At 48.1% G+C, this 72,089-nt stretch overlaps 1 protein-coding gene across 1 annotated transcript; it reads right to left on the reverse strand.

Moving 5' to 3' along the window:
- Positions 1 to 15,552: 15,552 nt before the first annotated feature.
- UBE2C (ubiquitin conjugating enzyme E2 C) lies at positions 15,553 to 52,760 on the reverse strand. The gene is made up of 6 exons (XM_063960490.1): positions 52,464 to 52,760; positions 51,841 to 51,868; positions 51,667 to 51,753; positions 49,437 to 49,641; positions 16,966 to 17,025; positions 15,553 to 15,707 (listed from the first exon to the last, which is right to left on the reverse strand). Exons 1-6 carry the CDS (start codon positions 52,562 to 52,564, stop codon positions 15,649 to 15,651), a joined length of 540 nt encoding a protein of 179 aa, XP_063816560.1. The 5' UTR covers positions 52,565 to 52,760; the 3' UTR covers positions 15,553 to 15,648.
- Between the last annotated feature and the right edge of the window lie 19,329 nt (positions 52,761 to 72,089).

A 72,089-nucleotide genomic window follows, 5' to 3' on the forward strand; every position in this document is an offset into this window, starting at 1 on the left:
AAAATTATCATTCAGACAAGCAGCTTTACTCCCAGAGGCAATACAGTAAATAATAAGATTTTACTCACCGGTAAATCTATTTCTCGTTGTCCGTAGTGGATGCTGGGAACTCCGAAAGGACCATGGGGAATAGAGTCTGGGCACAACTAAAAGAAAGCTTTTAGACTACCTGGTGTGCACTGGCTCCTCCCACTATGACCCTCCTCCAAGCCTCAGTTAGGATACTGTGCCCGGAAGAGCTGACACAATAAGGAAGGAGTTTGAATCCCGGGTAAGACTCATACCAGCCACACCAATCACACCGTATAACTCGTGATACCATATCCAGTTAACAGTATGAAACATAACTGAGCCTCTCAACAGATGGCTCATAACAATAACCCTTTAGTGAACAATAACTATGTACAAGTATTGCAGACAATCCGCACTTGGGATGGGCGCCCAGCATCCACTACGGACTACGAGAAATAGATTTACCGGTGAGTAAAATCTTATTTTCTCTAACGTCCTAGTGGATGCTGGGAACTCCGAAAGGACCATGGGGATTATACCAAAGCTCCCAAACGGGCGGGAGGGTGCGGATGACTCTGCAGCACCGAATGAGAGAACTCAAGGTCCTCCTCAGCCAGGGTATCAAATTTGAAGAATTTTGCAAACGTTTTTGCCCCTGACCAAGTAGCAGCTCGGCAAAGTTGTACAGCCGAGACCCCTCGGGCAGCCGCCCAAGATGAACCCACCTTCCTTGTAACAGCCGTCCTGGAAACATACATTTTCAAGGCCCTGACTACGTCCAGTAACTTGGAATCCTCCAAGTCGCTAGTAGCCGCAGGCACTACAATAGGTTGGTTCAAGTGAAAAGCAGATACCACCTTAGGGAGAAACTGGGGACAAGTCCTCAATTCTGCCCTATCCATATGGAAAATCAGATAAGGGCTTTTAAATGACAAAGCCGCCAATTCTGATACACGCCTGGCCGAAGCCAAGGCCAATAACATGACCACTTTCCACGTGAGATATTTTAGATCCACGGTCTTTAGTGGCTCAAACCAATGTGATTTTAGGAAACTCAACACCACGTTGAGATCCCAGGGTGCCACTGGAGGCACAAAAGGGGGCTGAATATGCAGCACTCCTTTTACAAATGTCTGAACTTCATGTAGTGAAGCTAGTTCTTTTTGGAAGAAAATCGACAGTGCCGATATCTGTACCTTAATGGAGCCTAATTTTAGGCCCATAGTCACTCCTGCCTGTAGGAAGTGCAGAAATCGACCCAGGTGAAATTCCTCTGTTGGGGCCTTACTGGCCTCACACCAAGCAACATATTTCCGCCATATGCGGTGATAATGTTTTACAGTTACATCTTTCCTGGCTTTAATCAGCGTAGGAATGACATCCTCCGGAATGCCCTTTTCCTTTAGGATCCGGCGTTCAACCGCCATGCAGTCAAACGCAGCCGCGGTAAGTCTTGGAACAGACAGGGCCCCTGCTGCAGCAGGTCCTGTCTGAGCGGCAGAGGCCATGGGTCCTCTGAGATCATCTCTTGAAGTTCCGGGTACCACGCTCTTCTTGGCCAATCCGGAACCACGAGTATTGTCCTTACTCCTCGTTTTCTTATTATTCTCAGTACCTTTGGTATGAGAGGCAGAGGAGGGAACACATAAACTGACTGGTACACCCACGGTGTCACTAGAGCGTCCACCGCTATCGCCTGAGGGTCCCTTGACCTGGCGCAATATCTCTCTAGTTTTTTGTTTAGGCGGGACGCCATCATGTCCACCTGTGGCCGTTCCCAACGATTTACAATCAGTGTGAAGACTTCTGGATGAAGTCCCCACTCTCCCGGGTGGAGGTCGTGCCTGCTGAGGAAGTCTGCTTCCCAGTTGTCCACTCCCGGAATGAACACTGCTGACAGTGCTAGTACGTGATTTTCCGCCCATCGGAGAATCCTTGTGGCTTCTGCCATTGCCGTCCTGCTTCTTGTGCCGCCCTGTCGGTTTACATGGGCGACCGCCGTGATGTTGTCTGACTGGATCAGTACCGGCTGGTGTAGAAGCAGGGGTTTTTCCTGACTTAGGGCATTGTAAATGGCCCTTAGTTCTAGAATATTTATGTGTAGGGAAGTCTCCTGACTCGACCATAGTCCTTGGAAGTTTCTTCCCAGTGTGACTGCCCCCCAGCCTCGAAGGCTGGCATCCGTGGTCACCAGGACCCAGTCCTGTATGCCGAATCTGCGGCCCTCTAGAAGATGAGCACTCTGCAGCCACCACAGCAGAGACACCCTGGTTCTTGGAGACAGGGTTATTAGCCGATGCATCTGAAGATGCGATCCGGACCATTGGTCCAACAGGTCCCACTGAAAGATTCTGGCATGGAACCTGCCGAAAGGAATTGCTTCGTAAGAAGCCACCATCTTTCCCAGGACTCGCGTGCAGTGATGCACCGACACCTGTTTTGGTTTCAGGAGGTCTCTGACTAGAGATGACAGCTCCTTGGCTTTCTCCTCCGGGAGAAACACTTTTTTCTGGACTGTGTCCAGAATCATTCCCAGGAACAGTAGACGTGTCGTCGGAACCAGCTGTGACTTTGGAATATTCAGAATCCAACCGTGCTGGTGTAGCACCTCCTGAGATAGTGCTACTCCTACCAACAACTGCTCCCTGGATCTCGCCTTTATTAGGAGATCGTCCAAGTACGGGATAATTAAAACTCCCTTTTTTCGAAGGAGTATCATCATTTCCGCCATTACCTTGGTAAACACCCTCGGTGCCGTGGACAGTCCAAACGGCAGCGTCTGGAATTGGTAATGGCAATTCTGTACCGCAAATCTGAGGTACTCCTGGTGAGGATGATAAATGGGGACATGCAGGTAAGCATCCTTGATGTCCAGGGATACCATGTAATCCCCCTCGTCCAGGCTTGCAATAACCGCCCTGAGCAATTCCATCTTGAACTTGAATTTTTTTATGCATGTGTTCAAGGATTTCAAATTTAAAATGGGTCTCACCGAACCGTCCGGTTTCGGTACCACAAACAGTGTGGAATAGTAACCCCGTCCTTGTTGAAGTAGGGGCACCTTGACTATCACCTGCGGGGAATACAGCTTGTGAATTGCCTCTAGCACAGCCTCCCTGCCCGAGGGAGTTGTTGGCAAGGCAGATTTGAGGAAACGGCGGGGGGGAGACGCCTCGAATTCCAGCTTGTACCCCTGAGATACTACTTGAAAGATCCAGGGATCCACCTGTGAGCGAGCCCACTGATCGCTGAAATTTTTGAGGCGGCCCCCCACCGTACCTGGCTCCGCCTGTGGAGCCCCACAGTCATGCGGCGGACTTGGAAGAAGCGGGGGAGGACTTTTGCTCCTGGGAACCTGCTGTTTGTTGCAGCCTTTTTCCCCTACCTCTAGACAGAAAAGACCCGCCTTTTCCTCGCCTGTTTTTCTGGGTCCGAAAGGACTGTACCTGATAAAACGGCGCTTACTTAGGCTGTGAGGGAACATGGGGTAAAAATGCTGTCTTCCCAGCTGTTGCTGTGGAAACTAGGTCCGAGAGACCATCCCCGAATAACTCCTCACCCTTATAAGGCAAAACTTCCATGTGCCTTTTGGAATCTGCATCCCCTGTCCACTGCCGGGTCCATAAGCCTCTCCTAGCAGAAAATAAGAATTTACTCACCGGTAATTCTATTTCTCGTAGTCCGTAGTGGATGCTGGGGACTCCGTAAGGACCATGGGGAATAGACGGCTCCGCAGGAGACTGGGCACACTAAAAGAAAGATTTGGTACTACCTGGTGTGCACTGGCTCCTCCCTCTATGCCCCTCCTCCAGACCTCAGTTAGGATACTGTGCCCGGAAGAGCTGACACAATAAGGAAGGATTTTGAATCCCGGGTAAGACTCATACCAGCCACACCAATCACACCGTATAACTCGTGATATTTAACCCAGTTAACAGTATGAAATACAACTGAGCCTCTCAACAGATGGCTCAACAATAACCCTTTAGTTAGGCAATAACTATATACAAGTATTGCAGACAATCCGCACTTGGGATGGGCGCCCAGCATCCACTACGGACTACTAGAAATAGAATTACCGGTGAGTAAATTCTTATTTTCTCTGACGTCCTAGTGGATGCTGGGGACTCCGTAAGGACCATGGGGATTATACCAAAGCTCCCAAACGGGCGGGAGAGTGCGGATGACTCTGCAGCACCGAATGAGAGAACTCAAGGTCCTCCTCAGCCAGGGTATCAAATTTGTAGAATTTAGCAAACGTGTTTGCCCCTGACCAAGTAGCAGCTCGGCAAAGTTGTAAAGCCGAGACCCCTCGGGCAGCCGCCCAATATGAGCCCACCTTCCTCGTGGAATGGGCTTTCACTGATTTAGGATGCGGCAATCCAGCCGCAGAGTGCGCCAGCTGAATTGTGCTACAAATCCAGCGAGCAATAGTCTGCTTAGAAGCAGGAGCACCTATTTTGTTGGGTGCATACAGGATAAAAAGCGAGTCAGTTTTCCTGACTCCAGCCGTCCTGGAAACATAAATTTTCAAGTCCCTGACTACGTCCAGTAACTTGGAATCCTCCAAGTCCTTAGTAGCCGCAGGCACCACAATAGGTTGGTTCAAGTGAAAAGCTGATACCACCTTAGGGAGAAACTGGGGACGAGTCCTCAATTCTGCCCTATCCATATGGAAAATCAGATAAGGGCTTTTACATGACAAAGCCGCCAATTCTGACACACGCCTGGCCGAAGCCAAGGCCAATAACATGACCACTTTCCACGTGAGATATTTGAGATCCACGGTTTTAAGTGGTTCAAACCAATGTGATTTTAGGAAACTCAACACCACATTGAGATCCCAAGGTGCCACAGGAGGCACAAAAGGGGGCTGAAAATGAAGCACTCCCTTTACAAAAGTCTGAACTTCAGGCAGTGAAGCCAGTTCTTTCTGGAAGAAAATCGACAGAGCCGAAATCTGGACCTTAATGGAACCCAATTTTAGGCCCATAGTCACTCCTGACTGTAGGAAGTGCAGAAAACGACCCAGCTGAAATTCCTCTGTAGGGGCCTTCCTGGCCTCACACCACGCAACATATTTTCGCCAAATGCGGTGATAATGGTTTGCGGTTACTTCTTTCCTGGCTTTTATCAGCGTAGGAATGACTTCCTCCGAAATGCCCTTTTCCTTTAGGCTCCGGAATTCAACCGCCATGCCGTCAAACGCAGCCGCGGTAAGTCTTGGAACAGACAGGGCCCCTGCTGTAGCAGATCCTGTCTGAGCGGTAGAGGCCATGGGTCCTCTGATAACATTTCTTGAAGTTCCGGGTACCAAGCTCTTCTTGGCCAATCCGGAACCACGAGTATCGTTCTTACTCCTCGCCTTCTTATTATTCTCAGTACCTTTGGTATGAGGGGCAGAGGAGGGAACACATAGACCGACTGGTACACCCACGGTGTCACTAGAGCGTCCACAGCTATCGCCTGAGGGTCCCTTGACCTGGCGCAATATCTCTTTAGCTTCGTGTTGAGGCGGGACGCCATCATGTCCACCTGTGGCCTTTCCCAGCGGTTTACCAACAGTAGAAAGACTTCTGGATGAAGTCCCCACTCTCCCGGGTGTAGGTCGTGTCTGCTGAGGAAGTCTGCTTCCCAGTTGTCCACTCCCGGAATGAACACTGCTGACAGTGCTAGTACGTGATTTTCCGCCCATCGGAGAATCCTTGTGGCTTCTGCCATGGCCACCCTGCATCTTGTGCCGCCCTGTCGGTTTACATGGGCGACTGCCGTGATGTTGTCTGATTGGATCAGAACCGGCTGGTTTTGAAGCAGGGGCCTTGCCGGACTTAGGGCATTGTAAATGGCCCTCAGTTCCAGAATGTTTATGTGCAGGGACGACTCCTGACTTGACCAAAGTCCCTGGAAATTTCTTCCCTGCGTGACTGCGCCCCAGCCCCGAAGGCTGGCATCCGTGGTCACCAGGACCCAGTCCTGTATGCCGAATCTGCGGCCCACTAGAAGATGAGCACTCTGCAGCCACCACAGTAGAGACACCCTGGTCCTTGGAGACAGGGTTATCAGTTGATGCATCTGAAGATGCGATCCCGACCACTTGTCCAAGAGGTCCCACTGGAAGGTCCTTGCATGGAACCTGCCGAATGGAATTGCTTTTTTCCCCAGGACTCGTGTGCAGTGATGCACCGATACCCGTTTTGGTTTTAGGAGGTCTCTGACTAGAGATGACAGCTCCTTGGCTTTCTCCTGCGGGAGAAACACTTTTTTTCTGTTCTGTGTCCAGAATCATCCCCAGGAACAGTAAGCTTGTGGAAGGAACCAGTTGTGACTTTGGAATGTTTAGAATCCAGCCATGCTGTTGTAGCACTTCCCGAGATAGTGCTACTCCGACCAGTAACTGCTCCCTGGATTTCGCCTTTATTAGGAGATCGTCCAAGTACGGGATAATTAAAACTCCCTTTTTTCGAAGGAGTATCATCATTTCTGCCATTACCTTGGTAAACACCCTCGGTGCCGTGGACAGTCCAAACTGTAGTGTCTGGAATTGGTAATGGCAATCCTGTACCACAAATCTGAGGTACTCCTGGTGAGGAAGGTAAATTGGGACATGCAGGTAAGCATCCTTGATGTCCAAGGATACCATGTAATCCCCCTCGTCCAGGCTTGAAATAACCGCCCTGAGCGATTCCATCTTGAACTTGAATTTTTTTTATGTATGTGTTCAAGGATTTCAAATTTAAAATGGGTCTCACCGAACCGTCCGGTTTCGGTACCACAAACAGTGTGGAATAGTAACCCCGTCCTTGTTGAAGTAGGGGTACCTTGACTATCACCTGCTGGGAATACAGCTTGTGAATTGCCTCTAGTACAGCCTCCCTGCCCGAGGGAGTTGTCGGTAAGGCCGATTTGAGGAAACGGCGGGGGGGAGGCGCCTCGAATTCCAGCTTGTACCCCTGAGATACTACTTGAAGGATCCAGGGATCCACCCGTGAGCGAACCCACTGATCGCTGAAATTTTTGAGGCGGCCCCCCACCGTACCTGGCTCCGCCTGTGGAGCCCCACCGTCATGCGGCGGATTTGGAAGAAGCGGGGGAGGACTTTTGTTCCTGGGAACCTGCTGCGTGGTGCAGCTTTTTTCCCCTTCCTCTGCCTCTAGACAGAAAGGACCCGCCTTTTCCCCGCCTGTTTTTCTGGGGTCGAAAGGACTGTACCTGATAGTACGGCGCTTTCTTAGGCTGTGAGGGGACATGGGGTAAAAATGCTGACTTCCCAGCTGTTGCTGTGGAAACAAGGTCTGAGAGACCATCCCCGAATAACTCCTCACCCTTATAAGGCAAAACTTCCATGTGCCTTTTAGAATCTGCATCCCCTGTCCACTGCCGAGTCCATAAGCCTCTCCTAGCAGAAAATAAGAATTTACTCACCGGTAATTCTATTTCTCGTAGTCCGTAGTGGATGCTGGGAACTCCGTAAGGACCATGGGGAATAGCGGGCTCCGAAGGAGGCTGGGCACTCTAGAAAGATTTATGACTACCTGGTGTGCACTAGCTCCTCCCACTATGACCCTCCTCCAAGCCTCAGTTAGGACACTGTGCCCGGACGAGCAGACATAATAAGGAAGGATTTAGAATCCCGGGTAAGACTCTTACCAGCCACACCAATCACACCGTACAACTCATGATACTATATCCAGTTTGACAGTATGAAAACAACCGAGCCTCTCAACAGATGGCTCAACAATAACCCTTTAGTTAACAATAACTATTTACAAGTATTGCAGACAATCCGCACTTGGGATGGGCGCCCAGCATCCACTACGGACTACGAGAAATAGAATTACCGGTGAGTAAATTCTTATTTTCTCTGACGTCCTAGTGGATGCTGGGAACTCCGTAAGGACCATGGGGATTATACCAAAGCTCCCAAACGGGCGGGAGAGTGCGGATGACTCTGTAGCACCGAATGAGAGAACTCCAGGTCCTCCTCAGCCAGGGTATCAAATTTGTAGAATTTTGCAAACGTGTTTGCCCCTGACCAAGTAGCTGCTCGGCAAAGTTGTAAAGCCGAGACCCCTCGGGCAGCCGCCAAAGAAGAGCCCACCTTCCTTGTGGAATGGGCATTTACAGATTTTGGCTGTGGTATGCCTGCCACAGAATGTGCAAGCTGAATTGTACTACAAATCCAGCGAGCAATAGACTGCTTAGAAGCAGGAGCACCCAGCTTGTTGGGTGCATACAGGATAAACAGCGAGTCAGAGTTTCTGACTCCAGCCGTCCTGGAAACATATATTTTCAGGGCCCTGACAACGTCTAGCAACTTGGAGTCCTCCAATTCACTAGTAGCCGCCGGCACCACAATAGGCTGGTTCAGGTGAAACGCTGACACCACCTTAGGAAGAAATTGGGGACGAGTCCTCAATTCTGCCCTATCCATATGGAAAATCAGATAAGGGCTTTTACATGATAAAGCCGCCAATTCTGACACTCGCCTGGCTGAAGCCAAGGCCAATAACATGACCACTTTCCACGTGAGATATTTTAGATCCACGGTTTTTAGTGGCTCAAACCAATGTGATTTTAAGAAAACTCAACACCACGTTGAGATCCCCAGGTGCCACAAGGGGCACAAACGGGGGCTGAATATGCCGAGATCTGTACTTTAATGGAGCCTAGACTCAGGTCCATATTCACTCCTGCTTGCAGGAAATGTAGAAATCGACCAAGTGGAAATTCCTCTGTTGGGGCCTTTTTGGCCTCGCACCATGCAACATATTTCCGCCACATGCGGTGATAATGCTTTGCCGTAACATCTTTCCTGGCTTTAATAAGCGCAGGAATGACTTCTTCCAGAATACCCTTTTCCTTCAGGATCCGGCGCTCAATCGCCATGCCGTCAAACGCAGCCGCGGTAAGTCTTGGAACAGACAGGGCCCCTGCTGAAGCAGGTCCTGTCTGAGCGGCAGAGGCCATGGGTCCTCTGATATCATTTCCTGAAGTTCCGGGTACCAAGCCCTTCTTGGCCAATCCGGAACCACGAGTATCGTTCTTACTCCTCGCCATCTTATTATTCTCAATACCTTTGGTATGAGAGGCAGAGTAGGGAACACATAAACCGACTGGTACACCCACGGTGTCACTAGAGCGTCCACAGCTATCGCCTGAGGGTCCCTTGACCTGGCGCAATATCTCTTTAGCTTTTTGTTGAGGCGGGACGCCATCATGTCCACCTGTGGCCTTTCCCAACGGTTTACCAACAGCAGGAAGACTTCTGGATGAAGTCCCCACTCTCCCGGGTGTAGGTCGTGTCTGCTGAGGAAGTCTGCTTCCCAGTTGTCCACTCCCGGAATGAACACTGCTGACAGTGCTAGTACGTGATTTTCCGCCCATCGGAGAATCCTTGTGGCTTCTGCCATTGCCATCCTGCTTCTTGTGCCGCCCTGTCGGGTCACATGGGCGACTGCCGTGATGTTGTCTGACTGTATCAGTACCGGCTGGTTTTGAAGCAGGGGTCTTGCCTGACTTAGGGCATTGTAAATGGCCCTCAGTTCCAGAATTTATATGTAGGGAAGTCTCCTGACTTGACCATAGGCCCTGGAAGTTTCTTCCCTGTGTGACTGCTCCCCAGCCTTGAAGGCTGGCATCCGTGGTCACCAGGACCCAGTCCTGTATGCCGCAACTGCGGCCCTCTAGAAGATGAGCACCCTGCATCCACCACAGTAGAGACACCCTGGTCCTTGGAGACAGGGTTATCATTTGATGCATTTGAAGATGCGATCCCGACCACTTATCTAAGAGGTCTCACTGGAAGGTCCTCGCATGGAACCTGCCGAATGGAATTGCTTCGTATGAAGCCACCATTTTTCCCAGGACTCGTGTGCAACGATGCACCGATACCCTTTTTGGTTTTAGGAGGTCTCTGACTAGAGATGACAGCTCCTTGGCTTTCTCCTGCGGGAGAAACACTTTTTTCTGTTCTGTGTCCAAAATCATCCCCAGGAACAGTAAGCGAGTGGAAGGAACCAGCTGTGACTTTGGAATGTTCAGAATCCAGCCATGCTGTTGTAGCACCTCCTGAGATAGTGCTACTCCGACCAGTAACTGCTCCCTGGACCTTGCCTTTATAAGGAGATCGTCCAAGTATGGGATAAATAAAAACTCCCTTTTTTTTTTTTTTTTTGAAGGAGTATCATCATTTCTGCCATTACCTTGGTAAACACCCTCGATGCCGTGGACAGTCCAAACGGTAGTGTTTGGAATTGGTAATGGCAATCCTGTACCACAATCTGAGGTACTCCTGGTGAGGAAGGTAAATAGGGACATGCAGGTAAGCATCCTTGATGTCCAGGGATACCATGTAATCCCCCTCGTCCAGGCTTGCAATAACCGCCCTGAGCGATTCCATCTTGAACTTTGTTATGTAAGTGTTCAAGGATTTCCATTTTAAAATGGGTCTCACCGAACCGGCTGGTTTCGGTACCACAAACAGTGTGGAATAGTAACCCCGTCCTTGTTGAAGTAGGGGCACCTTGACTATCACCTGCTGGGAATACAGCTTGTGAATTGCCTCTAGCACAGCCTCCCTGCCTGAGGGAGTTGTCGGCAAGGCAGATTTGAGTAAACGGCGGGGGGGAGACGCCTCGACTTCCAGCTTGTACCCCTGAGATACTACTTGAAGAATCCAGGGATCCACCTGTGAGCGAGCCCACTGATCGCTGAAATTTTTGAGGCGGCCCCCCACCGTACCTGGCTACGCCTGTGGAGCCCCCGCGTCATGCGGTGGACTCAGAGGAAGCAGGGGAAGAATTTTGATTCTGGGAACTGGCTGCTGGTGCAGCTTTTTCCCTCTTCGTTTGACCCGCCTGCTTTTTTGAAGCCGAAAGGACTGTACCTGATAATACAGTGCGTTTCTTAGGCTGTGAGGAAACCTGAGGTAAAATATTTTCATCCCAGCTGTTGCTGTGGATACGAGGTCCCAGAGACCATCCCCAACCAATTCCTCACCCTTATAAGGCTCTATGTGCCTTTTAAAGTCAGCATCACCTGTCCAGTGTCGGGTCTCCAATACCCTCCTGACAGAATGGACATTGCAATAATTCAGGATGCCAGCCGGCAAAATATTCCTCTGTGCATCCCTCATATATAAGACGACGTCTTATGTTCGCAAAATAGTATCCCTGTTTGAAAGGGGTACAGACCATGCTGCAGCAGTCTGCAGGTCTCAGTCTAGTACCTGAGTGTGTAATTACAGACTTCAGGATAGCCTCCTGCTATTTATCAGCAGGTACCTTCAAAGTGGCCGTATCCTAAGACGGCAGTGCCACCTTGACAAACGTGTGAGCGCCTTATCCACCCTAGGGGATATCTCCCAGCGTAACTTATCCTCTGGCGGGAAAGGGTACGCCATCAGTAACTTGTTAGAAATTACCAATTTCTTATCGGGGAAACCCACGCTTTTTCACACTTCATTCACTCATGTGATGGGGGAACAAAACACTGCCTGCTTTTTCTCCCCACACATAAAACCCTTTGTTTTTAGTGGTACTTGGGTTAATGTCAGAAATGTGTAACACATTTTATATTGCCGGGATCATGTAACGGATGTTCCTAGTGGATTGTGTATATGTCTCAACCTCGTCGACACTGGAGTCAGACTCCGTGTCGACATCTGTGTCTGCCATCTGAGGGAGCGTTGATGGCCTTTGAGACGTCTGGGCAGGCGCGGGCTGAGAAGCCGGCTGTCCCATAGCTGTTACGTCATCCAGCCTTTTATGTAAAGAGTTGACACTGTCGGTTAATACCTTCCAGCTATCCATCCACTCTGGTGTCGGCCCACAGGGGCGACATCTCATTTATCGGCATCTGCTCCGCCTCCACATAAGTCTCCTCATCAAACATGTCGACACAGCCGTACCGACACACCGCACACACACACGGAATGCTCCAATGAGGACAGGACCCACAAAAGCCCTTTGGGGGGACAGAGTGAGAGTATGCCAGCACACACCAGAGCGCTATATAATGCAGGGACTAACTGAGTTATGTCCCCTATAGCTGCTTTTATATAATTTATACTGCGCCTAAATTTAGTGCCCCCCCCCTCTCTGTTTTAACCCTGTTCTGTAGTGTAGACTGCAGGGGAGAGCCAGGGAGCTTCCCTCCAACGGAGCTGTGAGGGAAAATGGCGCCAGTGTGCTGAGGAGATAGGCTCCGCCCCTTTTTCGCGGACTTTTCTCCCGCATTTTTATGGAATCTGGCAGGGGTTAATATACATCCATATAGCCCTGGGGGTTATATGTGATGTATTTTTGCCAGCCAAGGTGTTTATATTGCTGCTCAGGGCGCCCCCCCCAGCGCCCTGCACCCTCAGTGACCGGAGTGTGTGGTGTGCATGAGGAGCAATGGCGCACAGCTGCAGTGCTGTGCGCTACCTTGGTGAAGACTGATGTCTTCTGCCGCCGTTTTTCCGGACCTCTTCTTGCTTCTGGCTCTGTAAGGGGGACGGCGGCGCGGCTCCGGGACCGAACACCAAGGACTGGGCCTGCGGTCGATCCCTCTGGAGCTAATGGTGTCCAGTAGCCTAAGAAGCCCAATCCGGCTGCAAGCAGGCGAGTTCGCTTCTTCTCCCCTTAGTCCCTCGCTGCAGTGAGCCTGTTGCCAGCAGGTCTCACTGAAAATAAAAAACCTAAATCTATACTTTCTTTCTAAGGGCTCAGGAGAGCCCCTAGTGTGCATCCAGCTCGGCCAGGCACAAAAATCTAACTGAGGCTTGGAGGAGGGTCATAGTGGGAGGAGCCAGTGCACACCAGGTAGTCTAAGCACTCTTTTAGTTGTGCCCAGACTCCTGCGGAGCCGCTATTCCCCATGGTCCTTTCGGAGTTCCCAGCATCCACTAGGACATTAGAGAAAAGGGTTTTATACTAAACTTTGGAAGCAGGGCAATCTTGTGTTATTGTAGCGTGGCTACTGTCTCACCTTTAAACTATTGTGTAATTTGTATTTAGCGACCGTATTCTTACACAATTTGCATAAACACGCAACCGTGCTTACGCCGCGTGTGCAGTTCCGTACCTTGTCCGAGACACGTGTACAAAACCATACGTCCGCAATAGCACAAATCATACAATTTCTATAAATGTGAGCAATATTAACTATAATTGCTCACTTAAACGCAGTCTGGCCGAGTTATAAAGGTTTATACAGAAAAGAAACGCATGTTGTGTTTTACACTTACTTCCTTTGTTTATATTACGAATCTAGTAATCTGAATGTATGGCAACAATGTGGGAGTATGCACAGAGTATGGGTGTACGCTTTTGTTGTGTACGCATTTGGCGCCAAAAATAAATTCAGATTTTAAATAGCTTTTTTTCCTGCTTACCTTACGAGTTCTTACCAGCATCCCTACAAACCATACAGAGCAGACACCATCTAATCAGCAATTAAGTAGGGTTTTCAGTGTATCCACCGACCAAGAAAAGGATACGTAGGATACCTTCTGTCCACCCTTATGCTGATAGATTATATCTGCTTGTGACCTGTTAAGCAGTAAACATGTGGAAAATCGGACGATGCCCCCAATTGATAATGTTGATTATCTTTGCAGGAATGAACGCTATACCTTAAATACACTTTAAACCTTCACAGTAATGCAATGCAATGATATTACACTCTAAACCTTATGCAGCAATGCTGTGTTATGCTATCACACTTTAAACCTTAGCAGGGCAATGATCACACGACACCAATTGTGATTAACCGCTGGGTTCCGACACCACAGTGGATTATTTCTGATAGGGGGTTTACAATACAAATTATACACTACAATACAAGCAATATATATATATAGCAGAATAATGGCTACAGTCAATGTACATACGTGAGAATATTCGCATGCGCTTCCTGGTCCAGTCCTCCGTAATCAAATAGATAATGTCGTGAGTCTTGTGGCTGGCTGGCCAACCTGCAGCAGGCATTATTTATACAAGTCTTCCAAAAGCAATACAATGGATACTGTTCCCTTTGTCCATTGGACACAGGGATGCACTTTTACAGTACAGGAGAGGTCATAGGTTGATTTGAAAAGGTAGTCGATGTCTTTCTCAACTGCTCTGGTGGGTGGTCTCCTCTGGATTCCCGCCGCATACATAATATACAGTAAATACAGTTTATATCTATATTCTGCACATAACTATCCGCAGGAACATGCGATCTTCTGCAGACCAACACCAGAATGTTTCCCTTAAAATACCCTACAGCTGGATACCAAATACCACCTTATAACCTTAGTCTGTCCCCTCTTATCCTGTAAAGGTGAATCCCTTTGTTCTGCAACCATTTAAACAGCTGTAACTTTCTGATGTGGTGCAAGGAGACTGTGTACATTGTGCACTATTTGGATTAAATATGTAATGTGTTCTGATGGCCCTCCATGCGTACACAAACTCTGCCGTAAATACCCATACCACGCGCCGATGCGCGGGAGCGACCATATGCAAAGTGCGTACATGTGCACGCACTGCAGAACAAGTGCACGCGCAGTGGGCATGTGTGTGCAGTTTATACGTGCTGTGTGTTCTGCAATATTTTTTGCCTTTGACAACACCAATCCCCACCCCCCACGGTGCAAGTATGCTGTTGCCCAAACAGCATACTGAAAATGACATATCTAAAAGAAACCTCGCTGGAGCTCAGATGTGCATCCTCTCCTGAGGGCACTTTTTCTAAACTGCCTGTGGGAGGGGCATAGAGGGGGAGGAGCCAGCACACCCAGTTGAAGACATTTTAAGTGCATCAGCTCCTTTGGACCCCGTCTATGTCCCATCATACTAGATTGCCCATACTAGATGCTAGAGAAATGGTAGCTAGTATGTAAAGGACTGATATGTAATTGACAACCACAAAAGAAAAAAAAAAAGTCAGGTAACACTCATTTTTAACACCTTAATCTATGTAATATACTAGAGCCATTCATTTTCTCTCATGGAGATGTATAGAAATACCAACACTTGGATGGGGAGAAAAAAAAAAAAAAAAAAATTAAGAAATTCTATATCTTAGTAATACACTGCACACCGATGTCACACTGAGCTGTGAAAGTGTTTTTTGCTCCCACCATGTTCCAGACAATGTGAAATGAGCAAACTGTTCTGAAAATAGTGTAGGCAGCAGGATCACTGATCAGAGTAGCTGCATGCCTCTGTCATGTGACCAAGCCACAGCACAAAGCAAAGCCTTGCCTGAGAGGTAGCACTGAAGCAGTACTCTCACAACTACATATTGCAGTCTGGTCTGTCCTTCTCATATAAATTAACAGGTCAAGAACACCCCAACTCCCACACTGCACAATACAGCATTTTTCTACTAACGATAGACATCAGTCCGTGGAATATGATGTTACAGAACCCAATAGAAGATATTTACAATAGAATGTGCATCAAGGTCACCTTTTCAATTTAGTCTAATCTTGAACTTCATTAACTGAATAATAGCGTTAGACTCTAGTTTAGAGATATTCACCATAGGCAGGAGACCGAAGAAAAGGAAAAAATTATAAAATCACTTTATTTGTACAACACAGACTAGTATTAAGTTAAGCATATATTACAGCAGTCATGTACAGCGCAGAACACAGGGAGCCAGTCAGATGTCCTTTTCTCGAACTTGCTTCTTGTACTGCTCATGTAGATGCTTCTTGTATGCTAGGAAGAAAGTGTATGTTACAGCTCACAAAGCATAGGAGAGACTGGCGTCTCAAACTTGGTCTGACACCAAAGGGCAAACAGACCCTTGTCAGAAACATTAGGCTGTACATTTATATAGTAAAATACAGCATAGACTGCTCTTGCTTAAGATGCCCATTTTGACCAATCCCTTAGGCTAGCTCTTCTAAAAGTAAGACCTCCTCTACGCATAGGCTTCAAGGTAGAGTTCCTAGGTCGATGTAACAACCCATAGCTAGCAGATTTAACAGAACCAGCAGTGTGATTTTTGGCTTTTAACACTTGCAGGAAGGCAATACGCAGGTATAGGACAGTTGGTGTATTGGTTAGCATTACTACCTCACAGCACTGAGGACGTGGGTGCCATTCCCACCACAGCCCAGTGTAGCATTGTATATTCTCTGTAGTTGTGAACAAATTAACCTAATGTGTACATGCAGTAATATAGACTAAGCTGCACTAGGCAGGAGATGAACAGCCAAACATTCTCTGTAGAGTGCGGAGAAATATATGCACCAAATACATAGCTGATGTGTTGCAGATTTTAGGGGCTGCACAAATTGTTGGAGAAGCTTAACATTTAACATTATGGTGGGGGAATTCAATTGTTATCGCAAGTCCCTGCACCCACCGACAGCTATTCAAATGTTTCTGCCAGTGGACACGGGAACTTCACTTCAGCTCACAACCCCCGGGGGTGGCAAGCTGACATGTGCTACAGTAAGTGACCTGTTTGGGCACTCAAATGGGAGTTTGTATTGCACCCATTTAGTTGGGTTTTGCCACTTTACGAAGCTAAAACACGAATGATATGGGTGCGATGAGGGGGGGGGGGGGGGAACAATTAACTATCGCCCTGCGATCTCCCATCGCTTCAGCCTGTACAACTTGAATTACTGTACTACCAGTGGCATTGCCAATAATTAAGGCTACTTAACGTGTTAATTTTGTACCCAACTATGAAGTGCTCCAAGAGGATTAGGAGTAGTCAAAAACAAGTTCTTTTACACTGTTAGGACAGTTAAGGTCTTTAGCTAATACATTTTGGATGGGAGTAGTAAAAGCAGATATACCAATCAGATAATTACCTAGGAGACTTAAATCAATGCATATTATGGCTTCAGATTGCAAAGAAAAAAAAAAAAAATTAACTGTTGCCACCCTATACATCTGCTAAAGTGACATTGTATTATATGCCATCCACCCATATTAATATGTAGTTTGTCACAGCACTTACCCATCTGATTCTGCCAGAGCTCTGCAGCATGTGGATTCAAGGGACTGTCATTGTTGGGCTCTAAGGAAAACAGAGCACATAAATATAGCAACGGAAAGAGGTAAATGTAAAAGATCAAGTATTAAAATGATTTGCGCTTCCCTTTTAACCCCGTTACCAAAGCAGTTTGTAATTTCAAAAGACCTCCTTATTTCACCAAGTACGAAGAAGTTATACTTTGATGTTACCACCAAAACCATATTATGGTTATATTTACTCTGTCAGAGAGAATCTCATTAAACCGCTGTGCTTCTGGCAACAGGCTTACATTGAAGTTTATGCACACACAAAAAAAAAAAAAAGGGGAGGTTTGTTCTATTTTACTTCTCAACATAATAATTTGAGGAATTCCACACTTCACCCCTCTTACTAGTTTAGTTTCGATTTCTAACACTTAATCCAAGTATAGTCCTTTACCTAAGGTTACGTATACAGAGCCATAGTCACGCCATAAATGGTCTGTCAACTGCTTTATTATATAGAGACTACTAGGTTCTCTGCACACCCAGCATACTTCTGATCAAACTCTCCTTAAGCAGCGTGCGCAGGTGTAATAGCACAGAAAGCATGAACTGTTAAATGCAGTCCTCCAAAAGACCAGCCTATTTTGCAAAAAACAGTATGGGGTCTACTCAATTGTTGCCTGTATTTCCAACAGTGGGAAACACGGGCACTTTGACAGGAATAGGTTGAATTTGCATTGAACGCAAGTACCGTCCGTCCGTCTTCCCCCCCCCCCCCCAGACTGCTGGAAAAACCAGTACTTGTCGTAAACCACGTGCATAGGCAGATTAGCCAAGGAATTTGTCAAATTTGCAGACAATCCAGACAGGATTTTGGCCCATTAGAATGTTGATCCATAAAATAAAAACTACACACCATTTGGATCATCATTGTTGAAAAACCTGTTGAACTGCCAGAGAATGGAATACTGCACTCAGTCGGAGAGGATCCGACATGCATTGAATCTCCCCCCACCCCCCCCAATGTGGTCATTCCAATTACGTGCCAGCTTATTTAATGAAACTCATACATCAAACAAGGTACAAGATAAAATTTGCAGTAGACCAGCGAGGTTAGTCTTTTAAAAGTGTGTCATATATAGTGGAAGATACTCAATTATCTTAGTGATCACTCAGGTGCTTGCAAGGGTATTTCTAAGCCACAAAAAAAGCATTTTGTTTTCCCCAGCACCCTGAATGACACCAGTAACCAGGTTTAAATCCTACAAAAACGAGTTTTATGGTAAGAACTTACCTTTGTTAAAACTTTCTGCGAGGTACACTGGGCTCCACAATGATAGACATAGGGGTGTAGAGTAGGATCTTGATCCGAGGCACCAACAGGCTGAAAAGCTTTGACTGTTACCAGAATGCATAGCGCCGCCTCCTCTACAACCCCGCCTCCCTGCACAGGAGCTCAGTTTTTAGTTAACCAGCCCAATGCAGCAGCAGAAAAGAGACAACGGTTAGTAGCCACATACACCACACTCACGGCAGGAGAAGTGTCAGCGGCTAATGCCAATACCAACCCAAAGAAGCTAAGTGCGTCAGGGTGGGCGCCTTGTGGAGCCCAGTGAACCTCGCAGAAAGTTTTAACAAAGGTAAGTTCTTACCATAAAACTAATTTTCTGCTGTGGGGTACACTGGGCTCCACAAAGATAGACATAGGGGATGTCCTAAAGCAGTTCTTTATGGGAGGGGGATGCACTGTAGCGGGCACAAGAACCCGGCGTCCAAAGGAAGCATCCTGGGAAGCTGCAGTATCGAAGGCATAGAACCTTATGAACGTGTTCATGGAGGACCACGTAGCCGCTTTGCACAATTGATCAAGGGTCGCACCACGGCAGTCCAACAGACCAAGTAGAATGGGCCGTAATGTGAGCAGGAGCCGATAGACCGGCCCTCACATAAGCATGTGCAATCACCATTCTAATCCATCTGGCCAAGGTTTGCTTGTGGGCAGGCCAGCCCTGTTTGTGAAATCCAGAACAGCACAAAGAGAATCAGATTTCCTAATAGAAGCAGTTCTCTTCACATAGATACGGAGAGCCCGTACCACATCAAAAGACCGCTCTTTGGGAGACAAATCAGGAGAAACAAGTGCCAGAACCACGATCTCCAGGTTAAAGGTGGAACGAAGAAACCACCTTAGGTAAATATCCGGGACGAGTCCTAAGAACTGCCCTGTCACAGTGAAATATCAGATATGGGGAACTACAAGACAAGGCACCCAAAATGACCCTCTTCGAGCTGAAGCAATAGCCAGCAGAACCACCACCTTAAGGGAAAGCCACTTAAGATCAGCTGAACCAAGAGGTTCAAACGGAGACTCTTGTAGCGCCTCCAAAACTACCGACCAGTCCCAAGGAGCCACAGGCGGGACATAAGGAGGTTAGATACGCAACACACCCTGGAGCAAAGGTATGCACATCAGGTAAGGTCACACTCTCTCTGAAACCACACCAAAGGCAGATATTTGAACCTTGAGGGAGGCCAGACGCAGGCCCAAGTCCAGGCCCTGCTGAAGAAAGGCCAACAACTTGGCTGTACTAAACGTGGAAGCATCATAATAGTTAGATGCGCACCAAACAACGCAAGAATGCCAGAACCTATATTAAAATAAGAGCAGAAGCCTGTTTCCGGGCCCGCAACATTGTTTGAATGACCGCCTCAGAAAATCCTTTAGCCCTCAAGACGGAAGTTTCAAGAGCCATGCCGTCAAAGACAGCCGGGCTAGGTCCTGGTAGACACAGGGGCCCTGAACGAGGAGGTCTGGGTGTTGTGGAAGTACAATTGGACGCTCTGACGATAGACCCTGCAGGTCTGAGAACCAGTGCCATCTGGGCTACGCTGGAACTATGAGAAGCAGAATTCCTCTTTCTTGCTTGAACTTCCGAATTACCCTGGGCAGAAGTGACACCGAAGGGAACACGTACGGCAGCCGAAACCTCCACGGCACCACCAGCGCATCCACGAATGCTGCTTGAGGATCCCTTGTCCTTGCTCCGAAGACCGTAACCTTGCGATTGTGTCGAGACGCCATCAGATCTACGTCTGGAAGGACCCACTTTTCCACTAGGAGTTGAAACACTTCTGGATGGAGGCCCCACTCGCCGGCATGTACGTCCTGACGACTGAGAAAGTCCGCTGCCCAATTCAGGACTCCCGGAATGAATATTGCAGATATGGCCGGTAGACGGCGTTCCGCCCAATGTAGAATCCGTGAGACTTCCTTCATTGCCAAACGGCTTAGAGTGCCGCCCGGATGATTTATGTAAGCCACCGTGGTGGAGCTGTCAGACTGTACTTGAACAGGAAGGTTCTGAATTAAATGCTGGGCCAGGTTCAACGCATTGAAGACCGCCCGCAATTCCAGAATGTTGATCAAGAGGAGGGTCTCCTCCTTGGTCCACCGACCCTGAAGGGAGTGTTGCTCCAGCACCGCGCCCCAACCTCTTAGACTGGCATCTGTCGTCAACAGGACCCAGTTGGATATCCAGAAGGGACGGCCCCTGCACAATTGTCGGTACTGGAGCCACCAGAACAGCGACAGACGGACCTCCGGAGTCAATGAGATCATGCGAGACCTGATCCGGTTAGGCAGGCCATCCCACTTGGCTAGAATCAGCCTCTGGAGGGGGCGAGAATGGAACAGAGTATACTCCACCATGTCAAATGCGGACATCATGAGGCCCAGCACCTGCATCGCCGAATGTATCGACACTTGCGGACGAGAAAGGAAACAACTAATCCTGTCCTGAAGCTTCAGGACTTTCTCCTGACACAAGAACAACCTCTGGTTGTGAGTGTCCAATAGCGCTCCCAGGTGCACCATGCTCTGAGCAGGGACCAGGAAGGATTTCTTCCAGTTGATGAGCCACCTGTGGGCTTGTAGAAACCGGACAGTTATATCTAGATGACGTAGGAGAAGTTCTGGGGAATTTGCCAGGATTAATAAGTCGTCCAGATACGGTAGTATCCGGACCCCTTGACGGCGGAGTACCACAGTCATAACTTTAGTGAAGACTCGTGGAGCCATAGTTAAACCAAAAGGCAACGCCCAAAACTGGTAATGGAGATTGCCAATCGCAAACCTCAGGTATTGCTGATATGACGCTGCTATAGGAATATGCAGGTAAGCATCCTGTATGTCCAGGGAGACCATGTAGTCCCCAGGTTCCAAGGCCAGAACTATAGAGCGAAGGGTTTCCATACGGAACTTGGAAATCTTCACAAACCTGTTCAATGCCTTGAGGTTGAGAATGGGCCGGGAGGACCCATTCGGTTTCGGGACTAGAAACAGCGGAGAATAGTACCCCCTGCCCCTCTGCGCAAGAGGCACCTGTACTACGACTCCTGTATCCAGGAGGGTCTGTACCACCGAATGTAGAGTGTTTGCCTTTGTCTGGTCCAACGGGACGTCTGTTCGGCAAAATCGATGAGGGGGTCGGCCTTTGAAGGATATGGCGTAACCTCGAGTGACGACTACCCATACCCAGGCATCTGAAGTGGTCTTCAACCATTCCTGGGTATACCCTAGAAGCCGGCCCCCCACCCTGGGATCACCCAGGGGGGAGGTCCGCCCTGTCATGCGGCAGGCCCGCCCTGTCATGCGGCAGGCTTATCGGCCTTTGAAGCTGGCTTTTGGGCTTTGGCTTACTAGGTTTGGAAGTGCGGGTCTGCTTGTTGTACGCCTGACCTTTTGCTTTACCTGAAAGACAAAAGGGGCGAAAGGAAGTACCATTAGCCTTCGACACCGAAGGAGTGGTACTTGGCAGACATGCAGTTTTGGCAGTAGCCAAGTCAGCCACAATCTTATTCAAGTCCTCCCCAAACAGAATATCTCCCTTGAAAGGGAGTACCTCCAGGGTTTTTCTAGAGCCCAGATCCACAGACCAGGATCTCAGCCACAGAATCCGGCGAGCCAGGACTGATGTAGCAGAGGCCTTGGATGCTAGTATACTGGCATCAGAAGCCGCCTCTTTAATATAGCGAGAAGCTGTGACAATATAAGACAAGCATTGTCTAGCATGGTCAGAAGAGATTTCAGCTTCTAACTCCAAGGCCAATGCTTCAATAGCCTCCGCAGCCCATGTCGCTGCAACAGTGGGCACAAGTGAGGGTGTAAATCGCTTTCAGACAACCCTCCACACGTTTATCCGTAGGCTCTTTTAGAGACGTGACGGTAGTGACAGGTAGAGCCGAGGAAACCACCTTCCTAGCCGCATGCGAGTCTACTGGAGGAGGTGTTTCCCAATTTTTAGACAGCTCTGGTGCGAGGGGGTAGCGAGCCAGCATCTTCTTTTGAGGCACAAACCTTTTACCCGTGTTTTCCTAGGGTTCCTGATGTATATCCACTAGGTGGTCAGAGTGATGTAAAACCTGTTTAACCACCTTCTGACGCTTGAACCTATCTGGTTTCTTAGGAGGGACAGATGGCTCGGGATCATCTGTAGTCTGTAAAATCAACTTAATAGCCTCCAAAAGATCAGGAACATCCACCTGTGAACTACCCTCCCCATCAGCAGTATCTGAGTCAGAGCCTGTGGGGTCAGTGTAAGTGCCATCTTCATCAGATGAGGTGTCAGTGACAGCAGTGGATTGTGAGGAGCTAAGAGCTCACTTAGAGGACCCCTTGGTCCTCTAAGCGAGGGTCAGACTTTTTAGTAGTCAGGGACTGGTTCAACTTCTTCAATTGAGCAGATAAATTGTCCGCCACGGCGGGTTAGCTGCAGGGACCACATACGGTTGTACCGGCATAGGGGGTCCCATAGGGGGTGTTAACTTATTAACTAGCATATGCAGAAGCGTGGAAAAAGCAGCCCACGGTGGGTGATTATGGACCTCCGTTGCCACAGTCCCACTGGGGGGCAAGGAGCCCCCAGAACCAGAGCCCACAGCTGCTATATTCTCCCCATATAGATCTGTGGCTTCAGCAACCCCAGCAGTGTGTTCCACCCCAGAACCGTTACCTTCAGAAGCAGACATATTACTTGCAGTATTAGGTAACACTACAATTGACAGCAGCACAATACCTCTTACCCAAACCCCTGCACAGTGTAGTCAGCACAAGCGGAGATATAGGAGAGATATGGCGACTAAAATCAGAGAAAAAATAAGAATTTACTTACCGATAATTCTATTTCTCATAGTCCGTAGTGGATGCTGGGGACTCCGAAAGGACCATGGGGAATAGCGGCTCCGCAGGAGACTGGGCACATCTAAAGAAAGCTTTAGGACTATATGGTGTGCACTGGCTCCTCCCCCTATGACCCTCCTCCAAGCCTCAGTTAGGATACTGTGCCCGGACGAGCGTACACAATAAGGAAGGATCTTGAATCCCGGGTAAGACTCTTACCAGCCACAACAATCACACCGTACAACTTGTGATCTGAACCCAGTTAACAGCATGATAACAGAAGGAGCCTCTGAAAAGATGGCTCACAACAACAAAAAACCCGATTTTTGTAACAATAACTATGTACAAGTAATGCAGACAATCCGCACTTGGGATGGGCGCCCAGCATCCACTACGGACTATGAGAAATAGAATTATCGGTAAGTAAATTCTTATTTTCTCTAACGTCCTAGTGGATGCTGGGGACTCCGAAAGGACCATGGGGATTATACCAAAGCTCCCAAACTGGCGGGAGAGTGCGGATGACTCTGCAGCACCGAATGAGAGAACTCCAGGTCCTCCTCAGCCAGGGTATCAAATTTGTAGAATTTAGCAAATGTGTTTGCCCCTGACCAAGTAGCAGCTCGGCAAAGTTGTAAAGCCGAGACCCCTCGGGCAGCCGCCCAAGATGAGCCCACTTTCCGTGTGGAATGGGCTTTTACAGATTTTGGCTGTGGCAGGCCTGCCACAGAATGTGCAAGCTGAATTGTACTACAAATCCAACGAGCAATCGTCTGCTTAGAAGCAGGAGCACCCAGCTTGTTGGGTGCATACAGGATAAACAGAGTCAGATTTTCTGACTCCAGCCGTCCTGGAAACATATTTTCAGGGCCCTGACTACGTCCAGCAACTTGGAATCCTCCAAGTCCCTAGTAGCCGCAGGCACCACAAATAGGTTGGTTCAGGTGAAATGCTGAAACCACCTTAGGGAGAAACTGAGGACGAGTCCTCAATTTCGCCCTGTCCGAATGGAACCTCAGATAAGGGCTTTTTCAGGATAAAGCCGCCAATTCTGACACGTGCCTGGCCCAGGCCAGGGCCAACAGCATGACCACTTTCCATGTGAGATATTGTAACTTCACAGATTTAAGTGGTTCAAACCAATGTGACTTTTGGAACCCAAAACTACATTGAGATCCCAAAGTGCCACTGGAGGCACAAAAGGAGGCTGTATATGCAGTACCCCTTTTACAAACGTCTGAACTTCAGGGACTGAAGCTAGTTCTTTTTGGAAGAAAATTGACAGGGCCGAAATTTGAACCTTAATGGACCCCAATTTCAGGCCCATAGACACTCCTGTTTGCAGGAAATGTAGGAATCGACTCAGTTGAATTTCCTCCGTCGGGCCTTACTGGCCTCGCACCACGCAACATATTTTCGCCAATTGCGGTGATAATGTTTTTGCGGTTACATCCTTCCTGGCTTTGATCAGGATAGGGATGACTTCATCCGGAATGCCCTTTTTCCTTCAGGATCCGGCGTTCAACCGCCATGCCGTCAAACGCAGCCGCGGTAAGTCTTGGAACAGACAGGGTCCTTGCTGGAGCAGGTCCCTTCTTAGAGGTAGAGGCCACGGATCCTCCGTGAGCATCTCTTGAAGTTCCGGTTACCAAGTCCTTCTTGGCCAATCCGGAGCCACGAATATAGTGCTTACTCCTCACCATCTTATCAATCTCAGTACCTTGGGTATGAGAGGCAGAGGAGGGAACACATACCCTGACTGGTACACCCACGGTGTTACCAGAGCGTCTACAGCTATTGCCTGAGGGTCCCTGGACCTGGCGCAATACCTGTCGAGTTTTTCCCAACGGTTTATAATCATGTGGAAGACTTCTGGGTGAAGTCCCCACTCTCCCGGGTGGAGGTCGTGCTGAGGAAGTCTGCTTCCCAGTTGTCCACTCCCGGAATGAATACTGCCGACAGTGCTATTCCATGATTTTCCGCCCAGCGAAGAATCCTTGCAGCTTCTGCCATTGCCCTCCTGCTTCTTGTGCCACCCTTTCTGTTTACGTGGGTGACTGCCGTGATGTTGTCCGACTGGATCAACACCGGCTGACCTTGAAGCAGAGGTCTTGCTAAGCTTAGAGCATTGTAAATGTCCCTTAGCTTCAGGATATTTATGTGAAGTGATGTCTCCAGGCTTGACCATAAGTCCTGGATATTCCTTCCCTGTGTGACTGCCCCCCCAGCCTCGCAGGCTGGCATCCGTGGTCACCAGGACCCAGTCCTGAATGCCGAATCTGCGGCCCTCTAGAAGATGAGCACTCTGCAACCACCACAGGAGGGACACCCTTGTCCTTGGTGACAGGGTTATCCGCTGATGCATCTGAAGATGCGACCCGGACCATTTGTCCAGCAGGTCCCACTGGAAAGTTCTTGCGTGGAATCTGCCGAATGGGATTAGTAGGAAGCCACCATTTTTACCCAGAACCCTTGTGCATTGATGCACTGAGACTTGGCTCGGTTTTAGGAGGTTCCTGACTAGCTCGGATAACTCCCTGGCTTTCCCCTCCGGGAGAAACACCTTTTTCTGGACTGTGTCCAGGATCATCCCTAGGAACAGAAAAGTCGTCGGAACCAGCTGCGATTTTGGAATATTGAGAATCCAATCGTGCTGCCGCAACACTACCTGAGATAGTGGTACACCGACCTCCAACTGTTCCCTGGATCTTACCCTTATCAGGGAATCGTCCAAGTAAGGGATAACTAAAATTCCCTTCCTTCGAAGGAATATCATCATTTCGGCCATTACCTTGGTAAAGACCCGGGGTGCCGTGGACCATCCATACGGCAGCGTCTGAACTGATAGTGACAGTTCTGTACCATAAACCTGAGGTACCCTTGGTGAGAAGGGTAAATTTTGACATGAAGGTAAGCATCCTTGATGTCCCGAGACATCATGTAGTCCCCTTCTTCCAGGTTCGCAATCACTGCTCTGAGTGACTCAATCTTGAATTTGAACCTCTGTATGTAAGTGTTCAAAGATTTTAGATTTAGAATCGATCTCACCGAGCCGTCCGGCTTCGGTACCACAACAGTGTGGAATAATACCCCGTTCCCTGTTGCAGGAGGGGTACCTTGATTATCACCTGCTGGGAATACAGCTTGTGAATGGCTTCCAAAACTGTCTCCCTGTCAGAAGGAGACATCGGTAAAGCAGACTTTAGGAAAACGGCGAGGGGGAGACGTCTCGAATTCTAATTTGTATCCCTGAGATATCACCTGAAGGATCCAGGGGTCTACTTGCGAGTGAGCCCACTGCGCGCTGAAATTCATTGAGACGGGCCCCCCACCGTGCCTGATTCTGCTTGTAAAGCCCCAGCGTCATACTGAGGGCTTGGCAGAGGCGGGAGAGGGTTTCTGTTCCTGGGAACTGGCTGATTTCTACAGCCTTTTTCCTCTCCCTCTGTCACGGGGCAGAAATGAGGAACATTTTGCCCGCTTGTCCACGAAAGGACTGCGCCTGATAATACGGCGTCTTCTCATGTTGAGAGGCGACCTGGGGTACAAACGTGGATTTCCCAGCTGTTGCCGTGGCCACCAGGTCTGAAAGACCGACCCCAAATAACTCCTCCCCTTATTAAGGCAATACTTCCAAATGCCGTTTGGAATACGCATCACCTGACCACTGACGTGTCCATAACCCTCTACTGGTAGAAATGGACAACGCACTTAGACTTGATGCCAGTTGGCAAATATTCCGCTGTGCATCACGCATATATAGAAAAGCATCTTTTAAATGCTCTATAGGCAAAAATATACTGTCCCTATCTAGGGTATCAATATTTTCAGTCAGGGAATCCGACCACGCCAACCCAGCACTGCACATCCAGGCTGAGGCGATTGCTGGTCGCAGTATAACACCAGTATGTGTGTAAATACATTTTAGGATACCCTCCTGCTTTCTATCAGCAGGATCCTTAAGGGCGGCCATCTCAGGAGAGGGTAGAGCCCTTACAAGCGTGTGAGCGCTTTATCCACCCTAGGGGGTGTTTCCCAACGCACCCTAACCTCTGGCGGGAAAGGATATAATGCCAATAACATTTTAGAAATTATCAGTTGTTATCGGGGGAAAACCACGCATCATCACACACCTCATTTAATTTCTCAGATTCAGGAAAACTACAGGTAGTTTTTCCTCACCGAACATAATACCTCTTTTTGGTGGTACTCGTATTATCAGAAATGTGTAAAACATTTTTCATTGCCTCAGTCATGTAACGTGTGGCCCTACTGGAAGTCACATTTGTCTCTTCACCGTCGACACTGGAGTCAGTATCCGTGTCGGCGTCTATATCTGCCATCTGAGGTAACGGGCGCTTTAGAGCCCCTGACGGCCTATGAGACGTCTGGACAGGCACAAGCCGAGTAGCCGGCTGTCTCATGTCAACCACTGTCTTTTATACAGAGCTGACACTGTCACGTAATTCCTTCCAACAGTTCATCCACTCAGGTGTCGACCCCCTAGGGGGTGACATCACTATTACAGGCAATCTGCTCCGTCTCCACATCATTTTTCTCCTCATACATGTCGACACAAACGTACCGACATACAGCACACACACAGGGAATGCTCTGATAGAGGACAGGACCCCACTAGCCCTTTGGGGAGACAGAGGGAGAGTTTGCCAGCACACACCAAAGCGCTATATATATATATATATATATACAGGGATAACCTTATATAAGTGTTTTTCCCCTTATAGCTGCTGTATTGTTAATACTGCACCTAATTAGTGCCCCCCTCTCTTTTTTAACCCTTTCTGTAGTGTAGTGACTGCAGGGGAGAGCCAGGGGAGCTTCCCTCCAACTGAGCTGTGAGGGAAAATGGCGCCAGTGTGCTGAGGAGATAGGCTCCGCCCCTTTTTCGCGGACTTTTCTCCTGCTTTTTTATGGATTCTGGCAGGGGTTAAAATTCATCCATATAGCCCTGGGGGCTATATGTGATGTATTTTCGCCAGCCAAGGTGTTTTTATTGCTGCTCAGGGCGCCCCCCCCTAGCGCCCTGCACCCTCAGTGACCGAAGTGTGAAGTGTGCTGAGGAGCAATGGCGCACAGCTGCAGTGCTGTGCGCTACCTTGGTGAAGACAGGATGTCTTCTGCCGCCGATTTTCCGGACCTCTTCTGTCTTCTGGCTCTGTAAGGGGGCCGGCGGCGCGGCTCTGGGACCCATCCATGGCTGGGCCTGTGATCGTCCCTCTGGAGCTAATGTCCAGTAGCCTAAGAAGCCCAATCCACTCTGCACGCAGGTGAGTTCGCTTCTTCTCCCCTTAGTCCCTCGATGCAGTGAGCCTAATGCCAGCAGGTCTCACTGAAAATAAAAAACCTAAACTAAAACTTTCACTAAGAAGCTCAGGAGAGCCCCTAGTGTGCACCCTTCTCGTTCGGGCACAAAGATCTAACTAAAGCTTGGAGGAGGGTCATAGGGGGAGGAGCCAGTGCACACCAGATAGTCCTAAAGCTTTCTTTAGATGTGCCCAGTCTCCTGCGGAGCCGCTATTCCCCATGGTCCTTACGGAGTCCCCAGCATCCACTTAGGACGTTAGAGAAATGGTTTTAAGGGAAAACCTGACCTGCACCCATGCCCTGGTGATCTAGTGGGATCGCCTGTACTGCCACAGTGTCCACCACCAGCGTGCGCGGCCCGCCTCCCACTGACCGCGCCGGATCGCGATAAAGTACGGGTCCCGCAAGCAGGACCCACTCACCACCTCCTGAAGCTCGGCCACGCGATCCCGGAGAGCCCCCGTCGTGTGTGCCCGACCATGGAAGAAAACCGGAGCCTCCTGCTGTAGTTACCCAGCAACCATGGCTCGGGAGTGTACAGCACCGCTGGGGAGAGATGGAGCTGCAGCAGTGAATGTCAAAAGACATATACAAACTGCTGCTGCCCTTGAAGTCTTCACTTTTCTTCTAAATAGCTCTTCTCAGGGCTGCCTTGAGCAGCCCCTCTGTTATGTGCCTGCTATCTGCGGCACCAACTACAAAACTGAGCTCCTGTGCTGGGAGGCGCGGTTAGAGAGGAGGCGGCGCTATGCATTCTGCGAACAGTCAAAGTTTTTCAGCCTGTTGGTGCCTCGGATCAAGATCCTACTCTACACCCCTATGTCTATCCTTGTGTAGCCCAGTGTACCCCACAGCAGAAATAGAATTCAGAGATCTTGGTTACATATTATTTGTGCAAATATATGAATAAGCCCCCAAGCCTCGTCAAGGCCTCTCTGTATATAGGGGGTCCTAGTGCTATATCTAGGTGCAGGACCCCAAAAAAATCAGCATAAGCCAGAAAGAACAGGGCAACACCACTGAAAAAAAAAAAAAAAACCCTATAGCGTTAATAAATTAGTAAAAAACGAGAATGAAATAAGATTTTACTCACCGGTAAATCTATTTCTCGTAGTCCGTAGTGGATGCTGGGCCTCCGTAAGGACCATGGGGATTAGCGGCTCCGCAGGAGACTGGGCACAACTAAAGAAAGCTTTAGGACTACCTGGTGTGCACTGGCTCCTCCCACTAAGACCCTCCTCCAGACCTCAGTTAGGATACTGTGCCCGGAAGAGCTGACACAATAAGGAAGGATTTTGAATCCCAGGTAAGACTCATACCAGCCACACCAATCACACCGTATAACTCGTGATACTATACCCAGTTAACAGTATGAAATATAACTAAGCCTCTCAACAGATGGCTCAACAATAACCCTTTAGTTAGGCAATAACTATAAACAAGTATTGCAGACAATCCGCACTTGGGATGGGCGCCCAGCATCCACTACGGACTACGAGAAATAGATTTACCGGTGAGTAAAATCTTATTTTCTCTGACGTCCTAAGTGGATGCTGGGACTCCGTAAGGACCATGGGGATTATACCAAAGCTCCCAAACGGGCGGTAGAGTGCGGATGACTCTGCAGCACCGAATGAGCAAACTCTAGGTCCTCCTCAGCCAGGGTATCAAACTTGTAGACTCTTGCAAAAATCTTTGAACCCGACCAAGTAACAGCTCGGCAAAGTTGTAAAGCCGAGACCCCTCGGGCAGCCGCCCAAGAAGAGCCCACTTTCCTCGTGGTATGGGCTTTTACAGATTTAGGGTGCGGCAGTCCAGCCGCAGAATGTGCAAGTTGAATCGTGCTACAGATCCAGCGAGCAATCGTCTGCTTAGAAGCAGGAGCACCCAGCTTGTTGGGTGCATACAGGAGAAATAGCGAGTCAGTTTTCCTGACTCCAGCTGTCCTGGAAACGTATACTTTTCAGGGCCCTGACTACATCCAGTAACTTGGAATTCTCCAAGTCCCAAGTAGCCGCAGGCACCACAATAGGTTGGTTCACATGATAAACTGATACCACCTTAGGAAGGAATTGGGAACGAGTCCTCAATTCCGCCTTATCCATATAAAATACAGATAAGGGCTTTTGTATGACAAAGCCGCCAATTCTGATACCCTGGGTAAGAGAGGCAGAGAAGGGAACACATACACAGACTGGTACACCCACGGTGTTACAGAGCGTCCACAGCTATCGCCTGAGGGTCCTTGACCTGGCGCAATATCTTTGTAACTTTTAGTTGAGGCGGGACGCCATCATGTCCACCTGTGGCCTTTGCCAACGGTGTACAATCATTTGGAAGACTTCTGGATGAAGTCCCCACTCTCCCGGGTGGAGGTCGTGTCTTCTGAGAAAGTCTGCTTCTCAGTTGTCCACTCCGGGAATGAACACTGCTGACAGTGCTAACACATGATTTTCCACCCATCGGAGAATCCTTGTGGCTTCTGCCATCGCCATCCTGCTTCTTGTGCCGCCCTGTCGGTTTACATTAGCGACCGCCGTGATGTTGTCTGACTGGATCAGCACCGGCCAGTGTTGAAGCAGGGTCTAGCCTGACTTAGGGCATTGTAAATGGCCCTCAGTTCCAGAATATTTATGTGTAGGGAAGTCTCCTGACTTCCATAGCCTTGGAAGTTCCTTCCCTGTGTGACTGCCCCCCAGCCTCGAAGGCTGGCATCCGTGGTCACCAGGACCCAGTCCTGTATGCTGAATCTGCGGCCCCCTAGAAGATGAGCACTCTGCAGCCACCACAACAGCGACACCCTGACCCTTGGAGACAGGGTTATCCGCCGATGCATCTGAAGATGCGACCCGGACCACTTGTCCAACAGATCTCACTGGAAAATCCTTGCATGGGACCTGGCGAATGGAATTTCTTCGTAAGAAGCAACCATCTTTCCCAGGGCTCGCGTGCATTGATGCACCGACACCTGTACACGTATTAGGAGGTCTCTGTCTAGAGACAACAACTCCTTGGACTTCTCCTCCGGGAGAAACCCTTTTTAATAAGATTTTACTTACCGATAAATCTATTTCTCGGAGTCCGTAGTGGATGCTGGGGTTCCTGAAAGGACCATGGGGAATAGCGGCTCCGCAAGGAGACAGGGCACAAAAAGTAAAGCTTTTTCAGATCAGGTGGTGTGCACTGGCTCCTCCCCCTATGACCCTCCTCCAGACTCCAGTTAGGTACTGTGCCCGGACGAGCGTACACAATAAGGGAGGATTTTGAATCCCGGGTAAGACTCATACCAGCCACACCAATCACACCGTACAACCTGTGATCTAAACCCAGTTAACAGTATGATAACAGCGGAGCCTCTGAAAGATGGCTTCCTTCAACAATAACCCGAATTAGTTAACAATAACTATGTACAATTTATGCAGATAATCCGCACTTGGGATGGGCGCCCAGCATCCACTACGGACTCCGAGAAATAGATTTATCGGTAAGTAAAATCTTATTTTCTCTATCGTCCTAGTGGATGCTGGGGTTCCTGAAAGGACCATGGGGATTATACCAAAGCTCCCAAACGGGCGGGAGAGTGCGGATGACTCTGCAGCACCGAATGAGAGAACTACAGGTCCTCCTTAGCCAGAGTATCAAATTTGTAAAATTTTACAAACGTGTTCTCCCCTGACCACGTAGCTGCTCGGCAAAGTTGTAATGCCGAGACCCCTCGGGCAGCCGCCCAAGATGAGCCCACCTTCCTTGTGGAGTGGGCCTTTACAGATTTAGGCTGTGGCAGGCCTGCCACAGAATGTGCAAGTTGGATTGTGCTACAGATCCAACGAGCAATCGTCTGCTTAGACGCAGGAGCACCCATCTTGTTGGGTGCATACAATATAAACAACGAGTCAGATTTTCTGACTCCAGCTGTCCTTGCAATATATATTTTTAATGCTCTGACAACGTCCAGTAACTTGGAGTCCTCCAAGTCACTTGTAGCCGCAGGCACTACAATAGGCTGGTTCAGATGAAATGCGGACACCACCTTAGGGAGAAAATGCGGACGAGTCCGCAGTTCTGCCCTGTCCGAATGGAAAATCAGATATGGGCTTTTGTAAGATAAAGCTGCCAATTCGGATACTCTCCTGGCAGAAGCCAGGGCTAGAAGCATGGTCACTTTCCAAGTGAGATATTTCAAATCCACCTTATTTAGTGGTTCAAACCAATGAGATTTTAGAAAGTCCAAAACCACATTGAGATCCCACGGTGCCACTGGAGGCACCACAGGAGGCTGTATATGCAGCACTCCCTTAACAAAGGTCTGGACTTCAGGGACTGAAGCCAATTCTTTTTGAAAGAAAATCGACAGGGCCGAAATTTGAACCTTAATAGATCCCAATTTGAGACCCATAGACAATCCTGATTGCAGGAAATGTAGGAATCGACCCAATGAAATTCCTCCGTCGGAGCACTCCGATCTTCGCACCACGCAACATATTTTCGCCAAATTCGGTGATAATGTTGCACGGTTACTTCCTTCCTTGCTTTAATCAAAGTAGGAATGACTTCTTCCGGCATGCCTTTTTCCTTTAGGATCCGGCGTTCAACCGCCATGCCGTCAAACGCAGCCGCGGTAAGTCTTGAAACAGACAGGGACCCTGCTGAAGCAAGTCCCTCCTTAGAGGTAGAGGCCACGGATCTTCCGTGATCATCTCTTGAAGTTCCGGGTACCAAGTCCTTCTTGGCCAATCCGGAACCACTAGTATCGTTCTTACGCCTCTTTGCCGTATAATTCTCAATACTTTTGGTATGAGAGGCAGAGGAGGAAACACATACACCGACTGGTACACCCAAGGCGTTACCAGCGCGTCCACAGCTATTGCCTGCGGATCTCTTGACCTGGCGCAATACCTGTCCAGTTTTTTGTTGAGGCGAGACGCCATCATGTCCACCATTGGTCATTCCCAACGGTTTACCAGCATGTGGAAGACTTCTGGATGAAGTCCCCACTCTCCCGGGTGAAGATCGTGTCTGCTGAGGAAGTCTGCTTCCCAGTTGTCCACTCCCGGGATGAACACTGCTGACAGTGCTATCACATGATTCTCTGCCCAGCGAAGAATCCTTGCAGCTTCTGCCATTGCACTCCTGCTTCTTGTGCCGCCCTGTCTGTTCACATGGGCGACTGCCGTGATGTTGTCCGACTGGATCAACACCGGTTTTCCCTGAAGCAGAGGTTCTGCCTGGCTTAGAGCATTGTATATTGCTCTTAGTTCCAGAATGTTTATGTGAAGAGACGTTTCCAGGCTTGTCCATACTCCCTGGAAGTTTCTTCCTTGTGTGACTGCTCCCCAGCCTCTCAGGCTGGCGTCCGTGGTCACCAGGATCCAATCCTGTATGCCGAATCTGCGGCCCTCCAATAGATGAGGACTCTGCAACCACCACAGAAGAGACACCCTTGTCCTTGGAGACAGGGTTATCCGTAGGTGCATCTGAAGATGCGACCCTGACCATTTGTCCAACAGATCCCTTTGGAAAATTCTTGCGTGGAATCTGCCGAATGGAATTGCTTCGTAAGAAGCCACCATTTTTCCCAGGACTCTTGTGCATTGATGTACAGACACCTTTCCTGGTTTTAGGAGGTTCCTGACAAGCTCAGATAACTCCTTGGCTTTTTCCTCCGGGAGAAAAACCTTTTTCTGAACTGTGTCCAGAATCATCCCTAGGAACAGCAGACGAGTTGTCGGCATTAACTGGGATTTTGGAATATTCAGAATCCACCCGTGCTGTTTTAGCACTTCTTGAGACAGTGCTAATCCCATCTCTAGCTGTTCTCTGGACCTCGCCCTTATTAGGAGATCGTCCAAGTATGGGATAATTAATATGCCTTTTCTTCGAAGAAGAATCATCATCTCGGCCATTACCTTTGTAAAGATCCGAGGTGCCGTGGACAATCCGAACGGCAGCGTCTGAAACCGATAGTGAGTTTTGTACAACGAACCTGAGGTACCCCTGGTGTGAGGGGTAAATTGGAACGTGGAGATACGCATCCTTGATGTCCAAGGATACCATAAAGTCCCCCTCTTCCAGGTTCGCTATCACTGCTCTGAGTGACTCCATCTTGAACTTGAACTTCTTTATGTACAGGTTCAAGGACTTCAGATTTAGAATAGGCCTTACCGAGCCATCCGGCTTCGGTACCACAAAAAGAGTGGAATAATACCCCTTCCCTTGTTGTAGAAGAGGTACCTTGACTATCACCTGCTGAGAGTACAGCTTGTGAATGGCTTCCAAAACCGTCTCCCTTTCGGAGAGGGACGTTGGTAAAGCAGACTTCAGGAAACGGCGAGGTGGATCTGTCTCTAATTCCAACCTGTACCCTTGAGATATTATCTGCAGGATCCAGGGATCTACCTGCGAGTGAGCCCACTGCGCGCTGTAATTTTTGAGACGACCGCCCACCGTCCCCGAGTCCGCTTGAGAAGCCCCAGCGTCATGCTGAGGCTTTTGTAGAAGCCGGGGAGGGCTTCTGTTCCTGGGAAGGAGCTGCGTGTTGCTGTCTCTTCCCTCGACCTCTGCCTCGTGGCAGATATGAATAGCCCTTTGCTCTCTTATTTTTAAAGGAACGAAAGGGCTGCGGTTGAAAAGTCGGTGCCTTTTTCTGTGGGGGAGTGACTTGAGGTAGAAAGGTGGATTTCCCGGCTGTAGCCGTGGCCACCAAATCTGATAGACCGACTCCAAATAACTCCTCCCCTTTATACGGCAAAACTTCCATATGCCGTTTTGAATCCGCATCGCCTGTCCACTGTCGCGTCCATAAAGCTCTTCTGGCCGAAATGGACATAGCACTTACCCGTGATGCCAGTGTGCAGATATCCCTCTGTGCATCACGCATATAAAGAAATGCATCCTTTATTTGTTCTAACGACAGTAAAATATTGTCCCTGTCCAGGGTATCAATATTTTCAATCAGGGACTCTGACCAAACTACCCCAGCACTGCCCATCCAGGCAGTCGCTACAGCTGGTCGTAGTATAACACCTGCATGTGTGTATATACTTTTTTGGATATTTTCCATCCTCCTATCTGATGGATCTTTAAGTGCGGCCGTCTCAGGAGAGGGTAACGCCACTTGTTTAGATAAGCGTGTTAGCGCCTTGTCCACCCTAGGAGGTGTTTCCCAGCGCTCCCTAACCTCTGGCGGGAAAGGGTATAATGCCAATAATTTCTTTGAAATTATCAGCTTTTTATCAGGGGCAACCCACGCTTCATTACACACGTCATTTAATTCTTCTGATTCAGGAAAAACTATAGGTAGTTTTTTCACACCCCACATAATACCCTGTTTAGTGGTACCTGTAGTATCAGCTAAATGTAACGCCTCCTTCATTGCCAAAATCATATAACGTGTGGCCCTACTGGAAAATACGGTTGAATCGTCACCGTCACCACTGGAGTCAGTGCCTGCGTCTGGGTCTGTGTCGACCGACTGAGGCAAAGGGCGTTTCACAGCCCCTGACGGTGTTTGAGTCGCCTGGACAGGCACTAATTGATTGTCCGGCCACCTCATGTCGTCAAACGACTGCTTTAGCGTGTTGACACTATCCCGTAGTTCCATAAATAAAGGCATCCATTCTGGTGTCGACTCCCTAGGGGGTGACATCCTCATATTTGGCAATTGCTCCGCCTCCACACCAATATCGTCCTCATACATGTCGACACACACGTACCGACACCCAGCAGACACACAGGGAATGCTCCTAACGAAGACAGGACCCACTAGCCCTTTGGGGAGACAGAGGGAGAGTTTGCCAGCACACACCAAAAGCGCTATATATATATCAGGGATAGCCTTATAATAAGTGCTCCCTTATAGCTGCTTTGTTATATCAAAATATCGCCATAAATTTGCCCCCCCCTCTCTGTTTTACCCTGTTTCTGTAGTGCAGTGCAGGGGAGAGACTTGGGAGCCGTCCTGACCAGCGGAGCTGTGAGAGGAAATGGCGCCGTGTGCTGAGGAGATAGGCCCCGCCCCTTTTCTGGCGGGCTCGTCTCCCGCTATTTAGAAAAATCAGGCAGGGGTTAAATATCTCCATATAGCCTCTAGGGGCTATATGTGAGGTATTTTTAGCCTTTATAGGTATTCATTTGCCTCCCAGGGCGCCCCCCTCCCAGCGCCCTGCACCCTCAGTGACTGCCGTGTGAAGTGTGCGGAGAGGAAAATGGCGCACAGCTGCAGTGCTGTGCGCTACCTTTAGAAGACTGCAGGAGTCTTCAGCCGCCGATTCTGGACCTCTTCTGACTTCAGCATCTGCAAGGGGGCTGGCGGCGCGGCTCCGGTGACCATCCAGGCTGTACCTGTGATCGTCCCTCTGGAGCTTGATGTCCAGTAGCCAAGAAGCCAATCCATCCTGCACGCAGGTGAGTTGACTCCTTCTCCCCTCAGTCCCTCGCTGCAGTGATCCTGTTGCCAGCAGGAATCACTGTAAAATAAAAAACCTAGCTAAACTTTTTCTAAGCAGCTCTTTAGGAGAGCCACCTAGATTGCACCCTTCTCGGCCGGGCACAAAAATCTAACTGGAGTCTGGAGGAGGGTCATAGGGGGAGGAGCCAGTGCACACCACCTGATCTGAAAAAGCTTTACTTTTTGTGCCCTGTCTCCTGCGGAGCCGCTATTCCCCATGGTCCTTTCAGGAACCCCAGCATCCACTAGGACGATAGAGAAATCCTGTTCTGTGTCCAGAACCATACCCAGGAACAGTGAACGCGTCGTAGGAACCAGCTGCGACTTTGGAATATTCAGAATCCAGCCGTGCTGTTGTAGCACTTCCCGAGATAGTGCTACTCCGACGAACAACTGCTCCCTGGACCTCGCCTTTATAAGGAGATCGTCCAAGTACGGGATAATTATTTCGCCCATTACCTTGGTAAATACCTCGGTGCCGGGGACAGACCAACGGCAACGTCTGGAATTGGTAATGACAATCCTGTACCACAATATTGAGGTACTCCTGGTGAAGAGGGTAAATAGGGACATGCAGGTAATCATCCTTGATGTCCAGTGATACCATGAAATTCTCCTGGCTTGCAATAATCGCCCTGAGCGATTCCATTTTGAACTTGAACCTTCGTATATAAGTGTTCAAGGATTTCAATTTTAGAATGGGTCTCACTGAACCGTCTGGTTTCGGTACCACAACATTTTGGAATAGTAACCCCGGCCTTGTTGAAGGAGGGGTACCTTGATTTCACCTGCTGGAAGTACAGCTTGTGAATTGCCGCCAGTACTACCTTTCTCCGAGGGCAGCAGGCAAGGCTGATGTGAGGTAACGGCGAGGGGGAGTCGCCTAGAACTCCAGCCTGTATCCCTGTGATACTATTTGCAGAACCTAGAGCTCCACCTGTGGGCAAGCCCACTGGTCCCTGAAGTTCCCGAGACGCGCCCCTACCGCACCTGTCTCCATCTGTGGAGCTCCAGCGTCATGCGGTGGACTCAGAGGAAGCGGGGGAAGATTTTTGATCCTGGGAACTGGCTGCTGGTGCAGCTTTTTTTCCTTCTTCCCTTGTCTCTGTGCAGAAAGGAAGCGCCTTTGACCCGCTTGCTTTTCTGAAGCCGAAAGGACTGTACCTGAAAATACGGTGCTTTCTTAGGCTGTGAGGAAACCTGAGGTAAAAAATTTTCTTCCCAGCTGTTGCTGTGGATACGAGGTCCCAGAGACCATCCCCAAACAATTCCTCACCCTTATAAGGCAGAATCTCCATGTGCCTTTTACAGGCAGCATCACCTGTCCACTGCCGGGTTTCTAATACCCTCCTGGCAGAATGGACATTGCATTAATTCTGGATGCCAGCCAGCAAATATCCCTCTGTGCATCCTTTATATATAAGACAACGTCTTAAATATGCTCAATGTTAGCAAAATATTATCCCTGTCTTAGAGTATTATTATCTGACAGGGTATCAGACCACGCTGCAGCAGCACTATTTATGCTGAGGCAATTGCAGGTCTCAGTATATAACCTGAGTGTGTAAATACAGACTTCAGGATCGCCTCCTGCTTTTTATCAGCAGGTTCCTTCAAGGTGGCCATATCCTAAGACGGCAGTGCCACCTTTTGACAAACGTGTGAGCGCCTTATCCACCCTAAGGGATATCTCCCAACGTGACCTATCCTCTGGCGGGAAAGGGTACGCCATCAGTAACTTTTTAGAAATTACCAGTTTCTTATCGGGGGAAACCACGCTTCTTTACACACTTCATTCATCTGATAGGGGAACAAAACACTGGCTGCTTTTTCTCCCCAAAAATAAACACCCTTTTATGTGGTACTTGGGTTCATGTCAGAAAATGCGTAACACATTTTTCATTGCCGAGATCATGTAACGGATGTTCCTAGTGGATTGTGTATATGTCTCAACCTCGTCGACACTGGAGTCAGACTCCGTGTCGACATCTGTCTGCCATCTGAGGTAACGGGCGTTTTTTGAGCCCTTGATGGCCTTTGAGACGCCTGGGCAGGCGCGGGCTGAGAAGCCGGCTGTCCCACAGCTGTTACGTCATCCAGCCTTTTATGTAAGGAGTTGACATTGTCGGTTAATACCTTCCACCTATCCATCCACTCTGGTGTCGGCCCCACAGGGGGCGACATCCCATTTATCGGCCTCTGCTCCGCCTCCACGTAACCTTCCTCATCCAACATGTCGACACAGCCGTACAGACACACCGCGCACACACAGGGAATGCTCTGACTGAGGACAGGACCCCCCACAAAGTCCTTTGGGGAGACAGAGAGAGAGTATGCCAGCACACACCAGAGCGCTATATAATGCAGGGATTAACACTATAACTGAGTGATTTTCCCCCAAATAGCTGCTTGTATACATATATTGCGCCTAAATTTAGTGCCCCCCCTCTTTTTAACCCTTTGAGCCTGAAAACTACAGGGGAGAGCCTGGGGAGCTGTCTTCCAGCTGCACTGTGAAGAGAAAATGGCGCCAGTGTGCTGAGGGAGAAGCCCCGCCCCTTTTTCGGCAGACTTTCTCCCGCTTTTTCTGGAATACTGGCAGGGGTAAATTTTACATCTATATAGCCTCTAGGACTATATATGATGGAGATTTGCCAGCCAAGGTGTCATATTGCCCTCAGGGCGCCCCCCCCCCCCCCCCCCCCCCAGCGCCCTGCGCCCATCAGTGACCGGAGTGTAAGGTGTACATGAGGAGCAATGGCGCACAGCTGCAGTGCTGTGCGCTACCTTGGTGAAGACCGAAGTCTTCTGCCGCCGATTTTCCGGACTCCTCATGCTTCTGGCTCTGTAAGGGGGACGGCGGCGCGGCTCCGGGAACGAACACCAAGGTCGGGTCCTGCGGTCGATCCCTCTGGAGCCAATGGTGTCCAGTAGCCTAAGAAGCCCAAACTACCACCTGTTAGGTAGGTTCGCTTCTTCTCCCCTTAGTCCCTCGTTGCAGTGAGTCTGTTGCCAGCAGATCTCACTGTAAAATAAAAAACCTAAATATACTTTCTTTCTAGGAGCTCAGGAGAGCCCCTAGTGTGCATCCAGCTCAGCCGGGCACAAGAATCTAACTGAGGTCTGGAGGAGGGTCTTAGTGGGAGGAGCCAGTGCACACCATGTAGTCCTAAAGCTTTCTTTAGTTGTGCCCAGTCTCCTGCCGAGCCGCTAATCCCCATGGTCCTTACGGAGGCCCAGCATCCACTTAGGACGTCAGAGAAATTGAAGTAGTGTTAGTAAGTGATAAGCGTTAATAGAACGCTTAGAAATACCCTTCCCTTGCAAGCACCCGAGTGATATCACTAAGCTAATTGAACATCTACCACTATATGGGGGGTATGCAATTCTTTCCGCCCCCTTTCACACCTTTTCTGTTGCTGGTGACGGGCGTCGTATCATTTCAGCTTTCCACCCCCAGGGTAGCGAGGCACCCTAAGCCTTTAAGCAGCTAAACCCGATTACTATGGGCGTGATATGCGCAATAACGGGGATCACTTTAGAAAGGAGATTGGGCTTGCTTGATATATCATTTGAATACTGCCCTATATATCTGTTGAGAGGCAGAAAGGATCCTGCAATGGGGGGTGGGGGGGGGAGAAGGTGCAGGTCCTTATGCCATATGGAGTACTAGGGGGTTGCTCCAAGGTAGGTAGCTCTTCGCTTAGAGATATAAAAGTAAGAAGCAATTATGTGGCTCTTTGCTGGTTAATCATAGACCCGGATTGGGGTAATGGAGGTGTGGTGCCCCTGGATTGGCTGGATGGCTCTAGTGTGGCATACCTTTACATTCTATTAACACTCATCACTTCCCAATTTCTTCAATCCCACCATTTCAAAATTATTTTAATTAAATCTCATTTTTGTGTCACTTTCTGTATATAGCTTCAGCTTTCTAACACTAATTTATTAACACTATCGTTTTTCCACTGGTATGCTGCCCTTGGCTTTCTGGCTTATGCTGATTTTGGGGTGCCACACCCTGCACCTAGATATAGTAGTAGGGACCCCCAATATACAGAACGGCCTTGACATGGCTTGGGGGCTTATTCATACATTTGCGCAAAAATATGTAACCAAGATCTCTGAATTCTAGTAGTGTAGGAATTAAATCTCGTTACTGGTCTCATTCAGGGTACCGGGGGAAATTAAGCTTTTTTTCTTGCTTTTAAAAATGTGACCTGAGAGAAATGCACAAAAGAGTTGGGAAACCATCTTTGACCTCAAAAAGGTGACAACTGAGAGCAGGACCATACAAGGCAGATAGGGGTTGACGTATTAAGCAGCAAAGAGTAGTGGACCGATGGAGAAGTTGCCCATAGTAACAAATCCTCTTTGAGTAAGCATCAAGTACACTCTATAAAATGGTAGGTAAATACCGATCGGTTGCTATGGGCAACTTCTCTATTGGTCAACTTCACTGTTTATTAAGTTCAATAATAAGAGCAAGTTTTTTTTATTTTTTCCCCCCTACCCCCATCAAAGTCTAGCATTGGGGAAGGGGGAGGGAACAGAAAATGGCCAGCACATTACTATAGACAAGTTTAAACAGTTGAATAAACGTACCTTCCACCTGCAAGATCAAGAACCCATCTCCCATCAATACAGCACTTACATGTACTTGTCTCACATCATTTCACCCTTTCTTGAACTTTAGTAGAATTCGCCTAAAGACTGGCTTGTTGTATTTCACCAAATGCCATTTTACCCCCTGCAGGTGTATAACTGTTCATTATGAGGGGTGTCTCAACATTTTTAACAATTTTCCTTACATACCACCTGCCATGGGGGCTGCATTTTATATATATTTATATTATTATTATTATTATTATTTTTTTATTATTTTTTTTTACACACAGTTGTGCTCATAAGTTTACATACCCTAGCAGAATTTGTGATCTTCTGCCCATTTGTCAGAGACTATGAATGATGACTCAAACTTTTTTCACACTCCTGGTTAGTGGTTGGGTGAAGCCATTTATTGACAAACAACTGTGTTTACTCTTTAAATCATAATGACAACAGAAACTACCCAAATGACCCTGATCAAAAAAGTTTACATACCCCAGTTCTTAATACCGTGTATTGCACCCTTTAAACATCAATGACAGCTTGAAGTCTTGTGGTAGTTGTGGATGAGGCTCTTTATTTTCTCAGATAGTAAAGCTGCCCATTCTTCTTGGCAAAAAGCATCCAGTTCCTGTAAATTCTTGGGCTGTCTTGCATGAACTGCACGTTTGAGATCTCCCCAGAGTGGCTCAATGATATTGAGGTCAGGAGACTGAGATGGCCAATCCAGAACCTTCACTTTATTCTGCTGTAGCCAATGACAGGTCGACTCGGCCTTGTGTTTTGAATCATTGTCATGTTGGAACGTCCAAGTACGTCCCATGCGCAGCTTCCGGGCTGATGAGTGCAAATTTTCAGCCAGTATTTTCGGATAACATGCTGCATTCATCTTGCCATCAATTTTGACCAAGTTTCCAGTGCCTTTGTAGCTCACACATCCCCAAAACATCAGCGATCCACCTCCGTGTTTCACAGTAGGAATGGTGTACCTTTCATCATAGGTTTTGTTGACTCCTCTCCAAATGTAACGTTTATGGTTGTGGCTAAAAAGTTAAACTTTGGTCTCATCACTCCAAATGACTTTGTTCCAGAAGTTTTGAGGCTCGTCTGTGCTGTTTGGAGTATTGTAAGCGGGATCCTTTGTGGAATTTGCATAGTAATGGATTTCTTCTGGCGACTCGACCATGCAGCCTTTTCTTCAAATGCCTCCTTATTGTGCATCTTAAAACAACCACACCACTTTCTTCCCAGAAAGTCCTGTATTTCAGCTGAAGTTATTTGTGGATTTTTCTTTGCATCCCGAACAATTTTCCTGGCAGTTGTGGCTGAAATTTGTTGGTCTACCTGACCGTGATTTGGTTTCCACAGAATCTCTCATTTTCCACTTGTTAATTAGAATTTGAACACTGCCGACTGGCATTCTCAATTGCTTGGATATCTTTTTATATCCCTTTTCTGTTTTATACAGTTCAATTACCTTTTCCCACAGATCCTTTGACAATTCTTTTGCTTTCCCCATGACTCAGAATCCAGACACGTCAGTGATAGACTAGCGGGCCCTGATGCAGAAGATCCCCGAAGAGGTAGGTCACAGATCTTCGAGCAGCATCTTAAGATCCGCATACCAGGTCCTTTGTGGCCAGTCCAGAGCAATAAGGATTGCTTGAACCTTTTCCCTTTTTAGTATTGATGGGATTAGCGGAAGTGGAGGAAACATGTACACCAGCTGGTAGACCCACAGTTGTCAGAGAGTCTACCACCACTGCTTGTGGGTCCCTCGACCTGGAATACCACTGCTTGAGCTTCTTGTTGAGTCAAGAGACCATCATGTCGATTTGTGGATATCCCCACTGATGTGTCAACCACTGGAACACCTCTGGGTGAAGGCACCACTCCCCCGGGTGCAGGTCGTGTCTGCTGAGGAAGTCTGCTTCCCAGTTGTCTACTCCCAGAATTATACCACAGTGTGTCTTTCTGCCCAGAGGAGAATTCTTGACACCTGACATTGCTTCTGATTTTCATTCCGCCCTGTCAGTTTATGTACGTTACCGCCGTCACATTTTCCAACTGGACTTTAACGGCCTGATTCCGAAGTAGATATGAGCCTGCAGAATGGTGTTGTAGATGGCCCTGAGTTCCAGGATGTTTATTGGAAGGACGACTTCCTCCCTGAAACTGCACCACCTGGGTGACTGCTCCCCAACCTGAGGCTTGCGTCTGTGGTTAGCAGAATCCAATTCTGAATTGCGAACCTCCGACCCTCGACGAGGTGAAAAGTCTGTAGCCACCACAGGAGCCAGCACACACACTATCAATTTCTTAATGTGCCCATGGCTCTTAGTGGACCAGTCTATACCCCATGGTACTAAATGGATTCCCAGTATCCCCTAGGACGTAAGAGGGGGAAGAAAAAATTAAATAACATTTTTACAGGATTTTGGTTACCTACCGGTAAAATACTTTTCTTGTAGTCCGTAGAGGATGCTGGGGTCCACATTAGTACCATGGGGTATAGACTGGTCCACCAGGAGCCATTGGCACTTCAAGAGTTCAACAGTGTGGGCTAGCTCCTCCTATGCCCCTCCTTCCAGACTCAGTCTAGAAAATGTGCCCGAGGAGATGGACATCTTTGAGAGAAGAATTTTACACAGATAGTGAAGAGATTCACACCAGCTCACACATACAAGGCACATCAAGCTAACTAGCTTGAAACGCATCAACCGCTGAAACATTACTTACCAAGTAACAAAGCAGTAACTAAAACAAAGTCGTATTAAACCAAACAACGATAGCAGGAAAACGAAGCGCTGGGTGAGCGCCCAGCATTCTCTACGGACGAGAAAAGGATTTACCCGTAGGTAACCAAAATCCTATTTTCGCTTACATCCTGGAGGACGCCAGGGTCCACATTAGTACCATGGGGACGTACCAAAGCTCCCAGAACGGGAGGGAGAGTGCAGAGGCTCCTGCAGAACTGATTGGCTGCCGAGGACCTGAAGTTTGGTCAGAGTATCAAAACTTGTAGAACTTTGCAAAACACTTGACCCAGACCAAGTAGCCGCTGGGCAAAGCTGTAAAGCAGAGACACCCCGGGCAGCAACCCAGGAAGTACACACTTTACAAGTAGAGTGGGCCTTAACAGATTTAGGACACAGCAATCCTGCCATAGAATACGCATGCTGGATAGTGAACCTGATCCAGCAAGAGATAGTCTGCTTAGAAGCAGGACATCCAAGTTTCTTGGTATCATACAGGACAAAGTCCGATTTTCTGTGACGAGCAGTCCTCTTCACATGGATATTGTAAGGGCTCTGAAAATCTAAAGGCCTTTGATGAAATTGAGGAGTCCGTAGCAACTGGCACCACAATAGGTTGGTTGATATGAAATGCAAACACAACCTTCGGAAGAAGCTGCCGATGTGTCTGAAGCTCAGCCCCATCTTCATGGAAGATAAGTTAGAGCTTCTACAGGACAAAGCCCCCAACGCCGACACACGTCTAGCAGAAGCTAAGGCCAACAAAGTGACAGCCTTCCACGTGAGAAACTTGACCTCAACCTCCTATAGAGGCACAAATCAGTCCGACTGGAGGAACTGCAACACCACGTTAAGATCCCAGGGCGCGGTAGGCAGCACAAAGGGAGGTTGGATGTGCAGAACTCCCTTCAAAAAAAAAAAAAAAAAAAAAAAAAAAAAAAAAAGTCTGAACCACACGGAGGGCAGCCAACTGTTTCTGGAAGAAAATGGATAGGGCCGAAATTTGGACCTTTATGGATCCCAACCTCAGGCACATATCCACACCTGCTTGCAGGAAGAGAAAACATCAAAGTTGAAACTCCACCGTAGGCAAATTCTTGGACTCAAACCAAGATATATATTTTTTCACAAATACGATGGTAATGTTTAGACGTAACTCCTTTCCTAGCCTGTATAAGGGTAGGAATAACCTTGTTTGGAATGCCATTCCGAGCTAGTATCTGGCGTTGAACCTCCATGCCGTCAAACGCAGCCACGGTAAGACTTGATAGGCGAACGGCCCCTGCTGCAGCAGGTCCTCCCGAAGAGGCCTTGGCTCTTCCAGCAGTAGATCCGCGTACAAAGACCTTCTTGGCCAGTCTGAAGCAATGAGGATCGCTTGAACCATTGTTCTTCTTATGAGCTTTAGCACTCTTTGAATGAGTGGGAGTGGTGGAAACACGTACACCGACTGGAAAACCCACGGAGTCACCACAGCATCCACCGCCACTGCTTGAGGGTCCCTCGACCTAGAATATCGCTGAAGCTTCTTGTTGAGACGAGGCCATCATGTCGATTTGAGTTACACCCTAAAGATCTGTTACCTCCGTGAACACCTCCGGATGGAGTCCCCACTCTCCTGGATGGAGATAGTTTCTGCTGAGGAAGTCCGCTTCCCAGTTGTTTACTCCCAGAATGAAGATTGCCGACAGCACCAATGCACGTTTTTCTGCCCAGAGGATGATTCTTGTCACCTCCGACATTGCAGCTCTGCTCTTCGTTCCACCCTGTCGGTTGATGAAAGCCACCGTCGTTACATTGTCCAACTGCACTCGAATGGCCCAATTTCTCAGATGGGCCACTTGAAGACCGTTGTAGACTGCCCTTAGTTCTAGAATGTTTATTGGGAGGCTGCCTCCAGACTTGACCACCTTCCTTGGAAGGTCTTCCCTGGAGTGACTGCACCCCAGCCTCGGAGACTTGCATCTGTGGTTAGAAGGATCCAGTCCTGAATCCCAAGCCTGCGGCCCACCGGAAGGTGAGGTAGTTGCAACCACCAGAGGAGTGAAATCCTGGCCTTTGGTGACAGATGTATTCTCTGGCACATATGTGATCGTGATATCATCTACATCCAGGAGATCCAGTTGGAAGGACAGAGCATGAAACCTCCCGTACTCTTGAGCCTCATAAGAGGCCACCATCTTTCCCAGAAGGCGAACGCACTGATGAACTGACACCCGGGCTGGCTTCAGAACATCCCGGACCATTGTTTGTATCACCAACGCTTTTTCCTCTGGAAGAAACACCCTCTGCACTACCGTGTCGAGGATCATTCCCAGAAAGGACAACCTCCTGGTTAATTTCAAATTTGATTTTGGAAGATTCAGGATCCAACAGTGTTCCGTTAGCAGGTGGGTCGTGAGAAGAATGGACCGTAAAAACTTCTCCTTGGACAGTGCCTTTACAAGCAGATCTTCCAAATATGGAATTATGTTAACCCCCTGTCTGCGGAGGAGAACCATCATTTCCACCAATTCCCTCAGTGCTGTGGAGAGGCCAAATGGTAGAACCTGGAACGGATATTGACAGTTTAACAGTGCGAATCAGAGATAAGCCTGATGCGGCGGCCAAATTGGAACATGGAGGTACGCATCCTTGATATCCAGGGATACCAGGAATTCCCCCTCTTCCAGACTTGAAAATCACCACCCTTAAGAGACTCCATTTTGAGCTTCAGAAAGGGATTTAGCGATTTTAGGTTCAGAATGGGCCTGACCGAACCATCCGGTTTCGGTACCACGAAAAGGTTCTAATAGTAACCTTTGTTTTGCATATGAGCAGGGACCGGTACAATAACCTGTGCCTCCACCAACTTCTGGACAGCTGCCTGCAGGACAGCCCTGTCTGCCAGCAAAGCTGGCAAGCCTGATTTGAAGAATTGGTGAGGAGGGAAATCTTGAAATTCCAGCCTGTACCCTTGGGACACTATCTTGCACGCAGCGATCCAGGCTGGACGACACCCAGACGTGACTGAAATGCCTGAGTCTCACTCCCACCAGCCCCACCTCTGGGGCGTGCAGTCAGTCATGCGGAGGACTTCGGCATACCTGAAGCAGGTTACTGTTCCTGGGAACCCGCTGCAGCCGGTTTCTTTGATTTGGGCTGGCCTCTCCTAAAGAAGGTGTTGGATGGTCTGGCCTTCCGTGGCATGGCAGCCCGAAAGGGCTGTGATGCAGTTGAAGAGGGTTTCTTCGTAGCAAGTGCAGCTGAGGGAAGAAAAGGTGACTTACCCGCTGTAGCCGTGGAGATCCTCGCATCCCCAAAGAACCTGACCTGTTTAGGGTAGGGTCGCCACACTCCTCCTGGATTCTGCATCGGCAGACCACCGACGCAGCCACAGTCCTCGACGAGCCGAGACAGACATGGAAGAAACTCCCGCAGCCATGGAACCCAGGTCTTTCATGGATTCTACCATAAAACCTGCTGAATCGGGAATGTTACGCAAAAAATAAAAATCACCCTTCTCCATCGCATCCAAATCCTCAAGTAAGATGCCTGACCACTTTACTATAGCTTTTGCAATCCATGCACTAGCAATAGTGGGACGTAATATGGCCCCCGAAGCGGTGTACATTGATTTAAGTGTATTATAATTTTTCCGATCAGCCGGCTCCTTTAAAGCAGTAGATCCCGGAACAGGTAAAACCACCTTTGAGAGTCAGGACACAGATGAGTCAATTGGCGGGCTTTCCCATTTTTTTTTCTATCCTTTTCTAGGGATCTGGAATTTTTTTCTCAGGGTCTTCCCCATGCTTTCTCAAATATAGCATTTAATTCCTTTGACGCAGGGAAGGTTAGCGAGGCTTTTATTTTCAGTGAAAAAAGCCTCCTCAACCTGCTCAGGTGTGGTATCAGTAATATTCTACACATCCCTGATAACCTCAATCAACAATTGCACCTTTTTGCAAGAGAGGCAGACCCCTGCAACATATCCCCAAGCGTACGTTTGTGGGGCGTATATAGCGGAGTGTCCTGAGGTACCAGATTCGGGCCATACTGCCATAGAGTTCTGCAATACCTGGGTTGCAGATTCATTACTTGCAACCCTGTTCGAAATCTGAGAAGTCCAAGATTTGATAGAGTAAAACCACTCAGGTTCCCTTGCAGGAATCTGTGCTAAACCAGTGCTTTCCTGATTACATGGAATGGGATCATCCTGGGAGGACATATCCTCCGCGACATATGACAGTGTCCCTGGACATAGCTAAAGGAGACCAACAAACACTCCACACACAGGGAAGGGGGCACCAGCCGCTGGGTCGTGAGCCAATCAGAGCTCGCGGACCGGCAGCCAATCAGGAGCCGCCGCCGCCGGTCCGCAAGCTCTGATTGGCTCACGAACCGGCGGCTGGTTTGAGGTCCTACACGCCGCCACCCGACATAGTCGCGCTCTCCTCCCTGTCCTGACCCGAGACGCGCCGCCAGATGGAGCAGCAAGCAGCACAGTGGGTGGGGGGGGACTGTAGGGGCATTTGTGGATCTGGCACTGTGCTATTGGGGGCAATTGTGGATCACGTCCCATTTTATTTGGCCACTCCTATTATTTTGGCGCGCTCACAGAGTACCTCTAAGGGGCAGACCTACTGGGGGGCAGGGTCATTTTTTTATTTTAAGTTGAGAATTTTTGTATGGCCCCCGAAGGACTTTATAAATATCCAAATGGCCCTTGGTAGAAAAAACAAAAACAAAAACGAGAAGGTTTTCCTTCTCCCCTGCTCTAGAAGATAAATGCTAGTTTGGAAGTGGACAGATGATGATTTGCAGTGACAGTTTGCTGCAAGAATGACTTGCAGGACCCAACTTGCACCTAAATCAGACTGACACCTTATGTATTAGCTCACCAATATAGACCCAGATAATGTGTTCTAGCAAATCTACATATTGTAGTATAACATTGTGGACTCTTAAAACCCAAATATAATATATGCAATTCCCATTCAAACAGATCCATGGGACACCCACCACTTTCCAAGATGGAGAATTTTGAATACATACATCTCCCTCTCTAGGACATTAGTCATATGCCATATGTAAAAAAGTTAACGTTAGAACCTAAAGCAGTCATTGATAGAACACAAATCATGTGTTAAAGCACTACACATATAAGCTGTTCTCACCTCCTAAAAGGCTCTGAAGAGACAATAATATAGTTCTAACATCATACAGAGCCGACCACTTATCCTTCAGAATGTCCAAGCAGATGTTTCCGTGGCCATCAACATTGGGGTGAAAGCAAGGAGTAATAAATTTCACAGTAGGGGCATTGTAGGGATAGCCACTTGGGAACTCCAGTGACAGCTTATACCTTAGACTCTCATACACCTAGAGTGGAACATAAGGAGGAGATTAGAACTGATGTACACTTGTCCCGTTCACTAGAACAGCATGGGTCTCATTTTCTGGGTAGCACATTTCAGGTGGGTGCGTATCAGCAGCCATCAAGTTATGGTGCCCATACACTAGGGTATTATGCAATTGCATCAGTGTGATATGTCACATGTGTCCCCCAATGAGATAGGACGCTGGTCGAATCTCGCATCTCAAGATATTATGCCATACCCTCCAACATGACCCGCCCCACTAGGTACAAAATGCTCTGTTTCTGGACTTCCCTCTTAATTTATTATTGCCATCACCTGTGAAAAAACAGCTTTCTTATCATTTAACTAGTTCAACACAGGTGATGGAAATCATACATTAAGATGGAAGTCCAGAAACAGAGCATTTTGTACCTAGTGGGGCGGGTCATGTTGGAGGGTCTGTTATGCTACACTTAATATTTATCACATGTGGATTTTAAGCACATGCGATTTATTGCACTGCAATGTGCGATCTGTGTTTTGAGCTCACTTCCTGGACCCTCCCCCCACCTATTGTGCCGAGGATCGCAAGGGGCATGCAATTTATCGCATGCATATCAAATGAAAAAAAAAAAAAAAAAAAAAACACAATACTTCAGATGTGATTTATCGCAGCCTTGCCTGCCAGAGAAATCGCAGCGAGGCCAATCGCACAAGTGTATGGGCACCATTAGTATCTTACATACAGATGTGTCCTCATACATCATTGCTGCAGCTACACCAAACAGCCCCTCACAGCACGCCAGGACCTAGAGCAGGCATTCCCAACCACGCTCCTCGAGGCACACTTAGGGGCCCTACTCACTGGCCGAGCTGCCCGGCAGCGGATACGGCCGACGAGCGACCCGGCGGCGGGGGGGGGGGGCAGTGACGGGGGGAGTGAAGTTTCTTCACTCCCCCCGTCACGCGGCTGCATTGAAGTGCAGGCAAATATGGACGAGATCGTCCATATTGGCCTGCATGCACAGCCGACGGGAGACCAGCGATGAACGAGCGCGGGGCCGCGCATCGTTCATCGCTGGAGTCTCCACACTGAAAGATATGAACGAGTTCTCGTTCATTTATGAACGAGATCGTTCATATCTTTCTGAAAATCGGCCAGTGTGTAGGGCCTATAACAGTGCAGGTTTTAGTGATATCCAGGCTTCAGCACAGGTGACTTAATTAGTAGTTCAGTTATTTTGAACTAACCATCTGGGCTGCAGCCTGGATATCACTAAAACCTGCACTGTTAGTGTGCCTTGAGGACCATGGTTGGGAATGCCTGAACTAGACTCTCCAAGTGCTGGAAGTCTCTCCCCCCCCCCCCCCCCCCCTCCTCCGCAATAAAAGACACACGACTTATTCACAATGCAATGTGGCACTTACATCTGTGTCCAACAGTCTCTGAAGCCGTATACAAAGTGATATGGATACAGCGGAATACATATATACTCCCGGCGGACGGGATGCCGGCTGTCAGTTTCCCGACAACTGCATCCCAGCCGGCAGTGGGGAGAGCGCTACGAGTCCCCTTGCGGGCTTGCTACACTTGCCACAGGATCCATTCCCACTCTGGATGTCGTGGACATCCACAAGTGGGAATAACCCCTATGAGTCGGTATTCCAGCTGGCAGGATTCCAGCGTCTGTATCTTGACCGCCAGGATCCAGACAGCCGGCAAATTGATTGCCTCCTGATACAGCAACTGTGGCTTTTATACATTCTGTTGTGCTTCATATACAGACTCTGCTGCACACAGATATACAAGTGTTGCATATCAAATTAATCAGCAGCTCCTGGTGAGTCCTAGTCACATTTGTGGCCAAAATAGCTGTCCAACACTAGAGTAGAGTTACATGACCTGGTGGCTCACTCATGCCAGGCATCTCACACTGCCTTGCTCATTCAGGCAAGATGTAGGAGACCACCTCTGTACTGCCCTGGCAAAAATTAAGACCCAAACAGCTGATCTTAAGGGCATCTGAAACAATACAGATGGACTCACCGTTCCCACCGCTCCATCAATGGTACCAATCCACTTGAACAGGTTATCAGACTCTGGGAAAGCAGAGATACCTTTGTCTCCTGACATCTAATGGAAAGCAAGGAAACATTAAAGAGATAGATCTGTAAGAACATGCGCAGCTATAACGTAGTAGCAGATACAGAGCACACTAACCATCAGTGTCATCAGCTCCTGCTGCAACCTGGAAAACAAAAATGATGCTTTTACAGATCATAGATACACACTGGCAAAGCGATGAGACACAGAACCCTATGCAGGGAAAAAACCAGAACAGTTCAGACACCGGAAAAACAGACCAGCTTCCTCCAAAATTATGGAGCTTGTAGTGCTCGTCATCGTCCAAGGGGTGTCCTGTCACCAGTGGGGGAGAGATTAAAACTTCCTTGTATGGTCCAGGTATGGGGTAATAACCACAACGGTCCGGACCATACAGGGAGGCTGTAATATCTCCCTTACGGCCTCCCTGGCGGCAGCTGTTACAGGAACCCCCCACGACAAAGACAAGCACTACAAGCTCCAGCGTTTGCTGGTAGCAGATCCTGTCTGGCGTTCCGGGATCCAGACCGTACCGGTTTTTTACCCAATCCCACCCCATGTCGCCGGTTACACGGCATCCCGCGGATGGATACACCAAGCGTGATGTACACAAGATGACCGGTCTGGCCTAACAACAGATGGCAAATAGTCTCACTGCGTGAAGTGCGTGGTTACGAAGACATACAAGGAACATGAATGAAGTCAAGACATTTAGGAGTCGTTACCCGACACCGCCTCACCGTTTCCCCACAGACCCGCGGGCAGCCTGAGCGCCAGGCTCCAGCCCCTTCCTGGCAGCGGCTGACGGGGCGGCGGCCGGATCTACATTCTGTGATGCCATCGGTTTAGGGAATGAGGGTACAACCAAGTATAGCTGCCGCACCGCTCTGACCACTGGCGTCCGTGTGCGTGTAACCAGGAACACCGATCTCCGCTCCAGCCGACCGCCCTCAATTTAAATGTTTTAAACTCCAAGCTCGCCAACCAATCAGCTGCACAGGGACGTTTGATTAAACCAATCACTGCACGTTTTTACGAGAGTCTCCACGGTGATGAGTGGCTTGGCCTCGCAATGAACGTTTAAAAAGGAAGAGAGCGATTGGCTGTTATTGTTGCCGCCTCTCGTTCGGGCACGTATGTTGAACTCAACGTCAATCACAACTAGCATGCATTCATCGTCCTCTCAGGGCAGCTTAACTCTTTCAGTGCCTCACCGTATCCCAAATACATCATGTATATAATCTGTTCGTTTTAATGACATTTCACTCACCCTAATCTGTGGTGGGCAGTGCTGTACCATGTTACCGATACCTTTTCCTGCCCTCATCTAAAACGGCCTCTAATGTATCATGTTACCAGTGGCTTTCTCCTGCCCTCCTCTAAAATGGCCTCTACTATATCATGTTACGGATGTGTCCAGACCCTCCAACATGACCCGCCCCACTAGGTACAAAATGCTCTGTTTCTCGACTTCCCACTTAATTTATGATTTCCATCACCTGTGTTGAACTAGTTAAATGATAAGAAAGCTGTTTCTTCACAGGTGATGGCAATAATAAATTAAGAGGGAAGTCCAGAAACAGAGCATTTTGTACCTAGTGGGGCCGGTCATGTTGGAGGGTATGTGTGTCTATATTACCTTCTATGCAGCATTGGACGCTCGCTACGATTTGCTTCGCTCGCCATACTTTACTATTCCAAATTGAATGTGACATGGACCCAGGGGGTTATGGGAAAGGCCCTATCCACGAGGGTAAACTAGACGCTACCATCATGTTACGGTAGCATCTAGTTTGCCTTTGTGGAGAGGACCTTTCCCATAAGCCCCTGGGTCCATGTCACAAACTATTTGGAATAGTAACCTGTGGCGAGCGAAGCGAGACACCGAGCCCGAAGCGTGGCGAGCCCGCGAGGGTCCGATGGTGCATAGAAAAAAACAAAAACCTCACACGAACGGAGAAAACATTAAGGTGCTGTCTCTCCTGCCCTCTCGTTATGTCATTTCCAGGTCCTGTTCAGGAAGGTAACATAGACGCAACCATTATGTTACCGTTACTTTCTCCTGCCCTGATGGCCTATACTATAAACACATACCTCCCAACTTTGTTGTAGAAGAAAGAGACCTTTCCGCACCCGTTGGGAAAAGGGGTGTGGTCTCAAGAAAGGGGGTGTGGCTTCACGGGAGTGCCGCGGCCACGGGCCACACCCCCGGTTTTCATCACTGAGAGGGCATGCCCAGCGCTCTGAGCTGCTGCCATGCCCCCTCTCCCTCTGTCTCTAGTGAATAGACACTGTGCGCATGTGCACAGCGTCTAGTCACTGCTGCTCTGCTAAACAGGGCAGCGAGAGACAGAGCCTCCCAACTGCCCCCCCCCCCACTGCAGGACACTGCGGCCCGCGGGTGGCACAACGGGACAGTCCCCAAAAAACGGGACTACCCCGTGAAAATCGGGACAGTTGGGAGGTATGTAAACATGCAGTGGTCTAACTTAAGTCATACCTCCCAACCTGATCCTCTCCAGGAGGGACATAAGGGCCTATCGATCACCATCCGTATCCTTGGCTGTGGATGTCATGTGATAAAATTGCATACCTACCAACTTTGCTGTGGACCAGGGAGGGACACTATTGCGCGCCTAAGGCGCGCGCCTGAAATTAGATGGCATGACCTATCGGAAAGGGGGCATGGCCTCACGGCAAGTGCCGCGATCACAAGCCACGCCCCTGTTTTTGTCATTATGGGGGCATGAACAGCACTCAGAGAGCAGCTGGTCATGCCCCCTGTCCCTCTCTGCCGTGAATAGACGCTGTGCGCATGCGCACACCATCTATTCACTGCTGCTCTGCTCAGAGCAGCGAGTGACGGAGGGGGGGAGGATCTCCCAACTGCCCCCTCCGTGGGACACTGTGACCCACGGGTGGGACAACGGGACAGACGGTATAAAAAAATGGGACTGTCCCGCCAAAATTGGCACAGTTGGGAGGTATGAAATCGCCCTGCATCAATTATCGTATGCAGGGACAGAGCTTGCGAGCAAGCCCTGTCCCTGCGATGACACGCCACAGCATCGTCAGGGTATTTTTCGCAAAAAATACCCTGATGTCCTGCTGCGCATCCACCACCGCCTGGTCGACCCCCCCCTCCCCTTCACAGGATAATATACTTACCAGCCTAGGGAGCTGGTCCACGCTGCTCCTGCTGGGCTGCCAGGCGACAGATCCTGTGTGCTGCGGTGACCCCCGATGCTGTAAAGTGCACTGCCGATTTGCAGCGTCACCTTACTCCCCCGGGGTCTCAGTGCTGCATATGGGGGACCCGGTGCCCGGCCGCACTCAACGGAGCAGGGGACACCGGCTTCCTGGACTGGTATGTATGATTTCTGCAGCGGTGTACACTGATATTCCACAGGGAATAACATCTGGGTGTAGAGTAGGATCTTGATCCGAGGCACCAACATGCTAAAAGAGTTGACTGTTCCCAAGATGCTCAGCACCGCTTCCTCTATAACCTCACCTCTGTGGACAGGAGCTCAGTTTGTAAGTTGGTGCCTGCAGTGCAGGCAGCTAACAGGCAGAATCTACAAAAATACAACTCGGCGCTTCTCGCTAAGTAGAATTAGTGAACATATATTAAAATAGTAAAAAGTCCACACAAATTTATTAGCAGCTGTTAAGAAAGGAGGGGTACTCAACCCTTAAATGAACACAATACACACAAATAGCAGCTTCTTAAAAAAGTGTGTTCTTTTATTTTTACAATTTAAAAACAATTACTCAATTGAAGAATCTCATCACAAGTGCCGGTCAGTCCAGCAGGAAGGCACAATAATTCAAAGGGCAATTAATTCCAAACATCAGCAGTAATATTATTTGTAAGCAAGGTTTCCAAAATTAACTGGTTGATTAGTCTCTTGACTTGTTAATAGTGTATAGTCCTTTGCAAGATATTAATTGCTTACACTGATAGCAACCACTTGATTAGTTGTATTGAGCCTTATAACGATGTTAGTTAGTACAGCATGCTGATTTTTATATTGCATTGGCTTAAAGACAATTATCAATTGATATTGGTGTAACAACGTTGCCTTTTTATTACCTGCTTAGTTGGATCTATGCTTGATCCCTCGTTAGATGTAATGGTTCCTCCCGGCTCCTGGTGCTTTTATCCCATTGTAGGTGCCATATCTGGAGTGTCCAAACAATTGTGTAGATGCCTGCAGGTGGACGTGATGCCGTGTTGGTTCAGACCGGTACCGGATGGATGAAATTAGGGGCCCCTTATGCGTTTCTCCGCCTCTAACAGTGTCACCGGCATCCTCAGAGAAGTATAGCTCTCTCTCCCTGTTCTCCCGTTTAAGTAATGGACTTTTTCCTGCCCGGGCATGTGCACTGCGTCCCCCAACCAAGCCTCGTTTTAGGATGGAACGCATGCACATGCGCATTCTGATTCTCCCGGATGTCTCCGGATCACATGTCTGCTTCTCACCCCTCGTTAAAGATGTTGTTGTGTTTCACAGGGCTTCCGGGTTTAAACTTTATAAAGACAAGATGTCCTCTCTTATTAGGTCTTATAATTAGGATATATCAATAAATCTGACATATTTTACACAGAGTTGAGATTCAATGGCCATTTATATAAAACATTACATATATATATATATATATATATATATATTCTAAAAAACAAATGAGAGGCGCCCCTAGTGCAATATAGACAGTATGATATACCTCTACCAAGAAACACCCTAAAAATAGAGGTGTACCGTGTAAAGTGGTCTCATAACCACTTTTCTCTAACGTCCTAAGTGGATGCTGGGGACTCCGTAAGGACCATGGGGAATAGCGGCTCCGCAGGAGACTGGGCACAAAAGTAAAGCTTTAGAACTACCTGGTGTGCACTGGCTCCTCCCCCTATGACCCTCCTCCAAGCCTCAGTTAGATTTTTGTGCCCGAACGAGAAGGGTGCACACTAGGTGGCTCTCCTGAGCTGCTTAGTGAAAAGTTTAGTTTTAGGTTTTTTATTTTCAGTGAGACCTGCTGGCAACAGGCTCACTGCATCGAGGGACTAAGGGGAGAAGAAGCGAACTCACCTGCGTGCAGAGTGGATTGGGCTTCTTAGGCTACTGGACATTAGCTCCAGAGGGACGATCACAGGCCCAGCCATGGATGGGTCCCAGAGCCGCGCCGCCGGCCCCCTTACAGAGCCAGAAGACAGAAGAGGTCCGGAAAATCGGCGTCAGAAGACGTCCTGTCTTCAACAAGGTAGCGCACAGCACTGCAGCTGTGCGCCATTGCTCTAAGCACACTTCACACTCCGGTCACTGAGGGTGCAGGGCGCTGGGGGGGGGGCGCCCTGAGACGCAATAAAAACACCTTGGATGGCAAAAAATGCATCACATATAGCTCCTGGGCTATATGGATGCATTTAACCCCTGCCAGAATACATAGAAAAACGGGAGATAAGGCCGCCGATAAGGGGGCGGAGCCTATCTCCTCAGCACACTGGCGCCATTTTCCCTCACAGCTCCGTTGGAGGGAAGCTCCCTGGCTCTCCCCTGCAGTCACTACACTACAGAAAGGGTTAAAAAAGAGAGGGGGGCACTAATTACGCGCAGTATTAAATAAAACAGCAGCTATAAGGGGAAAAACACTTATATAAGGTTATCCCTGTATATATATATATAGCGCTTTGGTGTGTGCTGGCAAACTCTCCCTCTGTCTCCCCAAAGGGCTAGTGGGGTCCTGTCCTCTATCAGAGCATTCCCTGTGTATGTGCTGTATGTCGGTACGTTTGTGTCGACATGTATGAGGAGAAAAATGATGTGGAGACGGAGCAGATTGCCTGTAATAGTGATGTCACCCCCTAGGGGGTCGACACCTGAGTGGATGAACTGTTGGAAGGAATTACGTGACAGTGTCAGCTCTGTATAAAAGACAGTGGTTGACATGAGACAGCCGGCTACTCAGCTTGTGCCTGTCCAGACGTCTCATAGGCCGTCAGGGGCTCTAAAGCGCCCGTTACCTCAGATGGCAGATATAGACGCCGACACGGATACTGACTCCAGTGTCGACGGTGAAGAGACAAATGTAACTTCCAGTAGGGCCACACGTTACATGATTGAGGCAATGAAAAATGTTTTACACATTTCTGATAATACGAGTACCACCAAAAAAGGGGTATTATGTTCGGTGAGGAAAAACTACCGGTAGTTTTCCTGAATCTGAGAAATTAAATGAGGTGTGTGATGATGCGTGGGTTTCCCCCGATAACAACTGATAATTTCTAAAATGTTATTGGCATTATATCCTTTCCCGCCAGAGGTTAGGGTGCGTTGGGAAACACCCCCTAGGGTGGATAAAGCGCTCACACGCTTGTAAGGGCTCTACCCTCTCCTGAGATGGCCGCCCTTAAGGATCCTGCTGATAGAAAGCAGGAGGGTATCCTGAAATGTATTTACACACATACTGGTGTTATACTGCGACCAGCAATCGCCTAAGCCTGGATGTGCAGTGCTGGGTTGGCGTGGTCGGATTCCCTGACTGAAAATATTGATACCCTAGATAGGGACAGTATATTTTTGCCTATAGAGCATTTAAAAGATGCATTTCTATATATGCGTGATGCACAGCGGAATATTTGCCGACTGGCATCAAGTCTAAGTGCGTTGTCCATTTCTACCAGTAGAGGGTTATGGACACGACAGTGGTCAGGTGATGCGGATTTCAAACGGCATTTGGAAGTATTGCTTTATTAAGGGGAGGAGTTATTTGGGGTCGGTCTTTCAGACCTGGTGGCCACGGCAACAGCTGGGAAATCCACGTTTGTACCCCAGGTCGCCTCTCAACATGAGAAGACGCCGTATTATCAGGCGCAGTCTTTTCGTGGACAAGCGGGCAAAAGGTTCCTCCATTTCTGCCCCGTGACAGAGGGAGAGGAAAAAGGCTGCAGAAATCAGCCAGTTCCCAGGAACAGAAACCCTCTCCCGCCTCTGCCAAGCCCTCAGTATGACGCTGGGGCTTTACAAGCAGAATCAGGCACGGTGGGGGGCCCGTCTCAATGAATTTCAGCGCGCAGTGGGCTCACTCACAAGTAGACCCCTGGATCCTTCAGGTGATATCTCAGGGGTACAAATTGGAATTCGAGACGTCTCCCCCTCGCCGTTTCCTAAAGTCGGCTTTACCGATGTCTCCTTCTGACAGGGAGACAGTTTTGGAAGCCATTCACAAGCTGTATTCCCAGCAGGTGATAATCAAGGTACCCCTCCTGCAACAGGGAACGGGGTATTATTCCACACTGTTGTGGTACCGAAGCCGGACGGCTCGGTGAGACCGATTCTAAAATCTTTGAACACTTACATACAGAGGTTCAAATTCAAGATTGAGTCACTCAGAGCAGTGATTGCGAACCTGGAAGAAGGGGACTACATGATGTCTCGGGACATCAAGGATGCTTACCTTCATGTCCAAATTTACCCTTCTCACCAAGGGTACCTCAGGTTTATGGTACAGAACTGTCACTATCAGTTCAGACACTGCCGTATGGATGGTCCACGGCACCCCGGGTCTTTACCAAGGTAATGGCCGAAATGATGATATTCCTTCGAAGGAAGGGAATTTTAGTTATCCCTTACTTGGACGATTCCCTGATAAGGGTAAGATCCAGGGAACAGTTGGAGGTCGGTGTAGCACTATCTCAGGTAGTGTTGTGGCAGCACGATTGGATTCTCAATATTCCAAAATCGCAGCTGGTTCCGACGACTCGTCTTCTGTTCCTAGGGATGATCCTGGACACCGTCCAGAAAAAGGTGTTTCTCCCGGAGGAGAAAGCCAGGGAGTTATCCGAGCTAGTCAGGAACCTCCTAAAACCGAGCCAAGTCTCAGTGCATCAATGCACAAGGGTTCTGGGTAAAATGGTGACTTCCTACGAAGCAATCCCATTCGGCAGATTCCACGCAAGAACTTTCCAGTGGGACCTGCTGGACAAATGGTCCGGGTCGCATCTTCAGATGCATCAGCGGATAACCCTGTCACCAAGAACAAGGGTGTCCCTCCTGTGGTGGTTGCAGAGTGCTCATCTTCTAGAGGGCCACAGATTCGGCATTCAGGACTGGGTCCTGGTGACCACGGATGCCAGCCTGCGAGGCTGGGGAGCAGTCACACAGGGAAGGAATTTCCAGGGCTTATGGTCAAGCCTGGAGACATCACTTCACATAAATATCCTGAAGCTAAGGGCCATTTACAAGGCTCTTAGCTTAGCAAGACCTCTGCTTCAAGGTCAGCCGGTGTTGATCCAGTCGGACAACATCACGGCAGTCACCCACGTAAACAGACAGGGTGGCACAAGAAGCAGGAGGGCAATGGCAGAAGCTGCAAGGATTCTTCGCTGGGCGGAAAATCATGTGATAGCACTGTCAGCAATTCCGGGAGTGGACAACTGAGAAGCAGACTTCCTCAGCAGACACGACCTCCACCCGGGAGAGTGGGGACTTCACCCAAAAGTCTTCCACATGATTATAAACCGTTGGGAAAAACTCGACAGGTATTGCGCCAGGTCAAGGGACCCTCAGGCAATAGCTGTAGACGCTCTGGTAACACCGTGGGTGTACCAGTCTGTGTATGTGTTCCCTCATCTGCCTCTCATACCCAAGGTACTGAGATTGATAAGATGGAGAGGAGTAAGCACTATATTCGTGGCTCCGGATTGGCCAAGAAGGACTTGGTAACCGGAACTTCAAGAGATGCTCACGGAGGATCCGTGGCCTCTACCTCTAAGAAGGGACCTGCTCCAGAAAGGACCCTGTCTGTTCCAAGACTTACCGCGGCTGCGTTTGACGGCATGGCGGTTGAACGCCGGATTTTGAAGGAAAAAAGGCATTCCGGATGAAGTCATCCCTATCCTGATCAAAGCCAGGAAGGATGTAACCGCAAAACATTATCACCGCATTTGGCGAAAATATGTTGCGTGGTGCGAGGCCAGTAAGGCCCGACGGAGGAAATTCAACTGGGTCGATTCCTACATTTCCTGCAAACAGGAGTGTCTATGGGCCTGAAATTGGGGTCCATTAAGGTTCAAATTTCGGCCCTGTCAATTTTCTTCCAAAAAGAACTAGCTTCAGTCCCTGAAGTTCAGACGTTGTAAAAGGGGTACTGCATATACAGCCTCCTTTTGTGCCTCCAGTGGCACCTTGGGATCTCAATGTAGTTTTGGGTTCCAAAAAGTCACATTGGTTTGAACCACTTAAATCTGTGGAGTTAAAATATCTCACATGGAAAGTGGTCATGCTGTTGGCCCTGGCCTGGGCCAGGAGCGTGTCAGAATTGGCGGCTTTATCCTGTAAAAGCCTTGTCTGATTTTCCATTCGGACAGGGCGGAATTGAGGACTCGTCCTCAGTTTCTCCCTAAGGTGGTTTCAGCGTTTCACCTGAACAAACCTATTGTGGTGCCTGCGGCTACTAGGGACTTGGAGGACTCCAAGTTGCTAGACATTGTCAGGGCCCTGAAAATATATGTTTCCAGGACGGCTGGAGTCAGAAAATCTGACTCGCTGTTTATCCTGCATGCACCCAACAAGCTGGGTGCTCCTGCTTCTAAGCAGACTATTGCTCGTTGGATTTGTAGTACAATTCAGCTTGCACATTCTGTGGCAGGCCTGTCACAGCTAAAATCTGTAAAAGCCCGTTCCACAAGGAAGATGGGCTCATCTTGGGCGGCTGCCCGAGGGGTCTCGGCTTTACAACTTTGCCGAGCAGCTACTTGGTCAGGAGCAAATACGTTTGTAAAATTCTACAAAATTTATACCCTGGCTGAGGAGGACCTGGAGTTCTCTCATTTGGTGCTGCAGAGTCATCCGCACTCTCCCGCCCGTTTGGGAGCTTTGGTATAATCCCCATGGTCCTTACGGAGTCCCCAGCATCCACTTAGGACGTTAGAGAAAATAAGAATTTACTTACCGATAATTCTATTTCTCGTAGTCCGTAGTGGATGCTGGGCGCCCATCCCAAGTGCGGATTGTCTGCAATACTGGTACATAGTTATTGTTACCAAAAAATCGGGTTATTGCTGTAGTGAGCCATCTTTTCTAGAGGCTCCTCTGTTATCATGCTGTTAACTGGGTTTAGATCACGAGTTGTACGGTGTGATTGGTGTGGCTGGTATGAGTCTTACCCGGGATTCAAAATCCTTCCTTATTGTGTACGCTCGTCCGGGCACAGTATCCTAACTGAGGCTTGGAGGAGGGTCATAGGGGGAGGAGCCAGTGCACACCAGGTAGTTCTAAAGCTTTACTTTTGTGCCCAGTCTCCTGCGGAGCCGCTATTCCCCATGGTCCTTACGGAGTCCCCAGCATCCACTACGGACTACGAGAAATAGAATTATCGGTAAGTAAATTCTTATTTTAATCAACGTTTCTCAGAAATCAAAACCGTTCCCCGCTTCTGGCAGTGGACTCCTGGATGTAGTGGTCACGTCTGTGTTTACGGTCTCAAACCGTGTAATGCAAAGGATGAAGAATAGAGCAAACCATAGTGTAATACAGTTTTTAAAAAAAATTATTTACCATTACACACACAAAAATATATATATATAGTTGCCCGTACCATATAATAAATATAAAACAGCTTATCTGATAGCAGATGTGTTAGTCCGTCACTCAACGCGTTTCGTCCGTTGCTGTACTGCAGGACTTCCTCAGGAGTGTATACATAATGGCCCACATGTGCCTCTATTTATACCCCTTTTAATTGGGGAAATTAGCTTCACTCAGGGAATTCCCGGAAGTGATGTCACTTCCGGTCCCGAGTGTAAAACAAACCAACCTGATTAAAAGGCTTTTATTTCTGTGCTATATATTATTAGTTCTCCCCCCAAAGGTGTACTCTGATGCTGGAAGCCCAGAAAACATGATATCGAGTGGCGTCCCCGCTCCCGACGCCCGTGACCGCCGGAAGTCACGAGTGAGCCGGGCAGCGCTTCCGCCCTCAGTTGTTCCAGCGTCAGGCGCACTCACTGAGCATGCGCGGGACTGAGCCGGTCACAGTGCCGCCCGTCCCCGCTGCTCTTGCGTGCGCCAGCTGGAACGTATCCTGCTGCCTGAGCAGTCCTCACATCACAGCCCCATATTTAGGCAGCCAAAATACATTTCTATCCGTGGTCTTAATTGCATATTTCATACTGTCATTCTTAATCGGTTACCTGATGCATGAATGTTTGTCACAAAATTTCATCATTGTATCACTTAAAGAGTGGGAGATAAATACTATTTCTCTATCGTCCTAGTGGATGCTGGGGTTCCTGAAAGGACCATGGGGAATAGCGGCTCCGCAGGAGACAGGGCACAAAAAGTAAAGCTTTAGGATCAGGTGGTGTGCACTGGCTCCTCCCCCTATGACCCTCCTCCAAGCCTCAGTTAGATTTTTGTGCCCGGCCGAGAAGGGTGCAATCTAGGTGGCTCTCCTAAAGAGCTGCTTAGAAAAGTTTAGCTTAGGTTTTTTATTTTACAGTGAGTCCTGCTGGCAACAGGATCACTGCAACGAGGGACTTAGGGGAGAAGAAGTGAACTCACCTGCGTGCAGGATGGATTGGCTTCTTTGGCTACTGGACATTAGCTCCAGAGGGACGATCACAGGTACAGCCTGGATGGTCACCGGAGCCTCGCCGCCGGCCCCCTTGCAGATGCTGAAACAAGAAGAAGGTCCAGAATCGGCGGCATGAAGACTCCTCAGTCTTCTTAAGGTAGCGCACAGCACTGCAGCTGTGCGCCATTTCCTTTCAGCACACTTCACACGGCAGTCACTGAGGGTGCAGGGCGCTGGAAGGGGGGCGCCCTGGGAGGCAATGAAAACCTATATTTGGCTAAAAATACCTCACATATAGCCTCCGGGGGCTATATGGAGATATTTAACCCCTGCCAGAATCCGTTAAGAGCGGGAGACGAGGCCGCCGAAAAAGGGGCGGGGCCTATCTCCTCAGCACACAGCGCCATTTTCCCTCACAGAAAGGCTGGAGGGAAGGCTCCCAGGCTCTCCCCTGCACTGCACTACAGAAACAGGGTTAAAACAGAGAGGGGGGGCACTAATTTGGCGTTAGAAATATATAAAAAAGATGCTATAAGGGAAAACACTTATATAAGGTTGTCCCTATATAATTATAGCGTTTTTGGTGTGTGCTGGCAAACTCTCCCTCTGTCTCTCCAAAGGGCTAGTAGGTCCTGTCCTCTATCAGAGCATTCCCTGTGTGTGTGCTGTGTGTCGGTACGTGTGTGTCGACATGTATGAGGACGATGTTGGTGAGGAGGCGGAGCAATTGCCTGTAATGGTGATGTCACTCTCTAGGGAGTCGACACCGGAATGGATGGCTTATTTAGGGAATTACGTGATAATGTCAACACGCGGCAAGGTCGGTTGACGACATGAGACGGCCGACAAACAATTAGTACCGGTCCAGACGTCTCAAAAACACCGTCAGGGGTTTTAAAACGGCCGTTTACTTTAGTCGGTCGACACAGACACAGACAGGGACACTGAATCCAGTGTCGACGGTGAATAAACAAACGTATTCCTTATTAGGGCCACACGTTAAGGGCAATGAAGGAGGTGTTACATATTTCTGATACTACAAGTACCACAAAAGAGGGTATTATGTGGGATGTGAAAAAACTACCGTAGTTTTTCCTGAATCAGATAAATTAAATGAAGTGTGTGATGATGCGTGGGTTCCCCCCGATAGAAAATATGGGCGGTATACCCTTTCCCGCCAGAAGTTAGGGCGCGTTGGGAAACACCCCTTAGGGTGGATAAGGCGCTCACACGCTTATCAGAACAAGTGGCGGTACCGTCTATAGATAGGGCCGTCCTCAAGGAGCCAGCTGACAGGAGGCTGGAAAATATCATAAAAAGTATATACACACATACTGGTGTTATACTGCGACCAGCGATCGCCTCAGCCTGGATGTGCAGAGCTGGGGTGGCTTGGTCGGATTCCCTGACTAAAAATATTGATACCCTTGACAGGGACAGTATTTTATTGACTATAGAGCATTTAAAGGATGCATTTCTATATATGCGAGATGCACAGAGGGATATTTGCACTCTGGCATCAAGAGTAAGTGCGATGTCCATATCTGCCAGAAGATGTTTATGGACACGACAGTGGTCAGGTGATGCAGATTCCAAACGGCACAAAGGTGTATTGCCGTATAAAGGAAGAGGAGTTATTTGGGGTCGGTCCATCGGACCTGGTGGCCACGGCAACTGCTGGAAAATCCACCGTTTTTTACCCTAAGTCACATCTCTGCAGAAAAAGACACCGTCTTTTCAGCTTCAGTCCTTTCGTCCCTATAAGAGTCATATCTGCCCAGGGATAGAGGAAAGGGAAGAAGACTGCAGCAGGCAGCCCATTCCCAGGAACAGAAGCGTTCCACCGCTTCTGACAAGCTCTCAGCATGACGCTGAGACCGTACAGGACCCCTGGATCCTACAAGTAGTATCCCAGGGGTACAGATTGGAATGTCGAGACGTTTCCCCTGCGCAGGCTCCTGAAGTCTGCTTTACCAAGGTCTCCCTCCGACAAGGAGGCAGTATGGGAAACAATTCACGAGCTGTATTCCCAGCAGGTGATAATTAAATTACCCCTCCTACAACAAGAAAAGGGGTATTATTCCACACTATATTGTGGTACTGAAGCCAGAAGGCTAGGTGAGACCTATTCTAAATCTAAAAAAATTTGAACACTTACAAAGGTTCAAATCAAGATGGAGTCACTCAGAGCAGTGATAACGAACCGGGAAGAAGGGGACTATATGGTGTCCCGAGACATCAGGGATGCTTACCTCCATGTCCCAAATTTGCCCTTATCACTAAGGGTACCTCAGGTTCGTGGTACAGAACTGTCACTATCAGTTTCAGACGCTGCCGTTTGGATTGTCCACGGCACCCCGGGTCTTTACCAAGGTAATGGCCGAAATGATGGTTCTTCTTCGAAAAAAAGGCGTCTTAATTATCCCTTACTTGGACGATCTCCTGATAAGGGCAAAGTCCAGGGAACAGTTGGAGGTCGGAGTAGCACTATCTCGGATACTGTTACAACAGCAGGGGTGGATTCTAAATATTCCAAAATCGCAGCTGATCCCGACAACAAGTCTCCTGTGCTTAGGGATGATTCTGGACACAGTCCAGAAAAAGGTGTTTCTCCCGGAAGAGAAAGCCAGGGAGTTATCCGAGCTAGTCAGGAACCTCCTAAAATCAGTGCATCATTGCACAAGGGCCATGGTAAAAAAATGGTGACTTCCTTCGAAGCAATTCCAGTCGGCAGATTTCATGCAAGAACTTTTCAGTGGGATCTGCTGGACAAATGGTCCGGATCGCATCTTCAGATGCATCAGCGGATAACCCTATATCCAAGGACAAGGGTGTCTCTCCTGTGGTGGTTACAGAGTGCTCATCTTCTAGAGGGCCGCAGATTCGGCATTCAGTTTTGGATGTTGGTGACCACGGAGGCCAGCCCGAGAGGCTGGGGAGCAGTCACACAAGGAAAAAATTTCCAGGGAGTGTGATCAAGTCTGGAGACTTTTCTCCACATAAATATAGCTAAGGGTAAATTTATAATGCTCTAAGCTTAGCAAGACCTCTGCTTCAAGGTCAGCCGGTATTGATCCAGTGGGATAAAACATCACGGCAGTCGCCCACGTAAATAGACAGGGCGGCACAAGAAGCAGGAGGGCAGTGGCAAAAACTGCAAGGACTTTTCGCTGGGCGGAAAATCATGTGATAGCACTGTCAGCAGTGTTTCATTCCGGGAATGGAAACTGGGAAGCAGACTTCCTCAGTAGGCACGACCTCCACCCGGCAGAGTGGGAACTTCATGGGGAAGTTTTCCACATGATTGTAAACCGTTGGGAATTACCAAAGGTGGACATGATGGCGTCCCGTCTGAACAAAAAACGGGACAGGTATTGCGCCAGGTTAAGAGACCCTCAGGCAATAGCTGTGGACGTTCTGGTAACACCGTGGGTGTACCAGTCGGTGTATGTGTTCCCTCCTCTGCTTTTCATACCTAAGGTACTGAGAATTATAAGACGTAGAGGAGTAAGAACTATACTCATGGCTCCGGATTGGCCAAGAAGGACTTGGTACCCGGAACTTCAAGAGATGCTCACAGAGGACTTATGGCCTTTGCCGCTAAGAAGGGACTTGTTTCAGCAAGTACCATGTCTGTTCCAAGACTTACCGCAGCTGCGTTTGACGGCATGGCGGTGGAACGCCGGATCCTAAGGGAAAAGGCATTCAGGAAGAGGTCATTCCTACCCTGGTCAAAGCCAGAAAGGAGGTGACCGCACAACATTATCACCACATGTGGCGAAAATATGTTGCGTGGTGTGAGGCCAGGAAGGCCCCACGAAGAAATTTCAACTCGGTCGATTCCTGCATTTCCTGCAAACAGGAGTGTCTATGGGCCTCAAATTGGGGTCCATTAAGGTTCAAATTTCGGCCCTGTCGATTTTTCTTCCAGAAAGAATTGGCTTCAGTTCCTGAAGTCCAGAAGTTTGTCAAGGGAGTATTGCATATACAACCCCCTTTTGTGCCTCCAGTGGCACTGTGGGATCTCAACGTAGTTCTGGGATTCCTCAAAACACATTGGTTTAAAACCAGTCAAATCTGTGGATTTGAAGCATCTCACATGAAAAGTGAACATGCTCTTGGACCTGGCCTGGACCAGGCGAGTGTCAAATTGGTGTTTTTTTTCTCAAAAAAGCCCATATCTGTTTGTCCATTCGGACAGGGCAGAGCTGCGGACTCGTCCCCAGTTCTCTCCCTAAGGTGGTGTCAGTGTTTCACCTGAACCAGCTTATTGTGGTGTCTTGCGCCTACTAGGGACTTGGAGGACTCCAAGTTGCTAGATGTGTTCAGGGCCCTGAAAATATAGGTTCCAGGACGGCTGGAGTCAGGAAAACTGACTTGCTGTTATCCTGTATGCACCCAACAAACTGGGTGCTCTTGCTTCTAAGCAGACTTTTGCTAGTTGGATGTGTAATACAATTCAGCTTGCACATTCTGTGGCAGGCCTGCCACAGCCAAAATATGTAAATGCCCATTCCACAAGGAAGGTGGGCTCATCTTGGGCGGCTGCCCGAGGGGTCTCGGCTTTACAACTTTGCCGAGCGGCTATTTAGTCAGGGGCAAACACGTTTGTAAAATCCTACAAATTTGATAACCTGGCTAAGGAGGACCTGGAGTTCTCTCATTCGGTGCTGCAGAGTCATCCGCACTCTCCCGCCCGTTTGGGAGCTTTGGTATAATCCCCATGGTCCTTTCAGGAACCCCAGCATCCACTAGGACGATAGAGAAAATAAGAATTTACTTACCGATAATTCTATTTCTCGGAGTCCGTAGTGGATGCTGGGCGCCCATCCCAAGTGCGGATTATCTGCAATACTTGTACATAGTTACAAAAATCGGGTTATTATTGTTGTGAGCCATCTTTCAGAGGCTCCGCTGTTATCATACTGTTAACTGGGTTCAGATCACAGGTTGTACAGTGTGATTGGTGTGGCTGGTATGAGTCTTACCCGGGATTCATAAATCCTTCCTTATTGTGTACGCTCGTCCGGGCACAGTATCCTAACTGAGGCTTGGAGGAGGGTCATAGGGGGAGGAGCCAGTGCACACCACCTGATCCTAAAGCTTTACTTTTTGTGCCCTGTCTCCTGCGGAGCCGCTATTCCCCATGGTCCTTTCAGGAACCCCAGCATCCACTACGGACTCCGAGAAATAGAATTATCGGTAAGTAAATTCTTATTATTACAGAAATAAATACAAGATATATAAAAAGCTAGAATATAATAAGGGACTAAAATATATGAAAGGGATATTAGTGATGAGGATCATAAAATATCAATAAAATTTAGAAATTTAGAAATATATAGAGCATATGCTACACAAAGTGTATATGTAAAAACTGTATATACATAAAACAGTGCATATTTTAAACTAAAATACTTAAAATTATCTCAATGATAAAACAAACCCAAAATCTAATATAATAATAATCTTTCAGAGGAATGGGGCAATCTCATAATTATCATTGAGTCCTCTAGGGGCCAAAGTTTTTAGTTCGTAGATCCAATACATCTCTCTTTGGGAAAGTTTTTTTTCCCCGTCTCCGCCTCTGGGCCCCAATTTGACATTCTCTAGGGTTCTCACAGTTAATTCTTTCGTCTCAGAACCATGGAAAGTTTTGAAGTGTCTTAGGATAATGTGGTGTTCCTGTTTGTTTCTTATGCTCCGGATATGTTCCTGGATCCTGATTTTTAATGGACGTTTGGTTTTCCCTATATATTTTAGTTTACAGGGACATTCTATCATATATATGACCCAGGGTGTATTGCACGTTGTACGGTCTCTAGTTGTGTAGGATTTTGATCCTTCTGAGTTAGTAAAAGAACTTGATCGGGGGTGTACAAATTGGCAGACATTGCAGTGTTGGCACTTAAAAAGACCTTTCATGTTCCATTGCGTCTTTAACTCTGGTTTCAATGATGATATCATGCTTGGTGCCAAATGGTCTTTCAAATTTCTGGCCTTTTTAAAAACCACCATCGGTTTTTCTGGTAAAATGGTGTTTAAAATAGCGTCCATCTTTAAAATACCCCAATGTTTGTTTAAAATTGCACGGATTCGTTTTTCCTGGCAGTTGTACCTAGTGATGAAGTTAAAACCTTGTTCTTTCGGAGTTTTGTTTCTATATGTTAAAAGAGCATTTCGTTCTGTAGCATATGTTCTGTTTTTCGCCTCCTCGACCAGGTCCTTAGGATAGCCTCTTTCTAGGAATCTCTCTCCATACAGTGCGACTTGTTCCTCACAATCCTCCACCTTACTGCAGTTTTTTTTAACTCGGCAGAATTGTGAGTAGGGTATATTTGTTTTCCATTTTGTTGCGTGATTACTTTTAAAATGTACATAAGAGTTGCTGTCAACAGTTTTCACAAAAATTTTTGTGACAACTTTATCCCCTTCTGCCATTAGTATCAAGTCCAAATACTCAATGCAAGTGTCATCTGTTTTGTGGGTGAAGGACAAGTTATAATCATTCCTCTCAATATGTGTCATAAAATCATAAAATGTGTCAACCGTACCATTCCAAATCAGAAGTATATCGTCAATATATCTTTTATATAGGATTATGTTCTCCAGAAAAGGATTGTTCGCGTAGACGTATTTCTGTTCCCAGCTTCCCATTTGTAGATTGGCGAAGCTGGGTGCGAAAACCGTACCCATTGCGGTTCCGCACGTCTGTAAATAAAAATCCTCTAAAAATTTAAAATAATTGTGTTTCAATATAAAATCAATTAAAATGCAAATCAGATCTTTATGCTTTGCGTCCAGGTTAGGGTCGTCGTTTAGAAATTCCAGACATGAACTAATCCCTTTTTCGTGGTTTATGGATGTATATAACGACTGAACATCAATTGTTACCCATAGGTAACCTGGTTTCCATTCCTGTTCTCTCAGGGTTTGCAATAGTGATGTTGTATCCTTCACATACGATTTCAGATTGGGCACATATTTCTTCAGGAAGATTTCAACATATTCTGAGATATTCGCCGTTAGTGAGTTAATTCCTGCCACTATAGGTCTCCCAGGGGGGTTTACCAAACGCTTGTGAATTTTGGGCAAGAAATAAAAGATTGGTATAGTGGGATAATTGATCATCAAAAACTGGTACTCTTCTTTTACCAGGACTTCTTCATATAAAGCCTTTACCAGGATTGGTCTTAATTCATCCACAAAAGCCTGTGTGGGATCATTGGGTAATTTTCTATAGGAGGTAGTGTCCCCTAATAAACGGAAAGCTTCTGCTTCATAGTCCTTGCGATTAATGACAACTAAACCGCCTCCTTTATCCGCTTGGCGTATTACTATTTCTTTGTTGTCTTTCAAGTTTTTGAGGGCTTTCTTCTCAAAATTGGAGAGATTCTTCCCAGATCCGTGTTCTAGGTGTTCCAGATCTTTTTTCACAAGTTCATAGAAAAGATCTATTTGACTACTTTTAGATTCAAGGGGATAAAACTTTGAAGGGGGTTTCAGTCCTGATTTTGAAGTGTTTTGTCCGTTTTCGTTCTGCCCCATGGTTTTTTTCTGAAAATGTCTTTTCAAGGTGAGTTTCCTCACGTACTTATTCAAATCGGTGAAAACCTCGAAATGGTCCATCTGAGATGTAGGTGCGAAAGAAAGTCCTTTTGTCAGCAGCATATTTTCTATAGGTGTCAGTTGGTATTCTGATAGATTAAAGATTCCTTTCTCCCCCATAGCTGGAATTTCTACGGCCTCATGTTTCTTCTTTTTTTGTACTCGCTTAAGGCCCCCTCTTCTTCCTCTTCGAGTCTTCTTTTTAATGGTGAGGCCCTTCTTACTACTTCCTTGATCTGTCGATCTCCCTGTGTCGTCTGCCCTGAGGCTACTGGTGATAAAAATCATCCACATCTGTTTCAGAATTCAGTCTTCCCAATGATGAATATCTGTTCTTTGTTTCAAAACGTACTTTCCTTGGAGTTCCTGGTTGTTTCCCATATTCCTTCTGTTTATGGTATCCCTGTTTCTGTGGGTAACTTTTCCGCTCCCAGTTCTTTTGGTAATCCCAGTTTTTCTGATTGTCGGAATTCCTGATTCCATTCCACTTCTTGATTTTGTTATTCGTGTAATCCATCCGGTCTCGTTGATATTTCTTTTCCTTGATGAGTACTACTTCACCTTCGATCTTCTCCAGTTTCTTTACCAATACAACTTCATTAATTTTGTAATCCTCCTTCCCTTTGTAAGGCTCCAAGATTGTTTCATCTTTTTTGATTTCCTCTTCTATGATGACTAAGTCCCTTTTCTTCTCTTCTATTATAAGGCTTATTAGTTTTATTGAGCAGTCGTGTAATATTTGATCCCATTCTTTCATGAACTGTTCGTTTTGAATGTTAAAAGTTGGTTGTTTGAGGACCCTAAGGCCTCGTGGTACTCTGTTTACTTTAATATATTGTTCCAGGCTGGTGATATCCCACCAAATCTTCATTTCCTTTACTAATAATTTCTCAATGTGCCAGAATTTGTCATCCAAACTGTCATTACTACGGGGTAATGGATTCTCATTCTCGTTAAAAATTATTTGACACATGTCTCCTCTCCTTGGCCCCCCCACTTGGGATCTGAGGGAAGCCATGTATATAAGGAGATTTGAAGGTTGCAGCCCTATATCCAAGTGAACAATGGTAGTTTGGTAATAAAAAGGGTGATAATTGGCGCAATGGACCTTCCTCTAAAAGTTCATGCAGTTTGCAATGGATCTTTAAAATGTCCAGAGCACTTCCCCTATATCTTCTGGGGTG

This window comes from Pseudophryne corroboree, chromosome 3, assembly GCF_028390025.1.
Source record: "Pseudophryne corroboree isolate aPseCor3 chromosome 3, aPseCor3.hap2, whole genome shotgun sequence".
NCBI lineage: Eukaryota > Metazoa > Chordata > Amphibia > Anura > Myobatrachidae > Pseudophryne > Pseudophryne corroboree.

Coding starts and splice junctions, on each gene's coding strand:
- UBE2C (XM_063960490.1), bottom strand. CDS start 52,564: ATGGCATCACAGAATGTAGATCCGGCCGCCGCCCCGTCAGCCGCTGCC. Junction 49,642..51,666: donor TTGATGGAGCGGTGGGAACG/GTGAGTCCATCT, acceptor GTTCCACTCTAG/GTGTATGAGAGTCTAAGGTA. Junction 15,708..16,965: donor GCTCTGGCAGAATCAGATGG/GTAAGTGCTGTG, acceptor CTTTCTTCCTAG/CATACAAGAAGCATCTACAT.